The sequence below is a fragment of the Vespa crabro genome, chromosome 9 (assembly GCF_910589235.1).
Source record: "Vespa crabro chromosome 9, iyVesCrab1.2, whole genome shotgun sequence".
In the NCBI taxonomy this organism is placed as follows: Eukaryota; Metazoa; Arthropoda; class Insecta; order Hymenoptera; family Vespidae; genus Vespa; species Vespa crabro.
Window position 1 is genome coordinate 7,471,073 of NC_060963.1, and position 69,151 is coordinate 7,540,223.

A 69,151-nucleotide genomic window follows, 5' to 3' on the forward strand; every position below is an offset into this window, starting at 1 on the left:
AACAAACCTTCGAGTGACCCTTCGTTCTTTCCCTTTCTTCTTCTTTTTTTCTTTATTTTTCTTTGGATTGATGGGTCGTCCGCAACATAGAAAGAACTCTCAGGAGAAAAGAAAGAAAAGCCGATGGGTAGGGATGAAGAAAGTATCCAAGAGGTCTATGAAAAGAACTTGACAAATTGCTGCATCGTTCCATTCACTAAATATCGTTCACAAAATACTTTTCTCACCTTCCGTAGAGTAGTTATACTTTTCTCTTAAATTTACTAACGATATCACGATTGCATCGTTGTTATATTATTTCTTTCATAGTCCTAAAACTTTTATTGCGTAATAAAGGACAGTTTTTATCGTTTTCATTGAGTGAGGGAATAAGAGAAAGAGAGAAGGATAGAGAGAGCGAGAGAGAGAGAGAATTTAAAGTCCGCAAAAGTCATAATTGTGAGAGGAAAAAAATATGTTGTGGTAATGTTTCCAGATGAACTGTAAGTATGGATCATTCCAATATGAGCGTAGGTCAGCTGTCAGTTGTTTGTCCTTATAGAGGGGCGTCATTTGTGCGTTCGAGCCTGATCTGCAGGCCACAAATATCAGGCCACCAGTGGCTATCGTCTCAAGTTTTCTATAGATTCCGATGAATTCTTTTTTTTCATCCTTGGACCGTTACTTACAAGTAAAAATCGTTTTCCTCATTGTTCAATGAGTCCTTTGGAGAAACCAACAGAATGTTTCGTTTTCAATGGTAGTACAAGGATGCACTTTGAACTTATTTTTTTTTCCTCTTTAATCTTTGTATTCTCTCATATACGCATCGTTTAAGCTATTTATAAAATTATAAGATCATTTGATTTCTTTCTATTTGCTAATATAACGTTAATGTTCCTTCGAACATATAGAATGAGAAAATATTCATGCGTAATTTTATGCATAATACGGCATAAAAATTTTTTAATTATAATGACAATAAAGTATACAGATTTACATATGCATTTTCGACATTTTTTAAATAAGTAACCAATATTTAATTTAGCTATGTTATATTTTTGGATGGAAAGCGAATAAAAATAGATATTATTGATGCCGAGTATTGTTATTTATTCACCATGATTGGCAAGGAGCAGAGTAACGAAAGTGAGCGTTTTAAACACCTTTCGAAGTACGAAATCTTTGTTTGGACTCGTTCGTATTGATCACACGTGATATTACAATGTAAAATGTATACATAAAAATTATCAATGACAGTTTCATATGCGGATGATTAAAAAAAGTAATTTCTTTTTGTATTAATATGGATGTGAAAAAGTTATTGCAGGATGCGAAAATTAAAAAAAAGAAAAAAACTATTCCGATATATTTTGCTATCTGAGAATTTAAACATGTTATTATATAGGTGTATTGAAGTATTAGGATAACATTTAAACAGCTGTGTTTTAGTCTCTTTTATATCACCGAAATCCTCCATGAGTTTCGTTAGATAAAAATATTTTTTTCTTGAAGTAGGATAAAACATTGAACCAATGAGTTATTTTGGCAAAGCTGATTTTATTTTCGTAAATCGATCCTGTTCGATAATTAGAAGTTTGTAGTTTAGAGATGAAAACTAGTTTTATGATGATCGAAAGAATTTTTTCAACATATTGTATAGCTCAATTTTTTTCTCTTGATTATTAAAATAAATTATAATATAATATGTATCATTTATAAAAAATTATAAAATAATATGTATAATATATGTATGTGTGTAATGTACGTGTGTGTGTAATTTACATTATCGTTATAGACAACGAAGAGAACAAATTTTGGATATTTTTTTTTATAGAAAATCTCTTTTATCAAGAAAATAATCTTTTTAAGGCATATTGCTTTTCTAATTATCACTTGTTAATTCTCTTATCTATCTTATTATCGCGTTCAACTTTTGTTTGCGTTACTACTACGTTGATTACCGCGATGTTTTTTAGACACGTACTTTGAACTTTTAACCATTATTTGCCAACAAATGAAGTAAAATAAATGCGTACACTTCTCGCGCGTTATCTCGATTAGTTCGGTGATATTTAAATTTTTTCAGTATTTGTATACAAGTCCTTCTATTTTCGTTTACATATAAAATTATATATAATATACGTACATTTACATTATTATAACATATATATGTAAAATATTATTAAATATCTACCTTGTAAGAAAATCGTTGTTAGGTAGAAATTCTAGTTTTTACTCGTAATGATTTATTGATTTATTGAAATATTACTGTTAATATCTTTATTACTTAAAATAAGGATAAGGAGAAAGAAAAGTATAAGGAGAACATCAAAGAAACGAAATTGAATTCTTTTTTTTATTCGAAAATTCTAATACAGGTAAATTTAATAAAAATTTTGATTCGAACATTTAAATAAAATTGTGGTGCATAAGATATAAATTTCGAGTTGAAAGTTTTAAGAGAATGGAGGAGAGAAAAAGGGAAAGAAATAAAAAATGAATGGTACCTAAAAAGTGAGTCTAGATGTTCGAATAGTTCTTAGAATTAGAATTGAGATGGTAATAACAAGTTGGTTTTAAAAATCTTTCTTGTAGTAGCATTTGTTAGGAGCTTTTTTCTGTTTATAATTTTCTATTATCTGTCAGATAAAAAAGGTGCATACTATTGATGATGTTGCGGTAACTTTGTTGACCTCATCGGTTTCTATATCTTTTTATTTCTCTTTCTTTCTGTGTTTAAAGATCTATCACTGGTTTTTAAATATTCATATAACGTATTTTTACCTAAAATTTTATTTATGATTTAATTTAATTTATTATAATGAAAAATTTAACTGCAGTTCTGAATACTGGAAATCTTTATTCAAGGTTACTGGTATTTTTCGAGCACTCTTTGAAAATAGGTTCTTTGAGAAATCGTTGAACTCTTTAAGTTGAACACACCTTCGATTTTATGCTTTCGTTAAGTAGTTCGAAAAGTATTCTCTTGCTGTCATATATTTTCCTTTGAGAAAATGGTACATCTTTTTTGAAAGGAAAGGAGAGAAAACTAAGAAATTCACATATTTTTAAAGATTTGTGAACAAAACGTGAATCAGGACGTGAACAATGAAAAAGATGGATTCTTGTTTTTCTTTTACAAAGGAAAGTTACTCCTTCGTCAATTGAAAAACGTCAAGAAAAATAACAAAATTTTTAGAAAATAAGAGACCAACTTTCTCTATTGCTAATCCTGCTATTACAAAAATCAAAGTTTTTGTCCTTTACTAGTCGGGTTACAATAAAAATTAACTTGCTGGCGAATATCATAAATTTTATAAAATTACCCGAAACTTTGTGAAGATAAAGTATGCATCGATCTGAAAATAAAAACCTTTATTAGCTTCTTTGAGAATAATATTTTTCAAAAATATTTTTAAAGGATTTCTAAAGCCTAAGCTTTTTGAATAATAAGTCGTGGTGCCTTCATTTCTTACACTTACATTTTTGTTTCATAAGTAACTTCTCAAAAGTAAAAATTAGTAACTCCTCAAAATTGTACATCCCTGTTATATAACGTGTATAAGTCTTATAGTCGTTTGAAATGCGACTTTAGTTGAGTAAAGAACAAAGATAAAAGAAAGAAGAACGAAATATTTGCAAATATCAATTAGTTTATTGTAAATTCTTTGTATAAATATTTAAATATTTCAAGAAAAATCAATAAATATATATATATATATATATAGAATAAAAGTAGTGAAGTATTAAGAAATGTTGTAATATTGACAGAAAAGGAATTGGATTGAATTTTAAAAAAATATAAAATTGGATATGTATTATTTGATTATTGTCGTGTTAGTAGGTCGATGGGACGGTTGGACGATAACAATTTTATCGCTATACATACGACATTTAGTGAGAAAATAGGATTACTTGGTATTAAATATAATACAATTTTAAATAATCACAATTTTTTTCTTTTTTTGTTAAACATAATATCGAATATATTTAGATATCGTAAATCAAGAATAACGAGTTTTTATTATGTTCGATATTTTATAATACAGTTATCATCGAAGAAATTGAGCTAAAGTATAATTCTTAATTGTTCAAGCTTAAACTATTTATATTGTATTTATTTTTTATTAAAACACCTTTCATAATTTAAATCGCAATGTATGGATATATAATTTCAAAATCTTTATACTCTTACAGCGTAGCATTTATGAAATTTCAAATATCGAATTTAAATGCAGAAGAACATCTAATTGGATTTAAGAGATAATCCGTAAGAATTTTATTCTTACGAAAAGATCTACGTATAATATCCATTTTTATGCGACGATTTTAACATGATTATTATTGGAAAAGCATTATGTTTCTCTAATACATTTCATACATACTTATAAATTTTGGTCACAAAATATTTTGACTTTCGACAAAATTGCACCAATTAAATCGGATTGTACCAAATTGGATTACATTATTTTTTGAATACAAAAATTTATTACTATATTTCTATTAATAATAAAAGGTGGTATAATGATAATTATCCTTTTCAAGAAGTATCTTAATGACAATTCGCAATAGTTTGACCTGTCTAGTTTTTCGTACAGTTAAAGATATATTGTATCTAATACATTGTATGCAAGGTCTTCTAACAGGAAACATGAACAACAAGGAGCTATCACATATTTTTTCTTACAAATTTTATTTGTTTAAATGATTTTTCTCATTAAGCGGCACAACATTGTTGCTACACTAATATTTATAATAATTGATATTATTTTTATTAAAATTCTTGTCATTTTTTATACCTTAATTATATTATTGGAAAAAGACTTTCTATTTATAGATATTTTATCTGTTTAGATAAAAACATAAGAGACTGGTTGTGCTGGAGATATAAAAAAAATTACGATGGTAAAGAGTCAAGAAGAATTTTCTGAGAAAATTTTTTTAACTTTTTATTATTTTCTTTAATCAAAAAAATCTCTATTCTTTATGTATATATATAAGTTGTAATATATAGTTTGAATTAAATTTGTAGTTTTAATTTATAGCTTGGATTGAATAGTACAGATTAGGATCGTTAAAGTTAAGAAAAAATTTATTGATTTTATTCATATAAAATTTTGCAATAATTATTTCCATTGGATTATTTCTTTCGAATATGAGTTATCCGAATCTAGTTTATATATTATTTTCTTATGATGAAATCTTTTGATATATACTTTAATAATAAATGTATTATAGAAAAAAATGATACAGTTAACAGTTTATTATTAGAAAAATTATAGAGAAAAGTTCATTGAACGACCTCAAGGATAGCAAAAAAACCACAATAAACATAAAAGTATTTAAAGACAGTGAAAAGGATATAGAAGAAAGGAAAGGAGGATGTTGAGATAGAAATGAAAAAGATTATTCGTTATTCAATATCTTAGAAGAAAAATAACGATAAACGGAATGATATGATTCGTTATTACGAAATAATGACGTCATTAACGTCAAGTAAGGTACTTCGGGGCGGAAACAGTTTGTAAGAAATTCAGGGAGTAGGGGTAGTAAAAGTAAAAGAGAATCAAAAGTGGGGTTACGAACGAGTATATAAATCCGTAAAAATTATTAGTTCAACGATGTTACTGACAAAATGTGTTAGAGACGTGAACTTATAGTCTAGGGTAAATTCGAATAAATTTTTCATTTTGTATTTATCATTTTGAATTGTATTTTGAAAATTAAAAGTTATTTGACTTAGTTAATTTTTTGTACCTTTAATATTAAATGTAAACTAAATCAATTAACTTTCATTACTTGAGATTGAAGAAAAGAGAAGAAGAAAGGCGAGCGAGAGAGAGAGAGGAAAGATTTATCTACGTTTGTATATGAGTTTGTGTATTTCATTATTTATTAGAAATCTAAATTGTTATTTTACTTTTAAAAGGAAAAGTTTGGTGGTCGTCGATTTCTCTGATTTTATATATCTATGTTATCAAATCAAGATAGTAGAAGAAGAAATCAATCAAGGATTTTTCTTTCTAGGGAAAGGAGCAGCAGCGGTATATGTATTTTATATTTTTTTATATTTTTCTTTTTACATCTTCCTCCCTGGTCCAAAGAATGTATCGTTCCGCTTTCTAATTACTTATGTATAAAAATTAGAGGAATATTTAGCAAAACTGTCTTTTGCGAAATCAATATTGACTTTGTCTTTGATCGTGTGTCTTTTATAATCTATTTGGAATAAGACTAGTTATTATTACAATATCTATTAAATTTCTTATTGCTGTTTAATATTTTTTGATAAATAAGTATTTTTGAGAATGAAGAGCATTTTGTACGAGAGTATTAAGTGGAGAGTATTAAGAAGGATCATTCGTCATTTTAATGTAAAACGTTTTCTCGATCGGTAATCTTCTCGCCGATTTGTATTTCGCGAATTTGTCGGTTACATTATTATCGCTCATTGAAATCTTATTTATTCTTATTCTCAGAAAATTTCATAGACTTTAAAATAAACTTTGCAAGATTATTCGCATTTCTTTTTCTTATCTTAAGCGAGCCAGTAATATATTCTTGATTTGTTACTTTGACGTAAAACAACTAATTTATATAAATGAGGATATATTTCGATATTTTGTTTTTTTCCTCCATTCTTTTCTTTTTATCTTTGTATGTGTCTTTTTCTTAAATGTGGCCATTACTTTTTTCGAGTCATTTCAATGATATTCGAGCACATTTTATATCGTTTCCACTGTTTCTTTGCCGCGACTTTTCTATTTACGAAAATTTGACATTTGATTTAAGCTTCGACACGATTATCGATTTCTATTATCACAGTTTTAAAAGGCAAATAATTTTTTAATCATATAAGTGATATCAACAAAAGATAATTTTACTATTCCTCACTCTTTCTTTTTCATCCTTTTTCGATGTTAACGAATAAAATGAGTTTGAAAGTGAAAATTTCTTTTCCTCTCTTTGAAATGTGACGGACAGTTCTCGACCCTTCTTTTATGACACTCGGCTCGTAGATAAAGTAAGGGACAATGAGATTTGACCAAAAGTCAAAAATATCATTTTTCATTTCTATCGTTGCTCCATTTAAATAAATCAACTGGACCTACCTACACTATTGTTCCTTTTTATTTTCTTTGATATTTCTAACCAATAGAAAAAAGAGGTATACAAAGCTTATGGTAACCGAAGGTTTATTTATAGCTTATATATCATCGGCAATAGATTTAACCTTCAAGTTGTTCGAACTATCCTTTTTCGTATTTGATCTAACATATTTGTACTTCTAATATACGATTTCAATACGTAGAGTGTAGCTATTCGATTAAGAATATTTTTTTCCTAGATATTATTTAAAAAATTGTTCAACAATGCCCCTTCAAACATTCGTGATATCTGCTTTATTGGTAATTTTCCTTCGTTTCATGCAAAAGTTAAGATGAAATAAAATTATGATGACAGAAAATCAATATTATCCATCTCGAACAAGCAATAAAATTAGTAGCAATAAATTGACAAAGAGCAATAATATTCCCACTATTTTTCAACCATACCCGCTTGAAATAATACTGATAGAACTGTAGTAAACGTTAGAATCTCTCATTTTATATATTTTTTTTTCATTTCTTAATTTATTGTCCCGTGATAGAAAGCTTTCATGTATACCTATTTTCACACATATATACATTAGTAGATACTCTTCTCACTCTCTCAATCTTCTTCGTGTTCTATCGGTTGCAATATTTTCTCTTTCTCAATCTATAAAATGTCGCTTTTCTATCTTCAATGGAATTTTCTGGATCATCGAAAAAAAAAACAATTGATTCTTTTTTTACTTTTTTCAGAGAAAAGTATCATTAGGAGATGAGTACAACGATTCTGGAATATTATCAGATGGATATGCTAGTAATTATACATTTCTTATAATCGGAACTGTCTCAGATACAAATTGCAGTTTATTATTTTGAAATCATACTCAACAGCATCCAAATAATGTACATTTTAACAAACTATTCGTAACGCACTATGAAAGATTTTTTAAATGAATATTAACTTATCCATATTATTCAACGAATTTAAACAAATTGATTATCTTTAATGGATCTGAATAGTGTTACAAAAATCATGTCTATCAGGAATAATGGATATATTTTTCTCTGTTCAAGTTATTACGCAGAGTATTTAAACAGGTATGTTGAAAGATATTGTTTTATGAGAGAAACTATATAAACTAATATTAATGGAATTAATTATTTTAATAAATTTTTAATTAATTTAATTAATTATTAAATGATAATAATATTATACTAGCATAAAAGTTTTATTTATTTAATACATGTTTTCATTAAGAGATAGGTTTAATAAGTAAATAATAGGTTTCAAATAGGCTATTTTCTTTGTAGAGCAAGTACCATCGATTTAAATTCCCAGGGAAGAGTAAAAACATTTCGATACAAAAAATGCCAAACTCATCGCTGTAACTAAAAGGAATTTTGTAATATAATCGATACAAAAGATGATATACTACTAGCGAATCCAAATTATACATTCGTGACAGATTATTTAGAATCATTTGAAATATTATTTAAAAAATTATTTCGGTTAAAAACCGAATAATCAAATGTTCTTATTAATTCGTAAACAATTCAATGCTAAATAGCCATTTAAAATCTCATTAAAAATTTGTCGGTATAGACATACTGAGAATTACTATATAATGGAATATTATCACTAAAATTATAATATACTTATTTGTCGGTGATGATATTGAATTTACTGATGATGTTGATTGTTTACTAAATCTGTTGCTGATTACAGTATAGCACAAAAATAGGTCTAAGAAAAATATCGACAGTAGAGAATAAGCAGGAAAGGAGTTCAATTGTCGAACGTTGAACAAAAACACGATGCAGAAAACGAAAACTCCTTCGAGATGATTCTCTTCTAAAAATCTAATAATCGTTATGATAACGTCTATCTGACTCTTACTTATTAATATAGCTGATGTCATGATTAATGGTCTAGAAATGGATTAAAAATTACAGATCATTGTATGCAGTTTAATCTGTTCTGATCTTCTTATCCTAGAACATTGTCCATTAGAAAAAAAAATACAGGAAATGTTCGTACCATTGAATCTACGTAATTTCTCATCTTCCTTGGAACGATGATCATTTGCTCGAGTAAAAGTCCAGCTAAATCAACAAAAGCAACTGGTACTATGCTGAACAGGGAAGGCATATAAATGATCGTCGATAAGTTTTTTCGGAGAATACATTCGAAGAAGAAACAACATCAGTATTTTCTAAACGAATTTTATAAAATCGACTCCAATTCTCTTTGTACCTTGGAAGATCGCTTAGAAGATTATCAATTACAGAACCATAATAACACCGATCAGAAGATCATTCGAAAAACTATTTGAAAGATCGTCCAGAATATAAATCTTCATTATATTTCAGATATTCGTTTAAAAAAATGTTCATATTGTAAGATCTAGCAATGTAATGATTAATATGCTTCTAATAAAGTTGAGTATAAATTCATCAACAATGTTGATTTTTTTTCTTCATATAGATATATCAAAGCAATTTCGGAAAATGACCTCCACAAATTAATTTTCACATGAACTTCAATATCGAATTATTACCTGTATTATTATATTCACTTATATAGAATATTTTATATATTGAATTATAAAATTATAATAATGAAAAAAAAATAAATTTTTGAATCTTTACATGATTTTGAATGAATGCTGTGCTATTCGAAATCATGCGAATAATTTGGCGTTCATATTATCTGATCACGAATTGAAGTTGCTATATAGAATAATATTAATAGGAACAAATAAAATTAATAATTATTATATGTGTTATATGACTTGAAATAAATGATAATATAAAGTTGTTAAATTTGTCAAACAAAATTCAAGAATTTTATAATATGACAATAGATTATTGTTCCTTTTATTTATTTATTCCTATTTTTGACCGATATAGGAAGTGTAATTTTATCTATATAAAGTAATATACATGTACTTTTAATGTTATGTACTAACTTCGTCCCTCTCAGTAAGTATTTGTAATGATTACAATATTATGCTAATGATATTATAAATCATGACGAGATTTGTTATGTCTATGAACTGTTCTAGTAATTTTTAAACTAACTATTTTCTGTACTATTTAATTTTCATGTTCTTTTTTGTAGGAAATGATATCACCAAATAAAGCATTTGCAGCTATAATTCTTAGTTATAAGTTGTATAACAAGTTTCCGCGAGCATTTTATTTTTCTTCTTAAACTTTCTCAGATAAAACACTATACGATCTGAAAAACTTTTACCACAGTTGTCTACATTATATTCCAATAGAATTAATTATTGTAATTTTCCAGACTATAGTCATATTTAGCGTCGTTCATTATATCGTCTCTATATGCAAACGACGTTTTCATTCTTCTTATGGTAGGCGTGATCTAAGGAAATTTTGTCAATATTTTACGTGGCAGTTAACGTGTTAATAAAAAAGAAAGCATAAAAATTATAATAATTACTAATAGCTGTAGCAAATTTTAACTCTTGAATTTTTTCTATTTGATCAAAACTTCGATTAATCAGAACTCTAATTATCTAGTACTTAAGTATACTAATTACTAGAAATATGTAATAAATTATATGGAAAAACAATAAAGTTACTCGAAGTTACAAAAAGTTTATTTGTGAATCACTCTTTCTCATTTCGTATATGTAATTTTTTTTTATATAAAAATTATGTAATATTCATATATATAAAATTATAGTACAATATAAATATCAAGACTTATACCTTTTTGAAAGGAGTTTATCATCAAAAGAACATGTAAATATTATACAGAAATATATATTTTTAGAAGTGTGCATTTTTTGTTGTTTCGAAAAAGATGAATAAAATATTAATAATTTTGTATAGTTTGATAGGGCGTAGAAATAATGGATATAATGAAAATGACTGAAGCTTCGTTTTTCAATTTACGTTTTTCAATTTTATGAACTTTGTTGTATGATGATTATCGGACAAATTATGTTTTTGATTTAATATTTTTTTTTTTCTATACGAAATTATTTTTATATATATTTTATCGATTATTGATTGAAATAAGAATATAGTGGTAGTATTAATAGAAATAATTAGTAGCAACTATTAATTATATTGTAAAATTAACGTGAATTTAATATCTTCAATGAAATGAAATAATTTAAATTTAATAAAATGAATAATTTAATTTAACACGACATACTTTTTATGATATAAGAAAGTAAAAAGTAAACGATAATGATATAAAAAGAGTCATAATTATTGGAAGATCATCGATTATCGAAATAAATCGATTTTTTGAATATTTTCTTCCTTAATCCATACAATTTTTTTCACAATAACAAAAATTGTCATTTTTGTCAGAGACAAATCATAGCAATAGACTTATGTAACGCAATGATCAGATCATAGTGTATTACATTAATGATTATATATTATATATTATATATTATATTTCCTTATGAAGTATCCCCAAAAATTTATCGATTAATTTACTGTTGATATTATTATTCAAAATATCAATTTGAAGTTATCGAATGATTACTTAGCTCATTTCTACGAGACGCTAATCTGTTCGTTTGAATAAGAAAAAGAAGTTGTATATACTTAAACCAAATTCTTCAATCATAACCGTTGGGATTAATATAGATACAATTGTAGTGAATAATCGTCAGAACCTCCCATTTTCTTATTTTTTTTTTTCTCTTAATTTAGTATTTCGTGCTGGTAAGATTTCACGTATACATAAGTATTTTCACATATACATAAGTAGATACCCTTCCCGCTGTTTCGCCTTTCCTCATGTTCTATCGTTTGTAACATTTTCCCTTCCGCAAAATATTACTTTTTTATCTTCAATGGAATATTCTCGATCATCGAAAAAAAAAACTGATTCTTTTTTCACTGCAGCGAAAAGTATTATTAGGAGGTGAGTATGACGAATCTGGAATAGTGCTGGACGGATATGCTAGTAATTCTACATTTCTCATGATCGGAACTTGCTCAGAGGAAAATTGCAGTTCATTAACTCGAAATCTTACCCAACAGAATCCAAATAATATACACTTTAATAATATTCTTCGTAACGCACAATGATTAATTATTTTTAATGAATATAACTTATCGATATTATTCACCGAATTTAAATCAATTGACGATCTTAAAAGGAATGATGATTACTGTCTAAATCCATGTCTATCTGGAATAATGCATAAAATTTCCATATCTAATTTTTGGCATAGTGAATTTAATCGGGTATGTTGAAAGACATCGTTTTATGAGAAAAGCTATATAAACTAATATTAACAAAATTAACTATTTTAATTAATTATTAGGCAAATAATACAAATAATATTATACTAGTATACAAATTTTACTTATTTAATACATGTTTTCATTACGCGATAGTTTAATAGATAAATAATAGATTTTAAACTGGCTATTGTTTTTGTAGAGCGAGTATTCTCGAACATATTTAATTATTATAACAACAATTTCGATAATCAAAATATTGGAATAGACAGAGACATTAAAAGAATTCCAGAAATCTCTTAAGAACGTAACGATACTACTTTACCTAGTTCAGGAAAATAAATCGCCAATTACTGCCAATTACCATAAATTTCTATTACCATCGATATAAATTCCCAGGGAAGAGTAAAAACATTTCGATACAAAGAATGCTAAACTCATTGCTGTAACTATAAAGAATTTTGTAACATCGTCGATACAAAAGATGACAAACCACTTACGGATCCTAATTATAGATTCGTAATAGATTATTCAGCACCATTTTGAATATTATTTAACAAATCATTTCGGTTATAAACCATTTTAATATGACGAATGTTTTTATTTTCACGTAAACAATACAATGTTAAATAGCCATTCAAAATTTCACTAAATATTCAACAGTATAATTTAGCTCACTTACTATATAATGCAATATTATCACTCAAATTACATTTAAGAAAATATACTCATTTAACGTTAATGATATCGAATGTCCAGGATTCAACAAATATATTGCTGATCACAGTATTGCACAAAACGTGAATCAAGAAAAAGATCGACACTAGAGAATAATCAAGAAGAAATTAGAACGTCGAACGTCGAATCGATAAACGCAATGCAGAAAACAACGATTCCTTCTCGATGATTCTCTTCGAAGAATCTTATTTTCGTTTTAATAGCGGTTATCCACCCTTCACCTATTAATATGACGCTTGTCATGGTTAATATTGCAGTCAATTGATTAACGGTTTAAATATTATAGAAGATAGTATACAATACTCCTATCTGTATTGATTTTCCATATAGAACATTTCCTAATAGAAATTCGTTGGTTCTGTTGAATCTAAGTAATTGTTGGTTCTCATTCTTAGGAAGGATAGGATGATCATTCGACCGAAAAAAATTCTCCTCCTCCAACGAGAATAAATTGTACTAGCTGAAGAATAGGCAAAGCATATAAATTTGATCGTTGATAAGTTTTCTCAGAAGATACATTCGATGAAGAAATTTCATCAAAATTTTCTAAATGAATTTTCTAAAGTTGAGTAAAATGCCCTCCGTATTTTAGTATACTGCTTGGAAGTTCATCATTTGGAGAATCAGAAGATCCTCAATTGGAGGATCATTTAAAAAACTAATTTAAAGATCATCCTCAATATCAATGTCCATCATATTTCAGGTGGTCGTTTCTGAAATTTGCGATTAAGTCAAATGGTGATACATTATTTTGTTCATATTGTAATATAAGGTCTGGCAATGTTATATAAATACATTTCTAATGAATGTAAATATAAATCCACCGATAGTGTGTATTCCTTTTAAACATATAGATAAATCAATGTATTTTCTTAAAATGACTCCCTCAAATTATTATTACACGTACTATTATATTCGTTTAAATAGTATACTGTATATATTGAATTATAAAATTATAATAATGAAAAAAAAAATAAATTTTTATAAAGAAATAATTTTTCCATGTTTTTTAACATTATAATTAATATGCCTCTCGAAGTCGTGGAAATAACTTGGCAGTTATTCTGTCTAGTCACGTGTGATTTCAGCTGATATGTAGAATGATAGTTAATAGAATAGGAACTATCATAAAGACAATATGTGTTATTATTAATCGTTTGAAATAAATTTAAATGTAAAGTTGTAAAAACTGGCATACAAAATTAAGACTTTTTATAATATGTTTTGACAATAAATTATTATTTCTTTTATTTATTTTCTTTTACTTTTCACCGAACTAGGGAGTATATTTTTTATCTATATAACTTAATGTGCTTGAGCTTTTAATATTTTGTACTAATTCCGTTTCTCCCACCAAGCATTTTACTGCGATATTATGCTAATGATATTATTTATCATGACGATATTGTGCTATGTCTATGGATTGCTCGAATAATTTCTAAATTAATAATTTTCTATACTGTTTAATTTTCATGTTCTTTTCTGTCAGAAATACATCAATTTCCAGGAAAATGTATTTGCAGCTATAATTCTTACGATTAGCAACTATAACTCGTAGTAGTATTAATAGCAGGTATATAGAATTTCGAAGAAATTTTTGTTTTTTCAAATGTTCAATTAGCTATAAATACGTTTCCCTCTGATCGATCACGATTACGTTAAGACAAGATTTAAGTTTTCACTGTTGAAATGTTTTATGTAATCAAGATTAAGCCATCCAACAACCGTATTCCTGTACTCCTAGTTCATCGAAAACTTTCGTTAATCAACTGTAGAAACACATCGAGTTATTAAAACGCGATTGCGATATCAAAGAAGATTGCAAAGATGTTTATGCGTTTACATTTACATGAAAATACATTTTTGTATTACGATGCGATGAATTACGTGTGATGTATTACACGCTAGTGACAATATCACCTCCTAGAAAGTTATTAAGACGCAATGGAAATAATTAGTTATTTATTAATGAGGAAAAAAGAAATGAGTTTCTCTCGATTTACCGTAGCTAGTATTCTTTCTCGTCTTTTCACCATCGATTTCTTTAATCCCGGGTGTATCTTTAATACTAGTGGTCGTTTGTACGGACAAATAGATAAGAAAAAATGAATCCGCATAAAGATTTTTAGGATTAAAAGATAATTTATAACTCTTATTGTAATAATCCTGCTTAACATTTTTAAACTCGAGAGAATATTTGTTAATTTTATTCTTTTGATATTTGCTATTATTTCTATTTGGATTTTTTCTTTTATGAATGTAAATCATTCAAATCACGTTATATTAAATTATATATTAAATCATTATTATGAAATTTTTTAGATGAAATTCTTTAATATATATTTTAATAATATTCTTTCTTACATAGCAAAGGTCATGAAAAAAAATCATCGAACGAAACTTATCTTAAGGATGGCTAGAAAACGAAACGTTAAAGTAATAAAAGTTAATGGAGAAAATATACAGAAGAAAAGAAAGCAAAATATACGTAAGAAATAAAGTATAGTAATGTGTGATAGAATATGGTATGATTAGAAGAAAGGAAAAGTCTATGTATTGTTAAGTATTTATGAAGTAATACAATTCGTTTTTAACCGATTTTTTCTTACTCAGAGTGGAAACAATTCGTGAAAAGTTTGCAGCGGATGTGGAAGGTGGGATAAGAAATGATTAAAAATGAATATGAACGAGCCTATATATTCTTAAAGATTGTTAGACCTAAAAATGGAGTCTAAATATGTTAGAAAAAGGAGCCAGGAATTTGTAAAGTAAATTCAATTTGTAAAAAAATTTTTTTGAAAAAGAAATTTTCAAAAAAATTTTGTATTATATTTTAGAAATTAGTTTGTCAAGTTTCAATCTTCAAAACATAAAGGAAAGAGAAGAGAAGCCGAAAGAGGAGAGATCAGTAAAGACCTGCGTATTTCAAGTGCAGAAGCCTAAACTATTGTGCTTATTAAAGAAATATTTCATGACCTTTGGTTGTTCCGCTATTGTATATGTATTTTCGTGTCAAGGAAGAAGAAGGAAGAGAAGGAGAACAAAAGAAAGAGAGAGAGAGAGAGAAAGATTTTAACAATAGATCCTTCGATCAAGAATTTCTACATCACGAAGATTCTACTTTCTAAGAGAAGTAGCATACATTACGAAGAAACAGTGTGTGTACTTTCTACTCTTTTCCATTTTTTTGTCTCCATCTTTCTTTTCGAACCTTGGCACGAAAAATGTGCCGATCAAGTCGACCGAATGAATTTCATTCAAAAGAATTCAAAATTCTACTAAATTTATTTCTAATGTTTCGTTCCGGTTTCAAATTATTTATGTATGGAAATCAAAGGAACGTTTAGAATAACAAAGCACGAGTACATTATTCGCGAAATGAACTTTGACTTTGTTTTTGATCGTGCGTGTTTATAATCTATTGAAATAAGACGAGTTTGCGATAATGTTTACTAAAGCTCTCTGTTATTTAATTTCTGTTAAGAAACGTAGACACATATAGATGTAAGATATTTATATATATATATATATATATCCTTTGTACGAGGACATTAGATGATAACGATCATTTCTATAAAAAAACTTTTTTAATTGGATATATTCGAATTAATCCGTCTTTCAACGAATTCGTCTATTATATTTCTTTTACTTATCGGAAATTTGACCGATCTCAAAAACATCTTGGTTGTTTATATATATATATATATATATATATATATATATATATATATATATATATATATACTTTAACGATTATTTAGAATTTTTTTTTCTCATTATACGTATAAGCTATATTTTCAATTCGTTACTTCGATATAAGTACAACTAATTCATACGAATATCCGATGAGACATCTTCCTTTGTCTTTCTTTCTTTTATCTTTCTTTCTCTTTGCGCGTGTATTATTACGCGCGTGTTACTATTCTTTCATTCGAGTCATTGAAATATTAATTCGAGCACTTACGCATATATTTACATCGTCACTTTGCAACGAATTCAGGATTACTTTTCACTTCCGTTTGTTACTTCACTTGTATACATTAAATGAACCTATCAACGTCATTCTTCTCGTTTTTTTTTTCTTGTTATCCCTTTTAATCTGTGACAAATAAAGAAACAGAAAGAAAAATAAATAATAGAAAGTTGGTTTGAAATGACTTAACTTAAGACTTACCTATGCGTTATATATTAGTAATGGTACTTTAAGTTCTCAGATTATTCGCTGTTCTGTTTTTAGAGAAATTCGTACGATCTGTTTTTGGAGAATGATTTTTCTCTTTTCTTTTTTTTTAAAGACTTATTCAAACATCATTTACATTATTTAATAATAATGTAAAATAAATGTCCGATTAGTCCGATCAAACTACCATCTACTATAGTTTGTGAATTTCCGTAAACTTCTCATATTAAAAAGTTCTGAAAAAGAATATTATACATATAATCGTATTGATCGTGATCGAAATGTATTGTAAACTCAAATAATATTTCAAACGGATGTATGCAAATACTATATTATTCGGAAATTATTAGCGAAATAATTTTTCATTAATATATTTATATACACGATGGATGTGGATTATTATGGATATATTTGTGGCCGTCACTTACTTCTTGTGCGCTTTTCAATTATATATTTGTAATATAAAGTGGATCTTTGCACTTCACGAACGACGATATTGATATTTAAGGATTTTCGGATTTTATCATTTTTTCAATATAATTAAATTAACGAGAATTTATAATGCACATGAATATTGGCTGAACAATATAACACGAGAAAAGATTTGGATCATTAATGTCCGCTGGTCTTTAAGCATGTGCAATCACTGAAAAGAGGTACATAATGGTCACGGTTATATTTACAATAGAACTACGATATTATAACGTTTTGTAGAACGATGAAGAGACAATGATGGTGACAACGCCGCTATATTATTTTCGTAGTAATAAGAGATTTCTTGGTGTATTTTGTAATTATTTGGTTATATTATATCTACCGTCGATCTGTCATCTGATTAACATTCTAATACACAGGTGGCGTTGTTTCCCTTCGGATATAGATAAGTAAGTTCCACTCGTAGCGAATGTTAAAACTTGATTTATCGGAAGCAACGTTATTGTTTTGGCTTCTTGAGTCTATATTATCATAAGTCCGACTTATTAGAAATATAGCGTTCTCTCCTGAAAAGTGGTTACAAACCATATCGTCCACGACATAAAGAAGTAGCAAGCTTCAAAGTTCAAACTGAGCCGACTGGTAAGGATATGTTTATGTGGGAGCTGTGATAGAAGTTCAAATATATCTTTCTTTACTATGTTATGTAGTAGAGCTGTGATAATACTATAGTTACAAAGTTGTTTAAGATTTCGCAAAGGTGAACTAATTCTTTTTTCTTTTTTTTTATTTTTTAAATATACTCTATAGTGGTATATAGTCCTTAACAGAAAGTACTGTGAATTGAATAAGAGGAAGAGTACCTGCATATATATATATATATATATATATATATATATATATATATATATATATATATATATATAAAATGTTACTCTATCCCATAAAAACTTATCTAAAACTATTATGATTATTTGTATTTTTTTAAATTCATAAAGAAAATACAATAAACGTTTTTTTTTAATTATTCTAATTTATTATTTATAAATTTATCCATAACCATTATCTTATTAAGATTATGTATGTAGCAACGATAAGAACGGCGATAATAGCGAAAGAAAAAGTAATATTTGATTTTCGACGCTTTCTTTCTTATTATTGGTCATCGAGTAAGCTCTGTTCGTTACTTAAATATAAACACTTTCATTATAAAACAATAGAATGTATTTCTATGCTTTTTTTTAGGCTCTCAACTGCTTTTATCGTTTATCATAGTTCTAATATAAACGTAAGTACTTTGTAAGAATACGTAAGAGAGAGAGAAAGAGAGAGAGAGAGAGAGAGAGAGAGAGCGATGAGAGAGGGGCGTAGATATATATTCTATTGTTTTATAATGGAAGTGTTTATATTGAAGCAGCGGGGCTTACTAGATAACCAATTCTAGTGAGAGTAACTTTTATTTTTCACTCTTATGTTAGTTTCTATTGTAGTTTTAACATAAAGATATTCTAAACCAATGAACCGTGAATGCAAACGTTTTCAATGTTAAACGTTGAGAAAATCGAAAAATTTGAAAATAATTGTTTCTCGTCGATCTCGTGAAATAAAAGTAAAATCAATATCAAAGTTGTGCCAAAGTCGATCGAATACCGATCGCAGTTATTTATTAGCAATTATTTTTGTTAAAATGAGAAACAGTATGTTTTTGCGTCATCTTAAATGAACTAAACAAATTTTTTTTATAAAAAGGCATTCGTCATTTCAAGATATGCTCTCTCTTTCTCTTTCTCTCTCTCTCTCTCTCTCTCTCTCTCTCTCTCTCTATATATATATATATATATATATATATATATATATATATATATTTCATTTCTTTTCTACAGGTCTATTATGTTTGGAAATGTAAGAGTTTTTAATTCGAAGGAGGAGTGACTTTCGATGGAGGAGAAATTTGCTACGTATTTGCTAAGAAAACTATTAGATGAAAGTGTTTTTCACTCATAAAACGGGTTTAATTTCTCGCCTCGAAATGAAAGTGTAAGCGATTCGCATTTAAACTTATATAGTTATCAGTCATGGGGTTCGTTGTTAACCCCTTTTCGTGTCTTTTAAATGGAATTATTTTTAGAGCGAGACTATTATATGGGAGTAACCATGTACTTACTTGTCGTGACGCGCCTTCGTTCTTTCCGTGACGTGTACGATAGAGAAGGATGCGTAGAAAGGATGCAAGTGAAGTAGAACGTAAAAGAGAGGGAGAGTTAGGTAGAAAGATAAATAGAGAGAGAGAAAAGTTCTTTTTCAATAAATCTCTCGTTGACCTCATATTTTAGCTACCTGGTGCTAAGCACGACATGGAAAGATCTATGAAAAACTATAGTAGTTCAGAATGTTGCTCAAGTAACAGCTCATGTGCAGAATGAAAAGTTTTCGGCTGCTGGCAATACTTTAGGCCTTATATCGGATGAATGGAAGTAAATGCGAACATCAGAAGTAGAGATTTATATTTTATAAATCATCAACCGTGTACTATCACTTCATGGATCAATCCTAGAATCCGTGTGTCTCTTCAATGTCTTTCATTCTCTTTATCTATATATTTTTTATATTCTACTTGTTCCTTAATATACGTAAACGGATTGTTTTTATCTTTTAGCAAATATATCTCAGTGTAGTCTATTATTCAGTGCGATATTGCCACCAAATTGACTTCAACAACCCATGGCCGGTGATATATAATATCTAACAATCAAACAATATTAGGTATAGTTTGTTGACAGAAAATTACGTTTTTAATCGTTACAAATGAAATGCAAATGTTTGTAGCAACATTAATAGATCATACGTCAGGTTAGATTTCTTTGAATGATCTTTTTTAATCAATCAAAATTACATCGAGTATAGTAACGCAACTCCATACGTTTTACGTTTCATGTAACAAGAACTGATGCTTCGAAAAAATATTATTATGAATCCCATTTATATCAGAAACCAGCGAACAACACGCGCATCGGGAAAGTGCTCATAGCGATTAGTGTCTTGACTCGATTTATACGTTATCGCATATTCTGAAAGATTTTCTAGAGAGTATCGACGATAACATGGTGATACATGGTGATACATGGTGATACATGGTGATACCATATAACCAGTATTTTTTGTTTCTATCTTCAACATTATTCGAAGCACCATTTTTCAATGTTCAATACATTTTTTCTAAATGACGATATAATCTTCCGATCTCACTACGCTTAACGATAATATCGATTCGACGAACGATCTTGTATCATCGCAACAGGTACGTATTTAATGTCTAACAAGCATATTTTATCTTAGATATAATAATCAAATCCTTTTTCAGGTTTCAGCTTAGCGAAGACTACAGTTGTTGATATTTCTACAATTTTTCGCAGGTCCTAATACTATGAAATTTGAAAAAGTACTGACAAAGTTCTAAATATTAATTTGTTCGTATACAGATATTACGCACTTTTTTTATTTCCGATAGATGAAAGATCTTAAAATTTTTCTTCCATTTACAGCCATATCCGGCAATTCGAGCATAGAAAAATTTAATATGAACACATAACTTTATTCATTCTATTACTGTATCGAGATTTTATTGTTGTCGATTCGCACGGAAAAATACCGCGAGATTTTCTCGCTCGTAAAGAAGATGCGTCACCGAGAGGCGAGAGAATTTCACAGTTCTCGTAATTTCGTCACAGTCGTAAGATAAACGATAAACTCGATTTGGAAGTACGTGAGATCGCAAATCTCGGAGCACCTAGCAACGAAAACGTGATGATAGGATCAACGACAAGATTCCAAATAGTCGACAACAACGAACAGCGGGAGAAGGCTACTGTTTTTTTTCAACGATACGACTAGCGATACCAAGACGCATTACACATTTTTATACTATTATATTTGCGTAATGTATTTGAAAAATCGTACCTTCCCGCTACTTTTTTTTAAATAAATTACATTAAATTGAAAAAACAGAGAAACTAGTGTTTTTTATTTATTTTTTTTGCGAGCGTCTTATTTTTGATGACCTGTTCAATGTTATTCCAATGGCTATCCTTTACCAACTGCTTCTTTAAATCCAAAACGGATATATATATGTATATAGATTCAAAAATTCTTATATGCTAAAAATATGCATAGAATCTATAAATATGAATATATTTTTTTCTTTTGTAATTATAATAATCGTGTGTAGTATAAAATATAAGAGAATCTTTTTTATATGCATCTATTTAAAGATCCAAAAAGATTTTTAAAAATATTTATATAACTATAATTCGTAACAAGTATAAAATATTCATTTTCTCTTTCCTTTATTGAAACATTTTACAAAACATGTTACTTATTTTAGAAATTACCTCGTATTCACATCAAAGTTTTGTATGAACTTGTATTACTTTGAAAAGTGACGATTAACAATTGTCAAAAGAAAATATATTGTAAAGATAAAGCATTTTGATTAGTATATAAACGTTCCTAAAATATATTTCGTGTATGATCAAAATTTAATCATAATATATATATATATTTATTTTCTACTTTGGATTAAGATTCAAAGGGATCCTTTACGGCATAAAATTTTTTGATCATATCTTTTTTGCGAAACGTAGACATTTCTATTTACAAAAATTAAAGTTTCTACTTAGAAAAAAAAAATATTTGGTTTATTTTTTTCTATAGATATAAATCTTTAAAAAAAATGTTCTCTTTGAATTTATTTCGTCATATTTATTTCGATTTTTGCAAAATTTTGACATTTGATATGTTTTTTTTAATATTAGTCGTGCGAATATCGAATGTATGAACTCATTCATATGAAACAATATAAAATGATTATTATAATATTCTCGTTTATATTCGTTACTTTTCTATATTATCAGATAACAATTTCTTTCTCTTCATTCTTAAATGAAGTTGCATGATAAAAGCACGTTAAAAGGTATAATGCACGTCAAACGTATTTTTTTTCTATTTTCTTCTTTTAATTTTGTTTCTCCTTATTTCACCGATATTGCTTATTCTAAGAAGAATATAGAAAGATCATATTACGGTTCATATTCGTATCTTGTAGTCTTTCCTATTAAAAATTATTTCTTTTTATATCGATTGACAAATTTTTAAACGAATATTATATATTGGATATATGCTTATACGTATATAAATGAAATGCATTTATACACGCATTCACGCACGCACGCACACGCGCGCACACACACACACACACACAAACGCACAAATAAATAAAAAACAAACAAATAAATAACATTGATAAGTATGCTTAGTATATAAAAATAATGGTCGATTGTCGTCATCTCGTTGACCATTTTATTAATAAATTTATTGTTTACAAGTTTCTTAGTAATGACAATAATAATGAATACATTCTTTACATATGTACAAATGAAGAAGAAAATTTCATTATCGTTCCTCTTCTCAATTTTCTTGAAAAAATTTCTTTTTCAAAAATGAGCTTCAATCTCATCGAACGTAACGATTTAATTGCACTGTGTTGCGTGGTTGGTAGGGATCGAGAAGTCCTGGATACATACATACATACATACCTTCGTATATATATATATATATATATATATATATATATATATATACATATATGTATGTATTTATTAAGGTTCGGTTGTAGAAGGGTGGTGAAGTTTTGGTTTGGGATAAAATGAGAAGTGGGTACGGTTGGGACGGGCAACGTGTTTTCGATTACGTGATTTTACGGCGGTTGATTTCTCATAAATTTTCCATGTTTTTTTTTTTAATTTTATTTTATCTATATGTTTAAGTGGATACGAATTGCACATAAAAAAACGCGCGGTAAAAAATATTTTCTACGTTTATTTTTTTGTGGCTTATTTTTTGTCGTTTTTTTTCATCGTTTGTTTTTCGTCACTCTAAAAATAATACACATTGTTAACAAAAAAAAGCTTAGAAAATAAAATAATTTCAAGTCTTTGAGCGGTTACCAACGGAATGCATTTTCCATGTCAAAAAAAAAAAGAATAACAATCCATGCGTTTTTGCAATAAAAACGGGACCTTCGTAAAGCGTTGCATAGGGATTATTAAAAGAACGAACGAGAAAGCGGATGGTGGGTTGGCGCGGTGATTTTTTTTCAGCGAGTTGAACAGTGGGTGGATAAAGAAAAAGAGAGAGAAGGGAGAGAGAGAGAGTGAGAGAAAGAGAGAGAGAGAGAGAGAGAGAGAGAGAGAGAGAGAGAGAGATAAAAAGAAGAAAAAGCGCGTTCTTCCTCAAGAGATTAGTACGTATACCTGAGAACTTTTTCAACCCTTTCTTTCGGCGATGCTTTTACTAAAGGAAAGTATTCAGGGACTTGAATTGTTTGTCAAAAGTACTTTTTATCTATATCTCGTAAAAGATGCTCTTGCAAAGCGCTAAAATAATTTCTTGCTTGACTCTCTCTTTCGTACAGTTCTCTTCAAAAAGAAGAAAAAAGATTTTTCACGTGGAACGTTTCCTCTATTCCCTTTAGAATCCATAGTAAAACTGATGCTTACCGTTTCTTTCTTGATGCGTAAGAAAAAAATCTAGACCGAGGAGAAGTCTTTCTCCAAACCTTTCGGACGTTGTAGAAAATGTTAGAAAAAATTACTAGTTGAAGGAGAGATGAAAATATTAAACGGTTACAGGGAGAACTCTTACCTTTTTCTTCTTGTAATTTTTTTCATGATTAGAAAATAATTTTCTAAAATGGAAAAAATATTTAATTGCATTTGGTTACTTAATTTTATATTCTATCGAAATAGAAAGATATCTATGTATGATTATCACGTATGTATTTAAATTGTATACGAAGACTAGCAGCGTGAATCTCGCAGGTAGATATTCACCTGCTTTTCCCCCTCGAGTTAAACAGCTTTTTTTTAATCGAGTATAAAAAGTCGACGAAATCGCGGGGCTTTACACACCCTTCCCCTATATAGAGGCGTACCTAATAGGACCGATAGGAAAAAAACTCCCCTTCTCTCGACAGGTTGATACCCATTGTGTAAGTGGCTTGTAATAGGAGCTCGAGTATCGTAGATAAAAAAATGTTTTCAACTTCTCTACCTTCAACAGGTCTTCCCCATTGAAAAACCTTCACATTTAAAGAAAGGATATAATAGCTCGTGTATGATATTTAATATAGCTGAATATAAGTTTGATTATCACTGCAATATCGTAATGTTCGAAATCTTTTTTAAAAAGTAGCTCGCTTTTTAGAGGCGAATATTTACAAACTTTTATTTTTCAAACGATAGTAGTAGGGAGGGAGTGGGTGGGAACGAAGTATATTAAAAAGATACTCTCAAAAGGTATGTCCTCAATATTTTGGAAATGTGTTCCTTTTAAACAGCGTTTAAACGCGGTTTGACTCGATGAATCTGCAACAAATCAAAAAGGTTGCATCGTGAAGTAAGGGAAATCTTATGAAAGAAAATTTCCAGCTGGCATTCACACATCTTACGATCGATCGATCGTTTGAGGAATCATTGTCAACTCACATAAGTTTTTTATGAAAAGATATTAAGTATCTATTTTGCATTGGAAATATCGATAAATGCATACGAAACTTTGATTATAATTATCAAAATCGTCGTACGTAATTATGTGTTAACGAGTTTTAAATTTTGATTATTATTTAAAAACTATTAAAACCCTTCCGAATCGATGAATCTTAAAAGGATCAACAGGGAAATCATGTGAAAGTTGAACACGTGAGAAAATCTGTTCGTTCGTTTGTGTGATGTATGTACGTACACTGAGGTGCATACGTAAGCACGAGATTTTCCAGAAAAATGAAGTGGCAGTGTGCGTCGAGTCCGTGAAGTTCCGCGTTCCTTGTAAAATCGTGAATGCGTACGTAAAACGTCTCTATAAATAGGGCCGACGACGCGCAGCTGAGGCGGAAAACGGAAATCATCGGAACACGCGCGCATTTGGGGTCGTATCGTGTGTCGACGTAGGTAGGTAACAAAGAAGAAAAAGAAAGAAAAAAAGGAGAAAAAGAAGAAAAAAAAGAATGAAAAAGAGCGAGCGAAAGAGAAAAATAAATAAAAAGAGACAGAGACAGAGAGAGACAGAGAGAGGGAAAGAGAAAGAGATAAAGAGAGAGAGAGAGAAGAAAAGGAGAAAAGGAAGGCGAAGAAGGAGAATTTGTGAAAGAAGGAAAGAAAAAATCCAGTAAGGTCACGACGTTTGAAAAGTGGCCAGAATTAACGCGTGCGCTCCGGCCACCGTGCAACGCACCCTCTTGTTCATTCTCTCTCTCTCTCTCTCTCTCTCTCTCTCTCTCTCCCTCTCTCTGTCTCCTTCTCTATCGCTTTCTCTTTCTTCTTCTCTATCTCCCTTTCCCACTCTCCTTTTTTCTCTCTCACTCCTTCTCTTACTCTTTCTCTTTCTCTCTATCTCTATCTCTATCTGTATCTCTCTTACTCTCACACTCTCGTTCGACAATGACCTCTTAACCCCGTCTCTCTTCGAGCACTCCAACAGAGGGTGGCGGCGATGCAGGAGGGTGCTTCGACCCCTCACGCTCCGCCCTTCAAGGACGGACTTGCCCCTCGGGAGCCGATACAAAAAAGTCTATAAATGAAAATGATCGGGCCGGCGCGGTGGTCCGTAGAAAAATCAGCTTCCTTGTTCCGCAAAACGAAAACCGAATACGTTGCCCATTTTTTTTTCTTTTATTCAGAAAAAAATATTCCATTCCATGAAATTGCGGTTGAGTTTGATTTCGATTAAAAAAAATTTTAATTGGTTAACGAGCTTATTAAAAGATTTTTAATCGACCAGAAAAAGACATCTAATTCGATTTTATCTACTCCTTCTTTATTAATTTCTAATGTCGATAGACTAACGTATTGGCAATGTCGTTAACGTAGACTAACTACACTTTCTGATTCAATTTATTATATTTTCTACCTTTCATGTATCTTTTTTTTTCTCTATCATCTTCCGTGAAATCATGAGTGTATATCTAATGATCGTTCATTCAAGAAAATATTTTTCAGTGGAGCTAAGGACAATGAAAAGAATCATGCATAAAACCGATTACATTTTTCTCTATGATCGTGAAAAACTCGATAACGTTCAGTCGTTAACTGGACCAATGGCAGAGAGAAAGAGAGAGGGTGAGTGAACGAGAAAGTCATTAAGACAGGGTGGAAAGAAGGGTGCCGCGAGAAAACCGTCCTTTCTCTTCTGGAAAATGGTCATGGGGTTCCGATTGCTATGTCTTTTCCTCTCTTATGTAGAGAGAACGAATCCGGCTTCGCGAATCCGACTCGACGGTGGACATTGCGAATGGACGCCATCGATGAACCAAGACGGCTGCATCGACCGTTTTCGAAAATCTCTTTTAGCCAGGGAACGAATTCTCTGGACAATAGTCACGTATGTGCTGATCTATAAATCTTGTATTGTCCAGTAGCAATGTTTAGTCTCCCGCATATTAACCTAAGGGTGAAAAGGCCGTGCACCCGGTATTGTTCAATGGCTGACCCCTCCCATGGCATAGTGACCCCAACAGCCTTCTTATTTATCGAGTTTGATCTCGCGATATTTTGCGATTTTCAGAAATGGAGTTGAAACGACGCCTCGTGCGAGTTTCGAGTGTGCAACAATATTAAGTAAGAATGGAATCGATCTCATCTATAAAGTGACATTTACATATAATTAATATTATTTATCCTTTATACGTAATCTGTACGCTTGATTAATGGAGGCTTAGCAAATTCACCGTCACTTCTTTAATTTTTTTTTTTTACGAGATAGATACTTTTTTCTTCATCTTTTTATAGAGTACACCTTTTTATTTTTTTTATTTTTTATAAACCTGTTTCTATCCCCTAGAATAATCTGTTTGAGATGTGACGAGTCTTTCCAACTTATTGAGAGTAGTTTTTTCTCTTTTTTTCTCCATGGCGTAACTTTACCTACAGGCATAAGTGTTCACATATATAGATACACAGGCGTAGACAAGAACGGATCTAGCGTAAGGCCTTGACAGTCGACTAACGATCTTCCGTGCGTGTTTATTATAAGAGTATGCGAGTGTCGATGCTGCCACGCGCTTCGAAAAAGCGAGCCAAACCTTCGAGGGACCCTTCGTTCTTTCCCTCCCTTTTTCTCTCTTTTTTTTTTCTTTCTATTTCTCTCTGAGTCGTCCGCTACATAAAAAGAGCTCTCAGGAGAAAGGGAAGAAAAGCCGATGGGTAGGGATGAAGGACGAATCCAAGGGGTCTGCGAAAGAAAAATTCGGCAAATCGCGGAATCTTTCCGTCCACTGAATATAGACAGTCCTTTGCTTTCTTTTGCGCTTTTTTCACCCTCAGTGGAATGGCTATTCTTTTCTCTTAAATCCACTAACGATATCACGATTGCATCGTCGTTACATTATTTCCTTCATAAACCTAAGATTTATCGCGTTCTAACGGTAGGATCCAATTCAATAAAATGTTCTTATCATTTCCGTTGATAAAGAGAGAAGAGAGAGAGATAGAGAAAGAGAGAGAAAGAGAGAGGAAGAGAGAGAGAGAGAGAGAGAGAGAGTGAGAAAGAGAGAGGGAATTTAAAGTCCACTGGAGTCATTATACCTTCTGATTGTGAGAGGAAAAAAACGCATTGGGGTGATGTCTGCAGATGAACCATAAGTATGGGTCAACCCAGCACGAGCGTGGGTCAGCTGTCAGTTGTTTGTCCTTATAGAGGGGCGCCATTTGTGCGCTCGAGCTTGATCTGCAGGCCACCAATATCCCCATATCGACACCAGTGGCTATCGTTCCAAAGTTTTCTATAGATTCCGATGAATACTTTTTTCCATCCCTGGACCGTTGCTTCCAAGTAAAAATTGGATTCCTCGTTGATCAACGTGTCCTTTGGAGAAATCAATGGAGCGTTTCGTTTCCAATGGTAGTATGAGATGCATTTTGAATTTTATGTTTTTTTCCTCCTTAATCTTTTTTCTTTCTACGTGTATTGTTTTCTTTTTGATTATTTGAAAAATTAGAAACTGTGTAAGTATCACTGATTTTGATAAATTTTCATCGTATTTGTGAAGATAACTTTAATGTTCTTTTAGACGTATAGGAGGATTAAACATTAACGAGTAATTTTATTTCAAAAATTGTGTACTTAAATTGGATTAACATTTTGTCAATGGTAATTGGAATAAAATACGGGGATTAGTAAATGTATCAATATTTTTTAAATTACCGACCAATTTTTAATTCAGCAATGTTATATTTTTGGATAGAGATCGAATAAGAATAGATATTTTCGATGGCGAGCCTTGTTATTTATCCGCCATGATTGGTAAGGGGCGGAGTAGCGAGGGTGAGCATTTCTAGCCCCCTTTTGCATTTTGGGATGCTTGGACTCATTGTTCATATGGATCACATGTGATACTTATTTTTCGATATAACAATATAAATTACATAATTAAAGGAAAATTGTCAATGACGTTTCATATGTAGGATTGATAAAAATAAATAGTTCTTTTTTGTGATATTCTGTAATTCGTGAAAAATTAATGCAGGATGTTAGAATTTTGGAAAAAAACTTTTCCGATACATTTCGCTACCTGAGAATTCCAGAAAAACCTATTCTTATGCGTTCGTTCCATGTGGGTGTGTGGAGTACTACGGTGACGTTTAAACAGCTGCGTTTTAACCCCTTCCGCACCATCGACGAGAGACTCTCCACGAGTCAGAAAAATATTTTTCTCTTCCACCCTATACATATACGGTCGAAGACGGAAAAAGCGTTAAATCAACGAGTTATTTTGGCAAGCTGATTTTATCTTCATAGATCGTGCCTGTTCGGTAATTAGAAGTAGAATGTTAGAAATGGAACCAATCTTTGTGAAGTTCGAAAAAACTTGTTCAATACATCATATAATTTGATTTTTTCTTCTGAATAAATAAATTAATTTATAATTAATTTTAAATAAATAAATAATTATACAAATAAATACATATGTATTTATATGAATAAATAAATAAATGTATATATATATATATATATATATATTTATATACATATTTTTATACACATATATATAAATATAAATATAAAGATAAATATAAATATATATATATATATATATATATATATATATATATATATATATATGTATGTATATATGTATGTATGTTTGTATGTATATGATTTCGATTAACTCGTTTAAGAGAATGAAAGAAATATATATAAATATGTATATGTATGTATGTATATAACATTTTAGACAATGAAAGAAAAAAAAAGTCTATTGGTATTTCTTCTATAGAAAGTCTAGAAAACAATCGTTTTAAAGCAAATTGCTTTTCTTTCTATCGCTTGCTAGTTTTTTTTATCTATCTTATTATTGTGTTCACTTTCGTTTGCATCCCTAATACATCGATTGACATGATATCTTTTAAAAACATACTCTTAACTTTAACGATTATTTGACAGCAAATGAAGTACAACAAGTAAATGCGTACATCGTTCGTGCGTTATCTCGATTTATTCGGAGATTTTTAACTTCTTCGATATTCGATGATTCATTTTAAACGACTGACCTTAATTTCTTTTTTCGATGTCCTATCTATTTTTTTTTTCTTTGTTTTAAGTCATTATACTGCCAACCATTATAAATTCAACGTTTTATATAATTCAATCTTTAATAAACAAAGAACTATATATGTGCAAGAACATTTTTTTTTTTAAGAAATAACGTTGGAGAACTACAACACATTATAGTTACAATGTATAACTGTTTTATATGTCTTATTGCGTTTTTTTTCTTTTTTTTTACACTAAAAGGGCTGAAAGCATAATGACTAAAATCTACGTTTTTTTTTTAGATACCTTTCTTATTTTTTATACAAAGAAGAATTTTTAACTAAACGATGGAAAGAAACGAGATTTATTTTAATATAATTATTGTGCAATATTTGGTATGATTAAAAACTAATAATGCAATATTTCTTAATAACTTTTTAATCTACATTACTAATTTTCAAGAGAATGAACATGTTATTTTGAATGGAATTGCTAATTGGATTTGCAGGTAATAAACAGGTAATAAAAGAAGTAGTGATAGTAAGTAAGTATGGTTACACATATAAATTTAATTCATTTGAAATATAATTGTGAATTAGTATTAAATAAATAATTGTGTACTAGTAATAATTTGTTACGAATTATAGTCATAAATAATATAGAAAAATAATAAACGCATAAATTCTATTGGGTATTTGAATCCCATCGATAGGTTATCCATAGAACTATAGTAATAGGATTATATCATAAGGTCGAAAAAGAAAAAATGTTTACTTTAAAAGGTCATGAAATATTAACCGTCGAATTTTTAAGAAATCTTTTCTGCTTAAAAAAACATAATTAATTAATAAATTTATACTTAAGTTTTTTTAATCTCGCTTTTTTTCTTATAATATATTTTGAAAAATCGTTATGTAAAAATTCTAGTTTTTACTTGATGTAATTTATCGTATCATATTCCTAGTATTAGTTTGACTACCTGAAATATGGTTAAAGAAAGAAGAAAGTATGAGGAGATCATCAGAAAAGATCAGGTGAAAGCTTAAAAAGAAATTGAAGTGGGAATGGTGTGAATTTCGAGTTGAAGGTTTTGAAAAAATCGAAGAGAGAAAAAGAAAAACCAAAAAGATAAAAACGAATGCTAGCTAAAAAGAGGGTCCTGATGTACGGATGGCCCTTACAATCAAGATTCAGATAGCGTTTAACGAGTGGTTTTGTACCAAAATCTTTTTTCTAGTACCACTTACTAGATACTTTTTTCCTACCTATTCTTGTCTATTACTCAACAGGTAAAAAAGGTATGTACTGTCGATCATCGTGTGGTAACTTTGTTGACCCCGTCGCGTGCTATGCGTCTATTTCTTTTTATTTCTCTTTCGCTATGTTCAAAGCTAAGATATCTATGCTTCGAAGATGCATCGATGTTCTTCTTATATTCGCATAATTCTTTCCCGAAAAATTTAACTATGACTTATTTAAGTAATTATTTCGCAATGCTTATTCGAGTTCGACGATTTTTTAGATTAAAAATGCAGACTTCATTCTGAGGTGTAGACTAGAAACTTAGAACTCATTGTATTTAAATTGTACGTTATTCTTTTTAATTTTTATTCGTACATTTTTAATTATTTCTAAATAAAAAATGAAACGTGATATGAATGAATTAAAAAAATGGATTGTCGTTTTTTAATCTTACGAAGGACAGTTACTCATTAATCAAAAAATATGAATAGCATTAACGGAATTTTTAGAAAATAGATAACCAACTTTCTTTATGGGTACTTTAAATGTCTTGTAACCCTGTTACTAAGGCTGTTAGAGTATTTATTTTCTAAAAGTCATCCAGCTACAATAAAAACTAACTGGTAGAAAAAGATCGTAAATTATCTGAAATTTTCTGAAAAGAATTTATGTATGTAAAAACATAATTTGTGTAACTCCTAAAAAATTTTTCTTTTATCTTCGAAAGTAACGTTATCGCAAAATATTTGTAGAATATTTAAACTAGAAGCAGTTCGAATAATTTGCAGACTGAGCAGTATTGCGACTACTTCTATGCTGTAATATTCAATTTTTTTTTGTATATCTCTTTTCAACTGAATGGAGATTGCTAAGAATAAAAGAAAAAGGCAAATTATTTTTTGTATAATGTCGTTATTTTATATAATATTAATATTTATATTAATCGTCTTCAATTTCATTAAAATTTTTGAGATTTTTCATAGTATAATTAAATTATCGTTGACCTCTAGTTATTATAAAAAAAAAGTTGTGAATGGACAGATGTGAGAAAGAGAGAGAGAGAGAGAGAGAGAGAGAGAGAGAGAGAGAGAGAGAGAGAGAGAGAGAGAGAGAGAGAGAGATAGAGTGAGAGGGAGAGAGCGGGAGGGAGAGAGAGAGAGGAAGAGAAGAGAAAGACGTTGGCCCCAAAATACGACACGACCCTTTTGATGGAAAGATTATCGGGGAAGGGTTAAGGAAAATTTTTTGATGAAACTTTTCAATTTTTTTCTTCGTAAGCCTGAAATCCCTATTTTTTTATACATAAAAACCTTGACGAAAACATTAAACAATGATTTATAACTATTGTTACATAGGATCAGTTTGGGATTCTATGAGTTTGGATCCTTAAAGTTGAGAGAATATTTTTCATTTGTTTTATTCCTTTGAAATTTACAATGATTTTCTAACATTAGATTCTATATCACGGATGTGAATCTTTAGAACCGAATTGATATATTCAACTAGTTCTTTTCTTTTACAATGAAATATATAAATACTATGATATATATGTATGTATCATATAAAAATAATATTAATAAGAATATTGTTATATATATATATATATATATATATATATATATATATACATATATATATATGTATTATATAAAAATATTATATAAAAATATATTAAATCATAGTTAAATTTTTCGAGACAATAAATTAGTTTCTAAGCAAAAAACAATTATGCAAATATATTATATTGACAAATATAAATATTAAATTGACAAATATATTATATTGACATTATATTCAAAGCACAGAAGTCTTGAATACAGCTTTGAACTAGCCAAAGACAGATAAAAAGATATATAAAAATATATATATATTTGCATTGTTCTTTATGTATATATATATATATATATACTATGTATTATTTAATTAATTATTATAGAAGATTATTATTTTATACGTAACAATAAACAAAAAAGTTTATCGAATGAAACTTTTTAGTTTCGAATGTTGATTAAAATCGAAAATAAACATTAATATAATGAAAAATAGTGAAAACAATATGAAAAAAGAAATAGGAAAGTAAGAGAAGGAGATGTATATAGTATGATTGGAAATAGTAAAAGGATTATACGATATTGGAAATTTTACATAAAGAACAACGGCAACTGGAATGAAATGTTTCGTTCTTAACGGATTCTTTTTTATTCGGGGCGTAAACGGTTCGCAGAAAGTTCACTGAGCAAGGGTAGGCGGGGTAAAGCTGTTCCGGAGTGGGGTAGGTACGAGTGAGCCTATGAATCCGTAAAGATTGCTTGTGATTGGAGGAGCTAAGTGCGTTAGGGAAGGGAGCTCGCATCTTATAAAGTAACTCTGAACCCTCAAATAATTCGGTATTCGACTTTCAATCTTAGAAGTGCGAGCTTGTAGTAAAGAGAGCAGAAAGTAAAGAAGAAAAGTAAAGAAAAGAAAAGAAAATCGAGTATGTGCTTGTGTGTGTGAGTGTATACGAATCTGTGTAATAGTATTTCATGTAACGAAGGCAAAACTACTATAGTGATTTTCAAAGGGAAATTGATGACCTCTGTGTTTCACTCGTTTTGTATATCTACGTTGGTGCTAAGTAAGAAGGAGAAAGAGAAGAAGAAGAAGAAGAAGAAGAAGAGAGAGAAAGAAGAATAGTAGCAAATTTTTCGATTAAGGATTCCCTTATTGCGAATGTGAAAGAAAACCAAGTTTTATATCGTAAAGGAATGGTAGTTGTATTTTACCTTTTTAATTTTTTTTTGTTTTATTTTCTTCTGCGATCATTAGAACGAAAAATACTATCATCAATCTGATCACAAGAATCTCTTTTTGAAGAATTCTAAATCCGACGGAATTTCTTCTTAACGTCTCGTTTCGCGAAATTTCTAGTTACCTACGTCTAGAAATCAAAAGAACATTTAGAAAAACAGAACAAAAGTATGTCTTTCACTAAGTTAACTTTGACTTTGTTTTTGATCGTGCGTATTCTATAATCCATTTGAAATAAGACAAGTTTGCGACGATGTTTATCAAAGTTCTTTTTTTTTTTTTGTTAAATTTTTCATGAGAAACGTAGATATTTCCAAGAATGGGGAACCATTCGTACATGGATATTAGATCGGAAAGACCATTCGCAAAAATTTTCTAATCGACAATATTTTAAAGTTAATTTGCTATCGCGAATTCGTTTATTACTTCAGTTTTTGTATTCTTTGGCCCATTGTACTCTTTTATATTAAAAGAACTTCGACATTAAATAACGCTTGGAAGATTTTTTTTGTGTTTTTTTCTTTCAAGGATATTAACGATCATTTGCAAATATTTTCCTCATCGGTCGTATATACGAATCGTATATTGTTAATTCGCTAATTCGACATAGGACAACTAATTTATACAAATATCCGAGGAGATATCTTATATCTTTCTTGTTTCTTCTCTTTCTCTTTGCTAGTATCTTTTCCGCCCATGTTGCCATTTCTTCATTCGAGTCATTGAAATTATATTCGAGCACTCACGCATACATTTACATCGTCCCTTTGCCACAAATTCTCTATTTACGAAAATTCGACATTCGGTTTAACCTTCGATTCGACATCTCTATTATTTCGTTTGTAAAAGAAAATAATTTTCTAGTCGTGGAAGTAATAACTCAACAAAAGGTAATCCGTTTTCTCTTTCTCTTTATTTCTTTATATCTCGATGTTAAGAAATAAAATGCGATTAAAAATTATATATTCCTTCGTGTTCCTTTACAAGGGTATATTTTATGTTAATTTTGTACTTGAGAAAATTTTTTCTAACATTTATTTCGCTTTAAAACGCCATAAAAGGCCGTCGATATTTTATTTATGACACATTGCTTCGTAGATAATGTAAAGGACAATGAGATTCCAGTAAAAGTCAAAGGCGGAATATTTCGACCTGGTACGTACCCCAGCATTACTCTTCGTTTCCGTTAGTTGCTCCAGTTGAATAAATCAACCGGACGTACCGATGTTACTCTTCCTTTTTCTTTTCCTTAGTATCCCTTGCTTGAGGAAGGAAGAGGTACGGTAGAAAGGTTTTTGAAGCTATTTAATTGAAAATTTACCTACGGATTATGTTCGGTCTCCCGTAGGTTTAGCCTTCAGGTTATTCGCTACCCTTTTTCGCAGAACTTTGTACAATCTGTACAAATACCAAATCTCACTCTTCTTCTTGTCATCTACATTGTTTATAGTACTCGGGTAGACTGATGTTCAATTTTCTACGGGTTTGACCTACCATCCTTGTTCTTTTAATATTGTCAGTCGTATACGTAAAAAGTGGTAGGCAGAATGTGATATACTTGATATTTCTTGCGAAGATATAATTTTACGAATTTTCCAATAGTTATTTCCTCGAACACGTCGCTTAAACGTATATCCAATTAATTGGGAATTTCACTTTGTTTCACGTAGAAAATTAAAATGAGAGGAAATTGCAAAAACGCAGAATCTGTCGTACGGGAGTCGAATCAACAGCAACAGCAACAACAACAGCAACAACAACAGCAACAACAACAGCAACAACAACAGCAACAGCAACAGCAACAAGAAATCATCAGAGATGAACATCCCCACCATTCCTCAACCACGCCCGGTTGGGTTAATACAGACAGAACTGTGGTGAGTAATCGTCTGAATCCCCCATTCCCTCTCTTTTCTTTTTCTCTTATTTTATTGTCCTATGTTAGTAACCTTTCACGTACACTTACCTTCACACATACATGAGTACCTACCCTTCTCCCTCTCTCACCCTTCATCGTTCGCAAATCTCCCCCTTACTCAATCGACAAAATATCGCTTTTCTGTCTTCAATGGAGTTTTCTCGATCATCGAAAAGAAGCTGCTAATTTTTTCTTTCTTCTGTTTTTCATCGTAGAAAGAGGAACCGGTTGAAGACAAAAACGACGATTCGGGGATGTCACCAGGAGATTACACAAGTAATTCAACGTCCCCTATGAGCGGAGGATCTTTTTCAGCACCAAATTGCAGCTTATCGCCTGGAAGTTCAACTTCACAGGATTCGAATAATATCCAGTCTAATAATTCAGATTATAGTCCACAACAAATGTTTAATGAGTGTAGAGTACCTGGCGAATTCAATCAACACGGACAGATCGATGATTCTCAAATGACCATGAATGTTGCTTCTGATGCTGTCAAGTCCACCTCCGATAACGGAGATGCATTTCAATGTCCCATTTGTGGCACGATAAGTTTAAATATGTACGTTAAATAATATTGTTATATGATAAAGCTATATATAAGAGATTAATTAAAAATGATAATATAAGTATAAAAAGGAATATTTCTTTGATCATTACTTGTTTTCAATACGAAATAAAGTAATAATACATTTTTTAAACATGCTATTATTTTGCAGATCAAGTTTTTCGGAACATCTTTCTAATCATTACGGCAATAGGGTGGAAATGCGAGATAATGGAAATAATGAATCGACTGATATAAGCGTTCCCGGACCGTCTCGAGAGAGCAACAGTCAAACTTCTCCGAATCCTGGAGAAAGATCGGAAGTTGAAGAATCTGAGGAACCTGGACTTCGAGTACCGCGAGTGAACTCACAGGGAAGAATAAAAACTTTCCGCTGCAAACAATGTCAGTTCGTCGCTCTAACGAAACTTGAATTTTGGGAACATAGTCGCAGACATATAAAAGCAGAGAAATTATTAACTTGCCCAAAGTGTCCATTTGTTACAGAATATAAACATCACTTAGAGTATCATTTGAGAAATCATTTTGGTTCGAAACCGTTCAAATGCGATAAGTGTTCTTATTCTTGTGTGAACAAATCAATGCTTAATAGCCATTTAAAATCACATTCAAATGTTTATCAATATAGATGTGCCGATTGTTGCTATGCAACAAAATATTGTCATTCCCTTAAATTGCATTTAAGGAAGTATACTCATCTACCTGCCATGGTACTAAATGCAGATGGTTCTCCTAATCCATTACCAATTATTGATATTTATGGTACTAGACGAGGCCCAAAAAACAAGTCTAAAGTACAGAAGAAAGAAGGAACTGTTCGAAGATCGAATATTGAACAAACAAATACAGGATCGGGAATGGTAACGCTATCTCCTCAAGTCTCACCTACAAACTCACTTGCTACTACAACGAACTCAACTATCGTGAATCCTTCATCTTCTACTATGACCGGTGGTAGCATGGTCAACGGCATGGTCAACAATTTGGATGTTGATAATCAGTCTACGATTATGCCCTACAATCAAACATTTTCTGGCTATCAATTACCAAATAATTTACCAATTCAAGAACCTCAGGAGAGGCTAATGCCTTTGGATCTGAGTATGCATACGCTACCATGTTCTTATGAAAACAATACCATGAATAATCAATCGAGAAGATCAGTTACCCCAATCAAAGGAAAGGGTACAAACAGACGAAAGGGGAAGGCGTATAAGTTAGATCGTAGGTTAGTTGTCTCGGATAATGAAACAGACGAAGAAACAACATCACAATTGCAGCATACTCATGAGTTTTCGAGAAGGATAGAAAACGACGTTCATAGCTTAGAAGATCAAATGGATGATCGGCAATCAGAAGAACATTCAGATAATCATCCAGAAGATTATTCGGAAGATCGTCCAGATTATCACCTTCCATCGTGTTCAAGGGATTTGGTTCCAAGATATCGTCCCACTTCAAACGGTGATTCTCTATTCTGCTATTACTGTGAAATAGCCTTTGTAAATGTTATAATGTATACAGAACATATGAATTATCACGGATATGAAGATCCGTATACATGCAACAAATGCGGTCATAAATGTAACGATAAGGTAGCCTTTTTCCTTCATATAGGAAAATCGAAACATTAGTAAAAACAAATGTTTCTCTCTCTTTTTCTCTCTCTCTCTCTCTCTCTCTATCTCTCTTTCTCTCTCTCCTTTTTCTTCGTTCTATTTTAAACTATTTGCATTATACTACTTTATATAAAAAATATAAATAAAAAACGAAAAAACTTATAGAAGATCCTATCTATAATATTATAAAACTATAATAACGATCAAATGAATTCTTCTATAATAAAAATTTTCAGTATTTCTTAAGAGAAAAAGAAGAAGTATAAAAAAGGAATTATTAGTAATAACTGTAAAAGAGTTTAACTCTTAAACATCTTTTAAGCGTAAAAAAATTAAAACGTATTTAAGCGTAAAATAATTACGCATAATCTCGACTAGTCAAAATTCTAGTTTTCTTAAACTTAAATATGCTGTTTTCTAGTATATACGATAAATTATATGAAAGAAAGAGAAACATTCTTTGATGTTAAGAAAGTTTATCTACGAATCAGACTTCGTGATTTCATATTTATATATCTTTTTTGTAAAAGAGATATAGTATTTACAATATATATAGTATATATATATATATATTTATATATATATATATATATATATATATATTTATATATATAGTATATATATTAGTATATATATTAGTATACACATATATATATATATATATATATATATATATATATATTTATATATATGTATATGTATATTCATGAAAGTAAAATATAATTAAAAAACGAGATATGTAAAATTATACTTTTTCGAAAGGAATTTATCATAAAAAAGTATATAATTATTATATAGAAACATATATTTTTCGAAGTATAAAAGTTTTACCGTTTCAAAGAAAAAATGTAATTGAGATACATGAACTTCGATGGATGCTACTTGCTATATTAATCAGACGAATTATGCGTTGATTTAATCTTTTTTTTTTTTGATCGACTAAATTTTTGTTTATATTCAATCAATTGACTATATTATCTTTTTTTTTTCTTTTTATGTTGACATTTAACGCATCGTCGTTATTTATTTTCGAACAATGGATTTTTTTTTATTTTCTTGCAACTCGTTCCATTGTAAGTTCATGCCAATTTTCTCTATTATTATGGCACGAAGAATGAAAAACAGAAGTAATCGCCTCACTTATGTGTGCTATTTACTCAGCGTTTAGACTTAGTATTATTGTACTTAATTATTCGACATTCCGCTGATATCTATATATCTGTGATATATATATTTATATATATAAGACGACAGAATTCATTGTATTAATTTCTTTTTCTTTCGAATTTTGTTTTATCAATCGCTGAATAAAACAAAACCAGAGCGCCAGTATTATTAGTGTCTAGTATTAGTTACATTAGGTAAACTTAAACCGAATTTAATACCTTAAATATAATGCCTTTTGATATGACTGATATACCTCTTATGATAAAAGAAAATGAAAAGTAACTTTAAGAACAGTCGAGATTAATTGAAGGATTACCGACAGTCGGTGTAAGTGAACTTCTTTTTCTTCTTTATTTCACTGATTCAAACGATTTAAATTCTATAGTTTCTCATTTACAATTTCATTAAAATATTTAAACAATAATGAAATTGTCGAATGATACCATTAGAGGAATTTGCATTTACTTTTGATATTAAGTCGATAAGTTTATAAAATTTTTTCTCAGACTATTTTGACTTTGCCGGTATTTCAGAGTTCTTTTATAAAAAATGACAATTTTTGTCATTGTCAAATCATAGCAGCAGACTTACATAATACAATGATACAGATGTAAACACACTAAGTTTCCTATTATATGCCATGTTAAAATAAAAAATGTTGTTTTCTTTTCATATTACTATCATTAATATTCCAAAAAACATATCAATTAATTTTCTGTCGATATTATTATTCGAAAGTTTTATTAATTCGAAGTTATCAATTTATTGTTCTGAATATTTTCGCGAAGTTTTTTGACGCAAATCCGTCCGGTGGAACGAAAAAGATGCTTATTTACGGACAATTTTTCTATCGGATGTCAAACTATATTGGATAATAAAAGCACTTCAATCAATTAACAATCAATATGCAAATTGTCACGGGTCGACACACCCATAGGGAATTCTTCATTTAATTCGTATCTCATATACAAGGCGAAAGAGAGTTTCGCTTTGCGAAAGAAAAAGTCGAATAAATTTTATCAAATCTTCTTTCTAATAGTAACCTTTGAAATTAAAAAATGTTCTGGTACTTTTTCATTCAGTTAGTTTTGAAAAAGACGTAAGTATTACGATTTGGATATTACGATCATTAATTTTCTCTTTCTTTATCTTCTCAAATGAAAAAGAAACGTACATTTGAACTTTAACGCACGCATTAAAAAAAAGCATGTATATATATAGGTCGTCTATAGGTTAATTAAATGTAGATGGTAGCATCGAAGCTTTTCTTTGTGATTTTCTAACGAATCGATTAAGAAACAAAACAAACGTAATAGAAATATGAAGAAGTCGTCATAGACGGTGGTCGTTTTGAACCGGTGTCTTGACTTTAATCGACGGCTTTGAATTTCAATCGATAAAATAGAGATCAAAGTGGACAATTCGTAATGTTAAGTAATTTTAGTACGCTATTATGGCATTATAGACGAAAAAAATGTATAGAAAGTTTCAATTGAAAACGAACGGTTTCGATTTCGACCGCGTTTAATTGATATTGGAGATTGATCTAAATTTTAACATGAACCCTTTGAAATGAAACTGCCAGTTAAATGAATGCAATTTTCAATATGGAGTGTTGAGAGCCGTCAACAACAATTAGCGGACAATTTAGCTTTTCATTTGTACGGTAATAAATATATCTTTTGTTAAGAGAGCATGAGAAAGCTTTAATATCATAAATAAACAAAAAAATATGCTTTTATAAATAGTTCATGTCGCTTTTTATCTTACTCCTTTTTATAATTGTATAATTTAATAGCTGTAATATTTTTAATCTTTCATTATGTAAAGTTATAAAAAAGCCATATAAGACATTTCTTAGTTTCAAAAAGGCGATTTTGGTGATTTTTAGGGCAAAGTAAATTTATTCAAATCCTATGAGATTTTCTATTTCGACCGTAAATACGATCAATAAGTAAAATACTCTTACCTAAAAGTTAATTTATTGTAATGAAAAATTTAACAGTAGTTCTCGTCACTGGAAATTTTTATTCAAGGTTACTGATATTTTTCGAGTACTCTTTGAAAATAGGTTCTTTGAGAAATCGTTGAACTCTTTAAATTGAACACACCTTCGATTTTATGCTTTTGTTAAGCAGTTCGAAAAGTATTCTCTTGCTGTCATATATTTTCTTTTGAGAAAATGGTACACCTTTTTCGAAAGGAAAGGAGAGAACTAAGAAATTCACATATTTTTAAAGATTTGTGAACAAAACGTGAATCATGACGTGAACAAATGAAAAAGACGGATTCTTGTTTTTCTTTTACGAAGGAAAGTTACTCCTTCGTCAATTGAAAAACGTCAAGAAAAATAACAAAATTTTTAGAAAATAAGAGACCAACTTTCTCTATTGCTAATCTTGCTATTACGAAAATCAAAGTTTTTGTCCTTTAATAGTCGGGCTAAAATAAAAATTAACTTGCTGGCGAATATCATAAATTTTATAGAATTACCCGAAACTTTGTGAAGATAAAGTATGTGTCGATCTGAAAATAAAAACCTTTATAAGCTTCTTTGAGAATAATATTTTTCAAAAATATTGTTAAAGGATTTCTAAAGCCTAAGTTTTTTGAATAATAAGTCGTGGTGCCTTAATTTCTTACACTTACATTTTTGTTTCATAAGTAACTTCTCAAAAGTAAAAATTAGTAACTCCTCAAAATTGTACATCCTTGTTATATAACGTGTATAAGTCTTATAGTCGTTTGAAATGCGATTTTAGTTGAGTAAAGAATAAAGATAAAAGAAAGAAGAACGAAATATTTGCAAATATCAATTAGTTTATTGTAAATTCTTTGTATAAATATTTAAATATTTCAAGAAAAATCAATAAATATATATATATATATATATATATATATATATATATATATAGAATAAAAGTAGTGAAGTATTAAGAAATCTTGTAATATTGACAGAAAAGAAATTGTATTGAATTTAAAAAAAATACAAAATAGGATATGTTTTGTTTGTTTATTGTCGTGTTAGTAGGTCGATCGGACGGTTGGACGATAACAATTTTATCGCTATACATACGACATTTAGTGAGAAAATAGGATTACTTGGTATTAAATATAATACAATTTTAAATAATCACAATTTTTTTCTTTTTTTGTTAAACATAATATCGAATATATTTAAATATCGTAAATCAAGAATAACGAGTTTTTATTATGTTCGATATTTTATAATACAGTTATCATCGAAGAAATTGAGCTAAAGTATAATTCTTAATTGTTCAAGCTTAAACTATTTATATTGTATTTATTTTTTATTAAAACACCTTTCATAATTTAAATCGCAATGTATGGATATATAATTTCAAAATCTTTATACTCTTACAGCGTAGCATTTATGAAATTTCAAATATCGAATTTAAATGCAGAAGAACATCTAATTGGATTTAAGAGATAATCCGTAAGAATTTTATTCTTACGAAAAGATCTACGTATAATATCCATTTTTATGCGACGATTTTAACATGATTATTATTGGAAAAGCATTATGTTTCTCTAATACATTTCATACATACTTATAAATTTTGGTCACAAAATATTTTGACTTTCGACAAAATTGCACCAATTAAATCGGATTGTACCAAATTGGATTACATTATTTTTTGAATACAAAAATTTATTACTATATTTCTATTAATAATAAAAGGTGGTATAATGATAATTATTCTTTTCAAGAAGTATCTTAATGACAATCCGCAATAGTTTAACCTGTCTAGTCTTTCGTACAGTTAAAGATATATTGTATCTAATACATTGTATGCAAGGTCTTCTAACAGGAAACATGAACAACAAGGAGCTATCACATATTTTTTCTTACAAAATTTTATTTGTTTAAATGATTTTTCTCATTAAGCCGCACAACATTGTTGCTACACTAATATTTATAATAATTGATATTATTTTTATTAAAATTCTTGTCATTTTTTATACCTTAATTATATTATTGGAAAAAGACTTTCTATTTATAGATATTTTATCTGTTTAGATAAAAACATAAGAGACTGGTTGTGCTGGAGATATAAAAAATTACGATGGTAAAGAGTCAAGAAGAATTTTCTGAGAAAATTTTTTTAACTTTTTATTATTTTCTTTAATCAAAAAAATTTCTATTCTTTATGTATATATATGTTTTAGTTTATAGCTTGAATTGAATTTGTAGTTTTAATTCATAGCTTGGATTGAATAGTACAGATTAGAATCGTTGAAGTTAAGAAAAAATTTTTTGATTTTATTCTTATAAAATTTGCAATAATTATTTCCATTGGATTATTTATTTCGAATATGAGTTATCTGAATCTAGTTTATATATTATTTTTTTATGATGAAATCTTTTGATATATACTTTAATAATAAATGTATTATAGAAAAAAATGATACAGTTAACAGTTTATTATTAGAAAAATTATAGAAAGAAACCAAAATAAACATAAAAGTATTTAAAGACAGTGAAAAGGACATAAAAGAAAGGAAAGGAGGACGTTGAGGTGGAAACGAAAAAGATTATTCGTTATTCAATATCTTAGAAGAAAAATAACGATAAACGGAATGATATGATTCGTTATTACGAAATAATGACGTCATTAACGTCAAGTAAGGTACTTGGGGGCGAAAACAGTTCGTAAGAAATTCAGGGAGTAGGGGTAGTAAAAGTAAAAGAGAATCGAAAGTGGGGTTACGAACGAGTATATAAATTCGTAAAAATTATTGGTTCACCGATGTGACTGACAAAATGTGTTAGAGACGTGAACTTATAGTCTAGGGTAAATTCGAATAAATTTTTCATTTTGTATTTTTCATTTTGAATTGTATTTTGAAAATTAAAAGTTATTTGACTTAGTTAATTTTTTGTACCTTTAATATTAAACGTAAACTAAATCAATTAACTTTCATTACTTGAGATTGAAGGAAAGAGAAGAAAGGCGAGTGAGAGAGAGAAAGAGAGAGAGGAAAGATTTATCTACGTTTGTATATGAGTTTGTGTATTTCATTATTTGTTAGAAATCTAAATTGTTATTTAACATTTAAAAGGAAAAGTTTGGTGGTCGTCGATTTCTCTGATTTTATATATCTACGTTATCAAATCGAGGTAGTAGAAGAAGAAATTGATCAAGGATTTTTCTTTCTAGGAAAAGATAGGTATATGCATTTTCTATTTTTTTCTATTTTTCTTTTTACATCTTCCTACTTGGTCCAAGGAATGTACCGTTCCGATTTCTAATTACTTACGTATAGAAATTAAAGGAATATTTAGAAAAAGAGAGCAAAACTATGTCGTTTGCGAAATCAATTTTGACTTTGTCTTTGATCGTATGCCTTTTATAATCTATTTGGAATAAGACAAGTTATTACTACAATATCTATTAAATTTCTTGTTGCTGTTTAGTATTTTTTGATAAATAAGTACTTTTGAGAATGGAGAGCATTTTGTATGAGAGTATTAAGTAAGAAGGATCATTCGTCATTTTAAGGTAAAACGTTTTCTCGTTCGGTAACCTCCTCGCCGATTTGTATTCCGCGAATTTGTCGGTTACGTTATTATCGCTCATTGAAATCTTTTATTCTCGGAAAATTTCATAGATTTTAAAATAAACTTTGCAAGATTATTCGCATTTCTTTTTCTTATCTTAAGCGAGCCAGTCATATATTCTTGATTTGTTATTTTGATGTAAAACAACTAATTTATATAAACGAGGAGATATTTCGATATTTCGTTTTTCCCCTCCATTCTTTTCTTTTTCTCTTTGTATGTGTCTTTTTCTTAAATGTGGCCATTACTTTCTTCGAGTCATTTCAATGATATTCGAGCACATTTTATATCGTTTCCACTGTTTCTTTGCCGCGACTTCTCTATTTATGAAAATTTGACATTTGATTTAACTTTCGACACGATTATCGATTTCTATTATCACAGTTTTAAAAGGCAAATAATTTTTTAATCATATAAGTGATATCAATAAAAGATGATTTTATTATTCCTGACTCTTTCTTTTTTATCCTTTTTCGATGTTAACGAATAAAATGAGGTTGAACGTGAAAACTTCTTTTCCTCTCTTTGAAACGTGACAAACGGTTCTCGAGCCTTCTACTATGACCCTCGGCTCGTAGATAAAGTAAGGGACAATGAGATTTGACCAAAAGTCAAAAATATCATTTTTCATTTCTATCGTTGCTCCACTTAAATAAATCAACTGGACCTACCTACGTTACTTTTCCTTTTTATTTTCTTTGATATTTCTAGCCAATAGAAAAAAGAGGTGTACAAAGCTCATGGTAACCGAAGGTTTATTTATAGCTTATGTATCATCGTCAATATATTTAACCTTCAAATTATTCAAACTATCCTTTTTCGCATTTGATCTAACATTTTTGTCCTTCTAATATACGGTTTCAATACGTAGAGTGTAGCTATTCGATTAAGAATATCTTTTTCCTAGATATTATTTAAAAAATTTTTCAACAATGTCCCTTCAAAATTAGTAGCAATAAATTGACAAAGAGCAATATTATTCCCATTATTCTTCAACCATACCCGCTTGGAATAATACTGATAGAACTGTAGTAATCGTTAGAATCTCATTTTCTATTTTTTTCTTCATTTCTTAATTTATTGTCCTGTGTTAGTGAACTTTCATGTAGACCTATTTTCACATATATATACATAAGTAGATACTTTTCTCACTCTCTTAATCTTCCTTGTGTTTTATCGTTTGCAATATTTTCTCTTTCTCTATCTATAAAATGTCGCTTTTCTATCTTCAATGGAATTTTCTGGATCATAGAACTGATTCTTTTTTCACTTTTTTCAGAGAAAAGTATCATTAGGAGATGAGTACAACGATTTTGGAATATTATCAGATGGATATGCTAGTAATTATACATTTCTTATGATCGGAACTGTCTCAGCTACAAATTGCAGTTTATTATTTTGAAATCATACTCAACAGCATCCAAATAATGTACATTTTAACAAACTATTCGTAACGCACTATGAAAGATTTTTTAAATGAATATTAACTTATCCATATTATTCAACGAATTTAAACAAATTGATTATCTTTAATGGATCTGAATAGTGTTACAAAAATCATGTCTATCAGGAATAATGGATATATTTTTCTCTGTTCAAGTTATTACGCAGAGTATTTAAACAGGTATGTTGAAAGATATTGTTTTATGAGAGAAACTATATAAACTAATATTAATGGAATTAATTATTTTAATAAATTTTTAATTAATTTAATTAATTATTAAATGATAGTAATATTATACTAGCATAAAAGTTTTATTTATTTAATACATGTTTTCATTAAGAGATAGGTTTAATAAGTAAATAATAGGTTTCAAATAGGCTATTTTCTTTGTAGAGCAAGTATTCTCGAGCATATCTAATTATTATAACAACAATTTCGATAATCAAAATATTGAAATGGACAGAGACAGATATCCAGAAATGTCTGTAACGATAGTTCTTTACCTAGTTTAGGAGAATAAATCGCCAATTATCGTCAATTACCGTAAATTTCTATTACCATCGATATAAATTCCCAGGGAAGAGTAAAAACATTTCGATACAAAAAATGCCAAACTCATTGTTGTAACTATAAAGAATTTTGTAATATAATCGAAACAAAAGATGACACTCTACTAGCGAATCCAAATTATACATTCGTGATAGATTATTTAGCACCATATGAAATATTATTTAAAAAATTATTTCTGTTAAAAACCGAATAATCTAATGTTCTTATTATGCGTAAACAATTCAATGCTAAATAGCCATTTAAATTCTCATTAGATAATTGTCGGTATAGATATATATAGAGTTACTATATAATTACTTTATAATGGAATATTATCACTAAAATTATAATATACTCATTTGTCGGTGATGATATTGAATTTACTGATGATGTTGATTGTTTACTAAATCTGTTGCTGATTACAGTATAGCACAAAAATAGGTCTAAGAAAAATATCGACAGTAGAGAATAAGCAGGAAAGGAGTTCAATTGTCGAACGTTGAACAAAAACACGATGCAGAAAACGAAAACTCCTTCGAGATGATTCTCTTCTAAAAATCTAATAATCGTTATGATAACGTCTATCTGACTCTTACTCATTAATATAGCTGATGTCATGATTAATGGTCTAGCAATGGATTAAAAATTACAGATCATTGTATGCAGTTTAATCTGTTTTGATTTTCTTATCCTAGAACATTTTCCATTAGAAAAAAAAATACAGGAAATGTTCGTACCATTGAATCTACGTAATTTCTCATCTTCCTTGGAACGATGATCATTTGCTCGAGTAAAAGTCCAGCTAAATCAACAAAAGCAACTGGTACTATGCTGAACAGGGAAGGCATATAAATGATCGTCGATAAGTTTTTTCGGAGAATACATTCGAAGAAGAAACAACATCAGTATTTTCTAAACGAATTTTATAAAATCGACTCCAATTCTCTTTGTACCTTGGAAGATCGCTTAGAAGATTATCAATTACAGAACCATAATAACACCGATCAGAAGATCATTCGAAAAACTATTTGAAAGATCGTCCAGAATATAAATCTTCATTATATTTCAGATATTCGTTTAAAAAAATGTTCATATTGTAAGATCTAGCAATGTAATGATTAATATGCTTCTAATAAAGTTGAGTATAAATTCATCAACAATGTTGATTTTTTTTCTTCATATAGATATATCAAAGCAATTTCGGAAAATGACCTCCACAAATTAATTTTCACATGAACTTCAATATCGAATTATTACCTGTATTATTATATTCACTTATATAGAATATTTTATATATTGAATTATAAAATTATAATAATGAAAAAAAAATAAATTTTTGAATCTTTACATGATTTTGAATGAATGCTGTGCTATTCGAAATCATGCGAATAATTTGGCGTTCATATTATCTGATCACGAATTGAAGTTGCTATATAGAATAATATTAATAGGAACAAATAAAATTAATAATTATTATATGTGTTATATGACTTGAAATAAATGATAATATAAAGTTGTTAAATTTGTCAAACAAAATTCAAGAATTTTATAATATGACAATAGATTATTGTTCCTTTTATTTATTTATTTCTATTTTTGACCGATATAGGAAGTGTAATTTTATCTATATAAAGTAATATACATGTACTTTTAATGTTATGTACTAACCTCGTCCCTCTCAGTAAGTATTTGTAATGATTACAATATTATGCTAATGATATTATAAATCATGACGAGATTATGTTATGTCTATGAACTGTTCTAGTAATTTTTAAATTAACTATTTTCTGTACTATTTAATTTTCATGTTCTTTTTTGTAGGAAATGATATCACCAAATAAAGCATTTGCAGCTATAATTCTTAGTTATAAGTTGTATAACAAGTTTCCGCGAGCATTTTATTTTTCTTCTTAAACTTTCTCAGATAAAACACTATACGATCTGAAAAACTTTTACCACAGTTGTCTACATTATATTCCAATAGAATTAATTATTGTAATTTTCCAGACTATAGTCATATTTAGCGTCGTTCATTATATCGTCTCTATATGCAAACGACGTTTTCATTCTTCTTATGGTAGGCGTGATCTAAGGAAATTTTGTCAATATTTTACGTGGCAGTTAACGTGTTAATAAAAAAGAAAGCATAAAAATTATAATAATTACTAATAGCTGTAGCAAATTTTAACTCTTGAATTTTTTCTATTTGATCAAAACTTCGATTAATCAGAACTCTAATTATCTAGTACTTAAGTATACTAATTACTAGAAATATGTAATAAATTATATGGAAAAACAATAAAGTTACTCGAAGTTACAAAAAGTTTATTTGTGAATCACTCTTTCTCATTTCGTATATGTAATTTTTTTTTATATAAAAATTATGTAATATTCATATATATAAAATTATAGTACAATATAAATATCAAGACTTATACCTTTTTGAAAGGAGTTTATCATCAAAAGAACATGTAAATATTATACAGAAATATATATTTTTAGAAGTGTGCATTTTTTGTTGTTTCGAAAAAGATGGATAAAATATTAATAATTTTGTATAGTTTGATAGGGCGTAGAAATAATGGATATAATGAAAATGACTGAAGCTTCGTTTTTCAATTTACGTTTTTCAATTTTATGAACTTTGTTGTATGATGATTATCGGACAAATTATGTTTTTGATTTAATATTTTTTTTTTTCTATACGAAATTATTTTTATATATATTTTATCGATTATTGATTGAAATAAGAATATAGTGGTAGTATTAATAGAAATTATTAGTAGCAACTATTAATTATATTGTAAAATTAACGTGAATTTAATATCTTCAATGAAATGAAATAATTTAAATTTAATAAAATGAATAATTTAATTTAACACGACATACTTTTTATGATATAAGAAAGTAAAAAGTAAACGATAATGATATAAAAAGAGTCATAATTATTGGAAGATCATCGATTATCGAAATAAATCGATTTTTTGAATATTTTCTTCCTTAATCCATACAATTTTTTTCACAATAACAAAAATTGTCATTTTTGTCAGAGACAAATCATAGCAATAGACTTATGTAACGCAATGATCAGATCATAGTGTATTACATTAATGATTATATATTATATATTATATATTATATTTCCTTATGAAGTATCCCCAAAAATTTATCGATTAATTTACTGTTGATATTATTATTCAAAATATCAATTTGAAGTTATCGAATGATTACTTAGCTTATTTCTACGAGACGCTAATCTGTTCGTTTGAATAAGAAAAAGAAGTTGTATATATTTAAACCAAATTCTTCAACCATAACCGTTGGGATTAATATAGATACAATTGTAGTGAATAATCGTCAGAACCTCCCATTTTCTTATTTTTTTTTTTCTCTTAATTTAGTATTTCGTGCTGGTAAGATTTCACGTATACATAAGTATTTTCACATATACATAAGTAGATACCCTTCCCGCTGTTTCGCCTTTCCTCATGTTCTATCGTTTGTAACATTTTCCCTTCCCCAAAATATTACTTTTCTATCTTCAATGGAATATTCTCGATCATCGAAAAAAAAAAACTGATTCTTTTTTCACTGCAGCGAAAAGTATTATTAGGAGGTGAGTATGACGAATCTGGAATAGTGCTGGACGGATATGCTAGTAATTCTACATTTCTCATGATCGGAACTTGCTCAGAGGAAAATTGCAGTTCATTAACTCGAAATCTTACCCAACAGAATCCAACTAATATACACTTTAATAATATTCTTCGTAACGCACAATGATTAATTATTTTTAATGAATATAACTTATCGATATTATTCACCGAATTTAAATCAATTGACGATCTTAAAAGGAATGGTGATTACTGTCTAAATCCATGTCTATCTGGAATAATGCATAAAATTTCCATATCTAATTTTTGGCATAGTGAATTTAATCGGGTATGTTGAAAGACATCGTTTTATGAGAAAAGCTATATAAACTAATATTAACAAAATTAACTATTTTAATTAATTATTAGGCAAATAATACAAATAATATTATACTAGTATACAAATTTTACTTATTTAATACATGTTTTCATTACGCGATAGTTTAATAGATAAATAATAGATTTTAAACTGGCTATTGTTTTTGTAGAGCGAGTATTCTCGAACATATTTAATTATTATAACAACAATTTCGATAATCAAAATATTGGAATAGACAGAGACATTAAAAGAATTCCAGAAATCTCTTAGGAACGTAACGATACTACTTTACCTAGTTCAGGAAAATAAATCGCCAATTACTGCCAATTACCATAAATTTCTATTACCATCGATATAAATTCCCAGGGAAGAGTAAAAACATTTCGATACAAAGAATGCTAAACTCATTGCTGTAACTATAAAGAATTTTGTAACATCGTCGATACAAAAGATGACAAACCACTTACGGATCCTAATTATAGATTCGTAATAGATTATTCAGCACCATTTTGAATATTATTTAACAAATCATTTCGGTTATAAACCATTTTAATATGACGAATGTTTTTATTTTCACGTAAACAATACAATGTTAAATAGCCATTCAAAATTTCACTAAATATTCAACAGTATAATTTAGCTCACTTACTATATAATGCAATATTATCACTCAAATTACATTTAAGAAAATATACTCATTTAACGTTAATGATATCGAATGTCCAGGATTCAACAAATATATTGCTGATCACAGTATTGCACAAAACGTAAATCAAGAAAAAGATCGACACTAGAGAATAATCAAGAAGAAATTAGAACGTCGAACGTCGAATCGATAAACGCAATGCAGAAAACAACGATTCCTTCTCGATGATTCTCTTCGAAGAATCTTATTTTCGTTTTAATAGCGGTTATCCACCCTTCACCTATTAATATGACGCTTGTCATGGTTAATATTGCAGTCAATTGATTAACGGTTTAAATATTATAGAAGATAGTATACAATACTCCTATCTGTATTGATTTTCCATATAGAACATTTCCCAATAGAAATTCGTTGGTTCTGTTGAATCTAAGTAATTGTTGGTTCTCATTCTTAGGAAGGATAGGATGATCATTCGACCGAAAAAAATTCTCCTCCTCCAACGAGAATAAATTGTACTAGCTGAAGAATAGGCAAAGCATATAAATTTGATCGTTGATAAGTTTTCTCAGAAGATACATTCGATGAAGAAATTTCATCAAAATTTTCTAAATGAATTTTCTAAAGTTGAGTAAAATGCCCTCCGTATTTTAGTATACTGCTTGGAAGTTCATCATTTGGAGAATCAGAAGATCCTCAATTGGAGGATCATTTAAAAAACTAATTTAAAGATCATCCTCAATATCAATGTCCATCATATTTCAGGTGGTCGTTTCTGAAATTTGCGATTAAGTCAAATGGTGATACATTATTTTGTTCATATTGTAATATAAGGTCTGGCAATGTTATATAAATACATTTCTAATGAATGTAAATATAAATCCACCGATAGTGTGTATTCCTTTTAAACATATAGATAAATCAATGTATTTTCTTAAAATGACTCCCTCAAATTATTATTACACGTACTATTATATTCGTTTAAATAGTATACTGTATATATTGAATTATAAAATTATAATAATGAAAAAAAAAATAAATTTTTATAAAGAAATAATTTTTCCATGTTTTTTAACATTATAATTAATATGCCTCTCGAAGTCGTGGAAATAACTTGGCAGTTATTCTGTCTAGTCACGTGTGATTTCAGCTGATATGTAGAATGATAGTTAATAGAATAGGAACTATCATAAAGACAATATGTGTTATTATTAATCGTTTGAAATAAATTTAAATGTAAAGTTGTAAAAACTGGCATACAAAATTAAGACTTTTTATAATATGTTTTGACAATAAATTATTATTTCTTTTATTTATTTTCTTTTACTTTTCACCGAACTAGGGAGTATATTTTTTATCTATATAACTTAATGTGCTTGAGCTTTTAATATTTTGTACTAATTCCGTTTCTCCCACCAAGCATTTTACTGCGATATTATGCTAATGATATTATTTATCATGACGATATTGTGCTATGTCTATGGATTGCTCGAATAATTTCTAAATTAATAATTTTCTATACTGTTTAATTTTCATGTTCTTTTCTGTCAGAAATACATCAATTTCCAGGAAAATGTATTTGCAGCTATAATTCTTACGATTAGCAACTATAACTCGTAGTAGTATTAATAGCAGGTATATAGAATTTCGAAGAAATTTTTGTTTTTTCAAATGTTCAATTAGCTATAAATACGTTTCCCTCTGATCGATTACGATTACGTTAAGACAAGATTTAAGTTTTCACTGTTGAAATGTATTATGGTATCAAGATTAAGCCATCCAACAACCGTATTCCTGTACTCCTAGTTCATCGAAAACTTTCGTTAATCAACTGTAGAAACACATCGAGTTATTAAAACGCTATTGCGATATCAAAGAAGATTGCAAAGATGTTTATGCGTTTACATTTACATGAAAATACATTTTTGTATTACGATGCGATGAATTACGTGTGATGTATTACACGCTAGTGCCAATATCACCTCCTAGTTATTAAGACGCAATGGAAATAATTAGTTATTTATTAATGAGGAAAAAAGAAATGACTTTCTCTCGATTTACCGTAGCTAGTATTCTTTCTCGTCTTTTCACCATCGATTTCTTTAATCCCGGGTGTATCTTTAATACCAGTGGTCGTTTGTACGGACAAATAGATAAGAAAAAATGAATCCGCATAAAGATTTTTAGGATTAAAAGATAATTTATAACTCTTATTGTAATAATCCTGCTTAACATTTTTAAACTCGAGAGAATATTTGTTAATTTTATTCTTTTGATATTTGCTATTATTTCTATTCGGATTTTTTCTTTTATGAATGTAAATCATTCAAATCACGTTATATTAAATTATATATTAAATCATTATTATGAAATTTTTTAGATGAAATTCTTTAATATATATTTTAATAATATTCTTTCTTACATAGCAAAGGTCATGAAAAAAAATCATCGAACGAAACTTATCTTAAGGATGGCTAGAAAACGAAACGTTAAAGTAATAAAAGTTAATGGAGAAAATATACAGAAGAATAGAAAGGAAAATATACGTAAGAAATAAAGTATAGTAATGTGTGATAGAATATGGTATGATTAGAAGAAAGGAAAAGTCTATGTATTGTTAAGTATTTATGAAGTAATACAATTCGTTTTTAACCGATTTTTTCTTACTCAGAGTGGAAACAATTCGTGAAAAGTTTGCAGCGGATGTGGAAGGTGGGATAAGAAATGATTAAAAATGAATATGAACGAGCCTATATATTCTTAAAGATTGTTAGACCTAAAAATGGAGTCTAAATATGTTAGAAAAAGGAGCCAGGAATTTGTAAAGTAAATTCAATTTGTAAAAAAATTTTTTTGAAAAAGAAATTTTCAAAAAAATTTTGTATTATATTTTAGAAATTAGTTTGTCAAGTTTCAATCTTCAAAACATAAAGGAAAGAGAAGAGAAGCCGAAAGAGGAGAGATCAGTAAAGACCTGCGTATTTCAAGTGCAGAAGCCTAAACTATTGTGCTTATTAAAGAAATATTTCATGACCTTTGGTTGTTCCGCTATTGTATATGTATTTTCGTGTCAAGGAAGAAGAAGGAAGAGAAGGAGAACAAAAGAAAGAGAGAGAGAGAGAGAAAGATTTTAACAATAGATCCTTCGATCAAGAATTTCTACATCACGAAGATTCTACTTTCTAAGAGAAGTAGCATACATTACGAAGAAACAGTGTGTGTACTTTCTACTCTTTTCCATTTTTTTGTCTCCATCTTTCTTTTCGAACCTTGGCACGAAAAATGTGCCGATCAAGTCGACCGAATGAATTTCATTCAAAAGAATTCAAAATTCTACTAAATTTATTTCTAATGTTTCGTTCCGGTTTCAAATTATATATGTATGGAAATCAAAGGAACGTTTAGAATAACAAAGCACGAGTACATTATTCGCGAAATGAACTTTGACTTTGTTTTTGATCGTGCGTGTTTATAATCTATTGAAATAAGACGAGTTTGCGATAATGTTTACTAAAGCTCTCTGTTATTTAATTTCTGTTAAGAAACATAGACACATATAGATGTAAGATATTTATATATATATATCCTTTGTACGAGGACATTAGATGATAACGATCATTTCTATAAAAAAACTTTTCTAATTGGATATATTCGAATTAATCCGTCTTTCAACGAATTCGTCTATTATATTTCTTTTACTTATCGGAAATTTGACCGATCTCAAAAACATCTTGGTTGTTTTTATATATATATATATATATATATATATATATATATATATATATATACTTTAACGATTATTTAGAATTTTTTTTTCTCATTATACGTATAAGCTATATTTTCAATTCGTTATTTCGATATAAGTACAACTAATTCATACGAATATCCGATGAGACATCTTCCTTTGTCTTTCTTTCTTTTCTCTTTCTTTCTCTTTGCGCGTGTATTATTACGCGCGTGTTACTATTCTTTCATTCGAGTCATTGAAATATTAATTCGAGCACTTACGCATATATTTACATCGTCACTTTGCAACGAATTCAGGATTACTTTTCACTTCCGTTTGTTACTTCACTTGAATACATTAAATGAACCTATCAACGTCGTTCTTATCGTTTTTTTTTCTTGTTATCCCTTTTAATCTGTGGCAAATAAAGAAACAGAAAGAAAAATAAATAATAGAAAGTTGGTTTGAAATGACTTAACTTAAGACTTACCTATGCGTTATATATTAGTAATGGTACTTTAAGTTCTCAGATTATTCGCTGTTCTGTTTTTAGAGAAATTCGTACAATCTGTTTTTGGAGAATGATTTTTCTCTTTTCTTTTTTTTTTAAAGACTTATTCAAACATCATTTACATTATTTGATAATAATGTAAAATAAATGTCCGATTAGTCCGATGAAACTACCATCTACTATAGTTTGTGAATTTCCGTAAACTTCTCATATTAAAAAGTTCTGAAAAAGAATATTATACATATAATCGTATTGATCGTGATCGAAATGTATTGTAAACTCAAATAATATTTCAAACGGATTTATGCAAATACTATATTATTCGGAAATTATTAGCGAAATAATTTTTCATTAATATATTTATATACACGATGGATGTGGATTATTATGGATATATTTGTGGCCGTCACTTACTTCTTGTGCGCTTTTCAATTATATATTTGTAATATAAAGTGGATCTTTGCACTTCACGAACGACGATATTGATATTTAAGGATTTTCGGATTTTATCATTTTTTCAATATAATTAAATTAACGAGAATTTATAATGCACATGAATATTGGCTGAACAATATAACACGAGAAAAGATTTGGATCATTAATGTCCGCTGGTCTTTAAGCATGTGCAATCACTGAAAAGAGGTACATAATGGTCACGGTTATATTTACAATAGAACTACGATATTATAACGTTTTGTAGAACGATGAAGAGACAATGATGGTGACAACGCCGTTATATTATTTTCGTAGTAATTAGAGATTTCTTGGCGTATTTTGTAACTATTTGGTTTTATGATATCTACCGTCGATAAGATCGATCTGAATGATACCGATCTGTCATTTGATTAACATTGTAATTCACAGGTGGCGTTGTTTCCTTTCGGAAATATATAAGTCAGTTCCACTTGTAGCGTATATTAAAACCTGATCATGTATCGAAAGCAACGTTATTGTTTTGGCTTCGTGAGTATATATTATCATAAGTCCGACTTACTAGAAATATAGCGTTCTCTCCTGAAAAGTAGTAACAAACCATATCGTTCACGACATAAAGAAGTAGCAAGCTTCAAAGTTCAAACTGAGTCGACTGGTAAGGATATGTTTATGTTCGAGCTGTGATAGAAGTTCAAGTATATCTTTCTTTGCTATGTTTGTAGTTGAGCTGTGATAATACTATAGTTACAAAGTTATTTAAGGGTTCGCAAAGGTGAACTAATTCTTTTTTCTCCATCTTTTTCTTTTTTTTTATATTTTAATTATTCTCTATTGTGATATATAGTCTTTAAGAGAAAGTACTGTGAATTGAATGAGAGGAAGAGTACGTACATATATATATATAAAATGCTACTCTATCCCATGAAAACTTGGCTAAAACTGTTATGGTTATATGGATTTTTTTAAATTCATAAAGAAGATCCAATAAACGTTTTTTTTTAATTATTCTAATTTATTATTTATAAATTTATTCAATACCATTATCTTATTAAGATGATGTATGTATCAACGATAAGAACGGCGATAATAGTGAAAGAAAAAGTAATATTTGATTTTCGACCCTTTTTTTCTTATTATTGGTCATCGAGTAAGCTCTGTTCGTTACTTAAATATAAATACTTTCATTATAAAACAATAGAATGTATTTCTATGCTTTTTTTCTAGTCTCTCAACTGCTTTTATCGTTTATCATAGTTCTAATATAAACGTAAGTACTTTGTAAGAATACGTAAGAGAGAGAAAAAGATAAAGTGAGTGAGAGTGAGAGAGATGGAGTGAGCGATGAGAGAGGAGCATAGATATACATTCTATTGTTTTATAATGGAAGTGTTTATATTGAAGCAGCAGGGCTTACTAGATAACCAATTCTAGTGAGAGTAACTTTTATTTTTCACTCCTATGTTAGTTTCTATTGTAGCTTTAACATAAAAATATCCTAAACCAATAAACCGTGAATGCAAACGCGACACGGTTCTCTGTAGATCATTTTAGATTTTAACACACCGGTGATCACCAAACTGATTACGAGTCCAATTTTTCACCTTATACTTTTTCTTTCTTCTTGATTTTTATTTATTTATTTATTTATTTTTATCATTTTCACATTTGCAATTTTATTTATCCCACTTTAGTATTAGACGACGAGTTTTTATATAATTAATTTTCTTAATTAAACGATTATTAATTAATGTTTATCTAAATTATACATGACTTTGTTCATGTTAATGTTTTTTAAAGCATTTTTATAGAGATCTAACGGTCGTGCGGCATCCATTTCGGCACATTTCTTGTTCGACACGGATGCGATAGAATATGTATATATGTGTTTATGTGCATCGTCAGTTAACTATAATCGAATTAGCAATTTATCGTTATACGACATTGTCACGGACATATCTTTGTCAGATATCATCTCTTAAAAATACGAAAAGAATTTAAGGCTAATTTTTTTTTTTATATCGTATATTCGGTTACTAAATTGTGATCGGAATAAATTTTTAATTGATCTGCATATACAGAATGATTGTTTTGAATTAAAATTATGAATAACTCTCCTCTGTGAGATGATTATCCTGTCCACGAGATCAAGCCCTGATTTTCGTGTATTTTTAAATAGACTTTTATTGTAAATTCGTACGCTATTTTTATTGTAAATTCGATACGGGAGATCATGCAGGAGCTTTATTTTATAACTAAAAAAAAAGTAAGTGCGAGAAAAAATGGGACGGTTTTTATTATTTAAACGGTTAAAAATAGAAAATTATTAAATGTTATTTTCAATGTTAACCGTTGAGAAAATCGAAAAATTGTAAAATAATCGTTTCTCGTCGATTTCGTGAAATAAAAGTAAAATCAATATCAAAGTTGTGCCAAAGTCGATCGATTACCGATCGCAGTTATTTATCAGCAATTATTTTTGTTAGAATGAGAAATAGTATGTTTTTGCGTCATCTTAAATGAACTAAACAAAGTTTTTTTTATAAAAAGGCGTTCGTCATTTCAAGATATGCTCTCTCTTTCTCTTTCTCTCTCTCTCTCTCTCTCTCTCTCTCTCTCTCTCTATATATATATATATATATATATATATATATATTTCATTTCTTTTCTACAGGTCTATTATGTTTGGAAATGTAAGAGTTCTTTAATTCGAAGGAGGAGTGACTTTCGATGGAGGAGGAATTTGCTACATATTTGCTTAGAAAACTCTTAGATGAAAGTGTTTTTCACTCATAAAACGGGTTTAATTTCTCGCCTCGAAATGAAAGTGTAAGCGATTCGCATTTAAACTTATATTGTTATCAGTCATAGGGTTCGTTGTTATCCCCTTTACGTGTCTTTTGAATGGAATTATTTTTAGAGCGAGATTATTATATGGGAGTAACCATGTACTTACGTGTCGTGACACGCCTTCGTTCTTTCCGTGACGTATACGATAGAGAAGGATGCGCAGAAAGGATGCAAGTGAGGTAGAACGTAAAAGAGAGGGGGAGTTAGGTAGAAAGATAGATAGAGAGAGAGAAGAGTTCTTTTTCGATAAATCTCTCGTTGACCTCATATTTTAACTACCTGATGCTAGCCACGACATGAAATGATCTATGAAAAACTATAGTAGTTCAGAATGTTGCTCAAGTAACCGCTCATGTGCAGAATGAAAAGTTTTCGGCTGCTGGCGATACTTTAGGCCTTATATCGGATGAATGGGAATAAATGCGGACATCAGAAGTAGAGTTTTATATTTTATAAATCATCAACCACCATTTCATGGATCAATCCTAGAATCCGTGTGTCTCTTCAATGTCTTTCATTCTCTTTATCTATATATTTTTTATATTGTACTTGTTCCTTAATATACGTAAACGGATTGTTTTTATCTTTTAGCAAATATATCTCAGTGTGTTCCGTTATTCGGTGCGATATTGTAACAAAATTGACTTCAACAACTCATGACCGGTGATATATAATACCTAACAATCTTTGATTGTTAGGTATAGTTTGTCAACAGAAAATTACGTTTTTAATCGTTACAAATGAAACGCAAATGTTTATAGCAACATTAACAGATCATACGTTAGGTTAGATTTCTTTGAATAATCTTTTTTAATCAATCAAAATTACATCGAGTATAGTAATGCAACTCCATTCGTTTTACGTTTCATGTAACAAGAACTGATGCTTCGAAAAAGTATTATTATGAATCCCATTTATATCAGAAACCAGCGAACAACACGTGCATCGGGAAAGTGCTCATAGCGATTAGTGTCTTGACTCGATTTTTACGTTATCGCATATTCTGAAAGATTTTCTAGAGAGTATCGACGATAACATGGATAATACCATGTGTTAGATGTACCATATAACCAGTATTTTATGTTTCTATCTTTAACATTATTCGAAGCACGATTTTTCAATGTTCAATACATTGTTTCTAAATGACGATATGATCTTCGATCTCACTACGCTTAACGACAATACCGATTCGACGAACAATCTTGTATCATCTCAACAGGTACGTAATTTCATATCTAACAAGCATATTTTCTCTACATTTTATCTTAGATATAATAATCAGATCCTTTTTCAGGTTTCAGCTCAGTGAATACTCTAGTTGTTGACATTTCTATAATTTTTCGTAGGTCCTAATACTATGAAATCTGAAAAAGTACTGATATGGTTCTAAATATTAATTTGTTCGTATACAGATATTACGCTCTTTTTTTATTTCCGATAGATGGAAGATTTTAGTATTTTTCTTCCATTTACAGCCATATCTGGCAATTCGAGCATAGAAAAATTTAATATGAACACATAACTTTATTCATTCTATTACTGTATCGAGATTTTATTGTTGTCGATTCGCACGGAATAATACCGCGAGATTTTCTCGCTCATAAAGAAGATGCGTCACCGAAAGACGATAGAATTTCACAGTTCTCGTAATTTCGTCAGAGTCGTAAGATAAACGGTAAACTCGACATGGAAGTACGTGAGATCGCAAATCCCGGAGCGCCTAGTAACGAAATCGTGATGATAGGATCAACGAGATGACTGCAAATACGACACCAACGAACAGCGCGAGAAGACTACTGTTTTTCTTCAACGATACGACTAGCGATACCAAGACGCACTACACATTTTTATACTATTATATTTGCGTCATGTATTTGAAAAATCGTACCTTCCTGCTAATTTTTTTAAAATAAATTACATTAAATTGGAGAAACGGAAAAACTAGTGTTTTTTATTTATTTTTTTTTGCGAGCGTCTTATTTTTGATGACTTTATAAATATTAATCCAATGGCTATCCTTTACCAACTGCTTCCTTAAATCCAAAACAGATATATATATATGTATATAGGTACAAAAATTCTTATATGCTAAAGATATACATAGAATCTATAAATATGAATATATTTTTTTCTTTTGTAATTATAATAATCGTGTGTAGTATAAAATATAAGAGAATATTTTTTATATGCGTCTATTTAAAGATCCAACAAGATTTTTAAAAATATTTATATAACTATAATTCGTAACAAGTATAGAATATTCATTTTCTCTTTCTTTTATTGAAACATTTTATAAAACATGTTACTTATTTTAGAAATTATCTCATATTCACATCAAAGTTTTGTATGAACTCGTATTACTTTGAAAAGTGACGATTAATGATTGCCCTAAGAACATAGATTGTAATGATAAAGCATTTTGATTAGTATATAAACGTCCCTAAAATATATTTCGTGTATGATCAAAATTGAATCATAATGTATATATATATATATATATATATATATATATATATATATATATATATATATATATATATATACATATATATATATTTCCTACTTTGGATTAAGATTCAAAGGGATCCTTTACGGCATAAGTTTTTTTGATCATATTTCTTTTGCGAAATGTAGACATTTCTATTTACAAAAATTAAAGTTTCTACTTAGAAAAAAAAAATATTTGGTTTATTTTTTTCTGTAGATATAAATTTAAAAAAAAAAATTTTATCTCTGAATTTATTTCGTCATATTTATTTCGATGTTTGCAAAATTTTGACATTTGACATGTTTTGTTTAATATTAATCATGCGAATATCGAATGTATGAACTCCTTCATACGAAACAATATAAAATGATTATTATAATATTCTCGTTTATATTCGTTATTTTTCTATATTATCAGATAACAATTTCTTTAAAAATGAAGTTGCATGATAAAAGCACGTTAAAAGGTATTATGCACGTCAAACGTATTTTTTTTCTATTTTCTTCTTTTAATTTTGTTTTTCCTTATTTCACCGAGATTGCTTATTCTAAGAAGAATACATAATGATTATATTACGGTTCATATTCGTATCTTGTAATCTTTTCTGTTGAAAATTATTTTTTTTTGTATCGATTGACAAATTTATAAACGAATATTATATATTGGATATATACTTATACATATATACTTGAAATACATTTATACACACACACACACACACATACAAAGAAACATACAAATAAATAAATAAAAAACAAACAAATACGCACATATGATTTCCATTTGGTATATTCAAAAATGAATTTTCTTAAATAAAAGGGGTGAAGTATAAATGTCGATTTGATAAGTAAGTTTAGTATATAAAAATAATGGTCGATCATCGCCATCTCGGTAACCATTTTATTAATAGATTTATTGTTTATAAGTTTCTTAGTAATAATAATGATAATGAATACATTCTTTACATACATACAAATGAAGAAGAAAATAGCTTTCATTATTGTTCCTCTTTTCCATTTTTTGAAAAAATTTGAAGAAATTTCTTTTTTAAAAATGAGCTTCAATCTCATCGAACGTAACGATTTAATTGCACTGTGTTGCGTCGTTGGTAGGGACCGAGAAGTCCTAGAGACATACATACATACCTTATATATATATACATATATATATATGTGTTTATGAATGTTCGGTTGTAGAAAGGTGGTGACGTTTTGGTTTGGGGTAAAATGAGAAGTGGGTACGGTTTCGATGGGTAACGTGTTCTCGATTACGTGATTTTACGGCGGTTGATTTCTCATAAATTTCACATGTTTTTTTTTTAATTTTATTTTATCTATATGTTTAAGTGGATATGAATTGCACATAAAAAACCGTGCGGTAAAAAATATTTTCCACGTTTATTTTTTTGTGGCTTATTTTTTGTCGTTTTTTTTCATCGATTGTTTTTCGTCACTCTAAAGATAATACACGTTGTTAACAAAAAAAAGCTTAGAAAATAAAATAATTTCAAGTCTTTGAGCGGTTACCAACGGAATACATTTTCCATGTCAAAAAAAAAAAGAATAACAATCCATGCGTTTTTGCAATAAAAACGGGACCTTCGTAAAGCGTTGCATAGGGATTATTAAAAGAACGAACGAGAAAGCGGATGGTGGGTTGGCGCGGTGATTTTTTTCAGCGAGTTGAACAGTGGGTGGATAAAGAAAAAGAGAGAGAAGGGAGAGGGAGAGTGAGAGAAAGAGAGAGAGAGAGAGAGAGAGAGAGAGAGAGAGAGAGAGAGAGAGAGAGAGAGATAAAAAGAAGAAAAAGCGCGTTCTTCCTCAAGAGATTAGTACGTATACCTGAGAACTTTTTCAACCCTTTCTTTCGGCGATGCTTTCACTAAAGGAAAGTATTCAGGGACTTGAATTGTTTGTCAAAAGTACTTTTTATCTATATCTCGTAAAAGATGCTCTTGCAAAGCGCTAAAATAATTTCTTGCTTGACTCTCTCTTTCGTACAGTTCTCTTCAAAAAGAAGAAAAAAAGATTTTTCACGTGGAACGTTTCCTCTATTCCCTTTAGAATCCATAGTAAAACTGATGCTTACCGTTTCTTTCTTGATGCGTAAGAAAAAAATCTAGACTTCTAGGAGAAGTCTTTCTCCAAACCTTTCGGACGTTGTTGAAAATGTTAGAAAAAATTACTAGTTGAAGGAGAGATGAAAATATTAAACGGTTACAGGGAGAACTCTTACCTTTTACTTCTTGTAATTTTTTTCATGATTAGAAAATAATTTTCTAAAATGGAAAAAATATTTAATTGCATTTGGTTACTTAATTTTATATTCTATCGAAATAGAAAGATATCTATGTATGATTATCACGTATGTATTTAAATTGATTACGAAGACTTGCAGCGTGAATCTCGCAGGTAGATATTCACCTGCTTTTCCCCCTCGAGCTAAACAGCTTTTTTTTAATCGGGTATAAAAAGTCGACGAAATCGCGGGGCTTTACACACCCTTCCCCTATATAGAGGCGTACCTAATAGGACCGATAGGAAAAAAACTCCCCTTCTCTCGACAGGTTGATACCCATTGTGTAAGTGGCTTGTAATAGGAGCTCGAGTATCGTAGATAAAAAAATGTTTTCAACTTCTCTACCTTCAACAGGTCTTCCCCATTGAAAAACCTTCACATTTAAAGAAGGGATATAATAGCTCGTGTATGATATTTAATATAGCTGAGTATAAGTTTGTTTATCACTACAATATCGTAATGTTCGAAATCTTTTTTAAAAAGTAGCTCGCTATTTAGAGGCGAATATTTACAAACTTTTAATTTTCAAACGATAGTAGTAGGGAGGGAGTGGGTGGGAACGAAGTATATTAAAAAGATACTCTCAAAAGGTATGTCCTCAATATTTTGGAAATGTGTTCCTTTTAAACAGCGTTTAAACGCGGTTTGACTCGATGAATCTGCAACAAATCAAAAAGGTTGCATCGTGGAGTAAGGGAAATCTTATGAAAGAAAATTTCCAGCTGGCATTCACACATCCTACGATCGATCAATCGTTTGAGGAGTCATTGTCAACTGACATAAGTTTTTTATGAAAAGATATTAAGTATCTATTTTGCATTGGAAATATCGGTAAATGCATACGAAACTTTGATTATAATTATCAAAATCGTCGTACGTAATTATGTGTTAACGATTTTTAAATTTTGATTATTATTTAAAAATGATTAAAACCCTTCCGAGTCGACGAATCTTAAAAAGGCCAACAGGGAAATCATGTGAAAGTTGGATGAATACGTGAGAAAATCTGTTCGTTCGTTTGTTTGATGTATGTACGTACACTGAGGTGCATACGTAAGCACGAGATTTTCCGGAAAAATGAAGTGGCAGTGTGCGTCGAGTCCGTGAAGTTCCGCGTTCCTTGTAAAATCGTGAATGCGTACGTAAAACGTCTCTATAAATAGGGCCGACGACGCGCAGCTGAGGCGGAAAAGGGAAATCATCGGAACACGCGCGCATTTGGGGTCGTATCATGTGTCGACGTAGGTAGGTAACAAAGAAGAAAAAGAGAAAAAAAAAGAAAAAGAAAGAAGAAAAGGAGAAAAAGGAGAAAAAAAAAGAAAGAAAAAAAGCAAGCGAAAGAGAAATAGAAATAAGAAGAGAGAGAGACAGAGACAGAGAGAGACAGAGAGAGAGAGAGAGAGAGAGAGAGAGAGAGAGAGAGAGAGAAAGGAGAAAACGAATGCGAAGAAGGAGAATTTGTGGAAGAGGGAAAGAAAAAATCCAGTAAGGTCACGACGTTTGAAAAGTGGTTAGAATTAACGCGTGCGCTCCGGCCGCCGTGCAACGCACCCTCTTGTTCTTTCTCTCTCTCTCTTTCTCCTTCTCTATCGCTTTCCCTTTCTCTATAGCTTTCCCTTTCTCCCTCTCTCTTTTCCTTTCTCTCTCTCCTTCTCTCTCTCTCACTCTCTCTCTCTCTTTCCCTTTATCTCTATCTCTATTTGTATCTCTCTTACTCTCTAACTCTCATTCGACAATGACCCCTTAACCCCGTCTCTCTTCGAGCACTCCAACAGTGGGTGACGGCGATGCAGGAGGGTGCTTCGACCCCTCATGCTCCGCCCTTCGAGGGCGGATTTGCCCCTCGGGAGCCGATACAAAAAAGTCTATAAATGAAAATGATCGGGCCGGCGTGGTGGTCCGTAGAAAAATCAGCTTCCTTGTTCCGCAAAACGAAAACCGAATACGTTGCCTATTTTTTTTCTTTTTTTCAGAAAAATATATTCCATTCTATGAAATTGCGGTTGAGTTTGATTTCGATTAAAAAATATTTAATTGGTTAACGAGCTACTTAAAAGATTTTTAATGAATCAGAAACAGACATTTAATTCGATTTTATCTACTTCTTCTTTATTAATTTCTAATACCGATAGGATAACGTATTAGCCATGTCGTTAACGTAGGCTAACTACACTTTTTGATTCAATTTATTATATTTTCTACCTTTCATGTATCTTTTTTTTTTCTATCTACTTCTGTGAAATCATGAGTGTATATCTAATGATCCGTTCGTTTAAGAAAATATTTTTCTGTGGAGTTAAGGACAATGATAAGAATCATGCATAAAACCGATTACATTTTTTTCTATGATCATGAAAAACTCAATATCGTTCAGTCGTTGACTGGACCAATAGCAGAAAGAGAGAAAGAGAGAGGGTGAGAGAACGAGAGAGTCATTAAGATAGGGTGGAAAGAAGGGTGCCGCGAGAAAACCGTCCTTTCACTTTTGGAAAATGGTCATGGGGTTCCGATTGCCGTGTCTTTTCCTCTCTTATGTAGAGGACGAATCCGGCTTCGCGAATCCGACTCGGCGGTGGACATTGCAAATGGACATCATCGATGAACCAAGACGGCTGCATCGACCGTTTTCAAAAATCTCTTTTAGCCAGGGAACGAATTCTCTGGACAATGGTCACGTATGTGCTGATCTATAAATCTTGTATTGTCCAGTAGCAATGTTTAGTCTCCCGCATATTAACCTAGGGGTGAAAAGGCCGTGCACCCGGTATTGTTCAATGGCTGACCCCTCCTATGACATAGTGACCCCAACAGCCTTCTTATTTATCGGGTTCGATTTCGCGATATTTTGCGATTTTCAGAAATGGAGTTGAAACGACGCCTCGTGCGAGTTTCGAGTGTGCAACAATATTAAGTAAGAATGAAATAGATCTGATTTACAAACTGTCATCTACATATAACACTTAATATTATTTATCCTTTATACGTAATCTGTACGCTTGTTTAATGGACCCTTAGAAAATTCCTTTCACCGTCACTTCTTTATTTTTTTTTTCTTGCGAGATAGATACTTTTTTCTTCATCTTTTTATCGAGCACTCCTTTTTATTTTTTTATTTTTTATAAACTTGTTTCTCCCCCCTAGAATAATCTGTTTGAGATGTGACGAGTCTTTCCAACTTATTAAGAGTAGATTTTCTCTTTTTTTTCTTCATGGCGTAACCTTACCTACAGGCATAAGTGTTCACATATATAGATACACAGGCGTAGACAAGAACGGATCTAGCATAAGGCCTTGACAGTCGGCTAACGATCTTCTGTGCGTGTTTATTATAAGCGTATGCGAGTGTCGATGCTGCCACGCGCTTCGAAAAAGCGAGCCAAACCTTCGAGGGACCCTTCGTTCTTTCCCTCCCTTTTTCTCTCTTTTTTTTTCTTTCTATTTCTCTCTGAGTCGTCCGCTACATAAAAAGAGCTTTCAGGAGAAAGGGAAGAAAAGCCGATGGGTAGGGATGAAGGACGAATCCAACGGGTCTGCGAAAGGAAAACTTGGCAAATCGCGGAATCGTTCTGTCCACTGAGTATAGACAGTTCTTCGCTTTCTTTTACGCTTTTTTCACCTTCGGTAGAGTGGCTATTCTTTTCTCTTAAATCCACTAACGATATCACGATTGCATCGTCGTTACATTATTTCCTTCATAATCCTAAGATTTATCACGTTTGATCGATAGGATTAAATTCAATAAAATGTGCTTATCATTTCTGTTGATAAGGAGAGAGGAGAGAAAGAGAGAAAGAGAGAGAAAGAGAGAGGAAGAGAGAGTGAGAGAGAGAGAGAGTGAAAAAGAAAGAGGGAATTTAAAGTCCACTGGAGTCATTATACCTTCTGATTGTGAGAGGAAAAAAACGCATTGGGGTGATGTCTGCAGATGAACCATAAGTATGGGTCAACCCAGTACGAGCGTGGGTCAGCTGTCAGTTGTTTGTCCTTATAGAGGGGCGCCATTTGTGCGCTCGAGCTTGATCTGCAGGCCACCAATATCCCCATATCGACACCAGTGGCTATCGTTCCAAAGTTTTCTATAGATTCCGATGAATACTTTTTTCTATCCCTGGATCGTTGCTTCCAAGTAAAAATTGGATTCCTCGTTGATCAAAGTGTTCTTTGGAGAAACCAACGGAGCGTTTCGATTCCAATGGTAGTAGGAGATGCACCTTGAATTTGACATTTTTTTCCTCCTTAATTTTTTTTCTTTCTACATGTATCGTTTTCTTTTTGATTGTTTGAAAAATTAGAAACTGTGTAAGTACCACTGATTTTGTTAGATTTTCATCGTATTTGTAAAGATAACTTTAATGCTCTTTTAAACATATAGGAAGATTAAACATTAACGTGTAATTTTATTTGAAAAATTGTGTACTTAATTTGGATTAACATTTTGTCAATGGTAATTGGAATAAAATACGGGGATTAGTAAATGTATCAATATTTTTTAAATTACCGACCAATTTTTAATTCAGCAATGTTATATTTTTGGATAGAGATCGAATAAGAATAGATATTTTCGATGGCAAGTCTTGTTATTTATCCGCCATGATTGGTAAGGGGCGGAGTAGCGAGGGTGAGCATTTCTAGCCCCTTTTGCATTTTTGGATGCTTGGACTCATTGTTCATATGGATCACACGTGATACTTATTTATTGATATAACAATATAAATTACATAATTAAAGGAAAATTGTCAATGACGTTTCATATGTAGGATTGATAAAAAAAAATAGTTCTTTTTTGTGATATTCTGTAATTCGTGAAAAATTAATGCAGGATGTTAGAATTTTGGAAAAAAACTTTTCCGATACATTTCGCTACCTGAGAATTCCAGAAAAACCTATTCTTATGTGTTCGTTCCATGTGGGTGTGTGGAGTACTACGGTGACGTTTAAACAGCTGCGTTTTAACCCCTTTCACACCATCGACGAGAGACTTTCCACGAGTTTTGTCAGAAAAATATTTTTCTCTTCCACCCTATAGATATACGGTCGAAGACGGAAAAAGCGTTAAATCAACGAGTTATTTTGGCAAGCTGATTTTATCTTCATAGATCG

The 69,151-nt window shown here is 29.6% G+C and overlaps 1 protein-coding gene and 4 long non-coding RNA genes across 23 annotated transcripts; 3 read left to right on the forward strand and 2 right to left on the reverse strand.

Moving 5' to 3' along the window:
• Positions 1 to 2,822: 2,822 nt before the first annotated feature.
• Positions 2,823 to 17,970, reverse strand: LOC124426487. 4 transcript variants are annotated; one of them, XR_006942752.1, is made up of 5 exons: positions 17,661 to 17,970; positions 17,227 to 17,468; positions 17,017 to 17,151; positions 3,465 to 3,527; positions 2,823 to 3,341 (listed from the first exon to the last, which is right to left on the reverse strand). It is a non-coding gene; the product is annotated as an uncharacterized LOC124426487 (long non-coding RNA). The 4 variants fall into 4 exon arrangements; XR_006942751.1 differs by lacking the exon at positions 3,465 to 3,527 and having other exon boundaries at positions 17,661 to 17,969; XR_006942750.1 differs by lacking the exons at positions 2,823 to 3,341; positions 3,465 to 3,527 and adding an exon at positions 12,895 to 13,765 and having other exon boundaries at positions 17,661 to 17,969.
• LOC124426483 lies at positions 5,264 to 9,537 on the forward strand. Of its 12 annotated transcripts, XR_006942743.1 has the most exons (5): positions 5,266 to 5,648; positions 5,787 to 5,856; positions 5,970 to 6,026; positions 7,830 to 8,174; positions 8,388 to 9,537. It is a non-coding gene; the product is annotated as an uncharacterized LOC124426483 (long non-coding RNA). The 12 variants fall into 12 exon arrangements; XR_006942734.1 differs by having other exon boundaries at positions 5,264 to 5,648; positions 5,787 to 6,026; XR_006942740.1 differs by lacking the exon at positions 5,787 to 5,856 and having other exon boundaries at positions 5,267 to 5,648; positions 5,912 to 6,026.
• Positions 17,971 to 33,636: 15,666 nt separating the features above from the next.
• Positions 33,637 to 38,525, forward strand: LOC124426482 (protein hunchback-like). 3 transcript variants are annotated; one of them, XM_046968213.1, is made up of 5 exons: positions 34,649 to 35,171; positions 35,380 to 35,436; positions 35,952 to 36,158; positions 36,415 to 36,761; positions 36,919 to 38,522. In XM_046968213.1, the coding sequence occupies exons 3-5, from the start codon at positions 35,961 to 35,963 to the stop codon at positions 38,399 to 38,401; spliced, it is 2,028 nt and encodes a 675-aa protein (XP_046824169.1). In that variant the 5' UTR covers positions 34,649 to 35,171; positions 35,380 to 35,436; positions 35,952 to 35,960; the 3' UTR covers positions 38,402 to 38,522. The 3 variants fall into 3 exon arrangements, with proteins under 3 accessions (XP_046824168.1, XP_046824167.1, XP_046824169.1); XM_046968212.1 differs by lacking the exons at positions 34,649 to 35,171; positions 35,380 to 35,436 and adding an exon at positions 33,637 to 34,241 and having other exon boundaries at positions 35,952 to 36,155; positions 36,919 to 38,525; XM_046968211.1 differs by lacking the exons at positions 34,649 to 35,171; positions 35,380 to 35,436 and adding an exon at positions 33,640 to 34,241 and having other exon boundaries at positions 36,919 to 38,520.
• Positions 38,526 to 44,015: 5,490 nt separating this feature from the next.
• LOC124426485 lies at positions 44,016 to 48,290 on the forward strand. 2 transcript variants are annotated; one of them, XR_006942745.1, is made up of 3 exons: positions 44,026 to 44,746; positions 46,417 to 46,761; positions 46,975 to 48,290. It is a non-coding gene; the product is annotated as an uncharacterized LOC124426485 (long non-coding RNA). The 2 variants fall into 2 exon arrangements; XR_006942744.1 differs by having other exon boundaries at positions 44,016 to 46,761.
• Positions 48,291 to 51,649: 3,359 nt separating this feature from the next.
• On the reverse strand, positions 51,650 to 56,694 carry LOC124426486. Of its 2 annotated transcripts, XR_006942748.1 has the most exons (4): positions 56,398 to 56,694; positions 55,963 to 56,205; positions 55,754 to 55,887; positions 51,650 to 52,520 (listed from the first exon to the last, which is right to left on the reverse strand). It is a non-coding gene; the product is annotated as an uncharacterized LOC124426486 (long non-coding RNA). The 2 variants fall into 2 exon arrangements; XR_006942747.1 differs by lacking the exon at positions 51,650 to 52,520 and having other exon boundaries at positions 55,067 to 55,887; positions 56,398 to 56,693.
• Positions 56,695 to 69,151: the final 12,457 nt, after the last annotated feature.

Excerpts from the sequence above, each read along its gene's own strand:
- LOC124426482 (XM_046968211.1), top strand. Across the intron at positions 36,159-36,414 it reads TTAATACAGACAGAACTGTG|AAAGAGGAACCGGTTGAAGA; the intron begins GTGAGTAATCGT and ends TTTTCATCGTAG. Across the intron at positions 36,762-36,918 it reads GGCACGATAAGTTTAAATAT|ATCAAGTTTTTCGGAACATC; the intron begins GTACGTTAAATA and ends ATTATTTTGCAG.